This window comes from Hevea brasiliensis, chromosome 2, assembly GCF_030052815.1.
Source record: "Hevea brasiliensis isolate MT/VB/25A 57/8 chromosome 2, ASM3005281v1, whole genome shotgun sequence".
Classification (NCBI taxonomy): Eukaryota; Viridiplantae; Streptophyta; class Magnoliopsida; order Malpighiales; family Euphorbiaceae; genus Hevea; species Hevea brasiliensis.
Window position 1 is genome coordinate 2,484,009 of NC_079494.1, and position 72,089 is coordinate 2,556,097.

The 72,089-nt window shown below is 34.0% G+C and overlaps 3 protein-coding genes and 2 non-coding genes across 5 annotated transcripts; 4 read left to right on the plus strand and 1 right to left on the minus strand.

Moving 5' to 3' along the window:
* Positions 1–13,468: 13,468 nt before the first annotated feature.
* LOC110654436 (6,7,8-trihydroxycoumarin synthase-like) lies at positions 13,469–15,336 on the plus strand. The gene is made up of 2 exons (XM_021810424.2): positions 13,469–14,365; positions 14,506–15,336. The coding sequence occupies exons 1-2, from the start codon at positions 13,484–13,486 to the stop codon at positions 15,112–15,114; spliced, it is 1,491 nt and encodes a 496-aa protein (XP_021666116.1). The 5' UTR covers positions 13,469–13,483; the 3' UTR covers positions 15,115–15,336.
* Positions 15,337–32,089: 16,753 nt separating this feature from the next.
* LOC110654437 (cytochrome P450 83B1-like) lies at positions 32,090–33,737 on the plus strand. Its single transcript, XM_021810425.2, has 2 exons — positions 32,090–32,968; positions 33,063–33,737. The coding sequence occupies exons 1-2, from the start codon at positions 32,090–32,092 to the stop codon at positions 33,672–33,674; spliced, it is 1,491 nt and encodes a 496-aa protein (XP_021666117.2). The 3' UTR covers positions 33,675–33,737.
* A 21,399-nt stretch (positions 33,738–55,136) lies between these two features.
* Positions 55,137–55,243, plus strand: LOC131178177 (small nucleolar RNA R71). Its single transcript, XR_009147309.1, has one exon. It is a non-coding gene; the product is annotated as a small nucleolar RNA R71 (small nucleolar RNA).
* Positions 55,244–60,042: 4,799 nt separating this feature from the next.
* LOC110654467 (proline-rich receptor-like protein kinase PERK2) lies at positions 60,043–61,500 on the minus strand. The gene is made up of 2 exons (XM_058130559.1): positions 61,006–61,500; positions 60,043–60,186 (listed from the first exon to the last, which is right to left on the minus strand). Exons 1-2 carry the CDS (start codon positions 61,498–61,500, stop codon positions 60,043–60,045), a joined length of 639 nt encoding a protein of 212 aa, XP_057986542.1.
* Positions 61,501–67,591: 6,091 nt separating this feature from the next.
* LOC131178221 (small nucleolar RNA R71) lies at positions 67,592–67,698 on the plus strand. The gene has a single exon (XR_009147354.1). It is a non-coding gene; the product is annotated as a small nucleolar RNA R71 (small nucleolar RNA).
* Positions 67,699–72,089: the final 4,391 nt, after the last annotated feature.

Here is a 72,089-nt window from a genome sequence, read left to right on the forward strand (position 1 = left end):
ATTAATTTTAGTCATCTGGTAAATATCATTCAAATTATTAGCAACCCCATAGATAGGAATTACTTGCGCATGAAAATTGTGTGTAAACAACAATCTTTTTGTGAATTACTTGCGTGTGTAAGATTATAATTGTATTTTTTAGGATGAAGTTTAATAAAAGAATAATAAATAAGACTTCTAGAAACACTAGTAGAGGACTGGCACTCGAATTAACGAGGTTAGACCAGGCGTAAAGGGTGTCTAATACCTTGCCCTTACATACCCACTATCCCGAACCTAGACATTGGGCTATGGTAATGACGGTTGTGAAAACTTTGCAAGGAGTAAGTTGCCAATCATGACCCTCGGAAGACACACTGAATATGTCCCGGTTACTACCCGAGTGGCGACTTGTGTCTATTTATGCCTTCGTGGCATAAATTCTTAGTACCGTGGTAGTGTTATGGGAAGACGGTACTTACCAGTGGTTTGATTCTATTAGGATTGTATGAAGTGCATGTCTAAGAAATGTTTTCTAAGGAGGTAGTACTTAAGTGAGACCATTGTGAGTCCACAATCTTTCTTGGGCATTACCTGGTACATTTTATATAATTCTAAAGAATGATATTTTGCCTCACGCCCCCCCTCCTATAGTTTGGCGACTACACTGGGGACTAAATAGATAGTTACTCCAACATGTTTCCATTAGTCTAATATTATTCCTTTGTTAAACTTTTTGCATTGCACTACACTATCACAAGGATCACTCTTACCATTTTTAGCCCCTGCTAGTACTTGCTAAGGAGACCATAGTTTCACTTGAGCTATGATGAATTGGTGAATGCTAGCACCCCATGCCCGTACCTTCGTGTATATAAAAGAGCCACAGCTCCAGCCGTTGTACTTAATGGACAAGCTCTCGCATGGGTGACCCTTTTCCTACCCAATGAAGCCCATGAGCCATAGACTTCAATCCTAGGTACCCCATAGATTTTTGTTGTGCTAGATTTATAACCTTACTGTTTAAACCATAAGTTCTAGTGGTAGTTGAGATGAACCTAGGCCTATGCATAGGCCCAATGTGTGTATAGGCCCAAGTCCATTTCAAAACCCATGTTAAGCAAGAGGATGCTTACTTATGGTTAAACTTTAAGGATATAAATCATTTGTTTGTGAGGGGAAAATCATCCTAGACCACCCCCTGTTAGTGTGTCCAGTGTACCATAGCCTAGGATAGAATTTTTTCTTACCCTGCACGTGAGAGTTAAAGGTATAAGGAGGCGAAGATTTAGTTCTGAAGAATTTATTTTTTCAATTTTGATTCAGTTTTTGGTCCGATTTTAGTTCAGTTTATATGGTCTGGTTTTGGTTCAGTTTTGGTTCTATTGGTATGGTTCGGTTTTGGTTTTGTAAAAAAAAAAGAAAAAAAAAAGAAAAAAAAGAAAAAAAAAAGAAAAAAATGGTCCATTCATGCATTGCATTCATGTACATAGCATACTTAGGTTAACCTTTAAATCCTTTTTTTTTTTTTTAGCAAACATAGCCTCAAAACACACCAAAGAGACTTCCAATAAGGTTACTTGGGTTAGGGAAGGGAAGAGACTAGTAAGGATTTCACCTGTACTACTTAAGATGGAATAAACTATGGCCATGCTTGATGAAATATTGAACGCCAATATGTTTGAGCTAGAAGAGAAAATTGTGGTCAACTTTAGAAAGAGGCCCCAAGGTAGGCCAATTAAGTGGCATTAAAGTTATTGAGGTTCAAATTATGTCTCACACCCCAAGGAGATTTTTCCAATTCAGCTAACCCTTATCCAAAGTTTTGGAGCGTCTCAAAGCTCAAGACCTCCTACAGCTCTTAGCACTCAGGCCACTACCAAATCCACTCCCACCTAGCTATGATATCAACCAATATTGCCAGTTCTATCAAGCCTACAGTCATGACAGCGACTGATGCTTTCAACTTAAGCATGATATCTAAGACGTAATTGATGCTAAAAGGATAATTGACCCTGAAAATCAACCAAAAAAACCCACACTAGCCCCATGCCTAATCAAAATTTCCACATACACCAGGCCTCTACATGATCTCCATCACCCCAAATAACCCTAACAGAATTATTGACTTTATCCAACCCATCCAAAAGCCAATGAACCTATCCAACCCATCCAAAAGCCCAATGAACCTCAGTTTATAATGGTTGTTGACATTTGTGATAATTCTAGCTATGATGAGGGTCCTTTGGATGTCTGGACTGATTCTGATGAGGAGATAGTTGCATTATAATTAGATGGTTCAGTTCCACTAGTTTATAATTTTCAAGTTGTTGGGATCTATGAAAACTAGATGGATCTAAAAGTGGCTACTATGAAGAAAGGGATGAAGTTTTTTCTTAGCATAGGCCTAGGAGAAAGTATAGATGGTCTGGTGACTTTTCTTGAGATGAAGGGGCAGATCACGAGTCATGGTTTGGGCTATGAGCCAACAGAAGAGGAAGAAGAGCCAAAACCTCCTAAGTTCTTGGAAGAGGGGGCAATTACCTTGATATATGATTAGGGGTTACCATATGTGAAAGAATTAGAGCAGAAAATTAGCACCATTGATCTAAAGATTGAATGGAAGCCAAGAACCTAAAGTTACACTCTTAAGTTTGAGTTTGTCTTTTGTAATACTCACAGTAGTGATACTGATGTTTTCATTTCTGATATACTTGATGCTGATTTTAAGGCAAAGATTAATAACATGACCAGTCCTTCTGCTTACTTGTTTGATATTTATTCTAATGGGCATATGCATGGCATTCATAATCATTTAGAATCAATTTCTATTAATGCATCAAAATCGATCTCTATTAATTTTGATATACCAAATAATCCTAAAGACATTAAGTTAGCTGAAGATTTAACCTAAGAAGAAAGAGATAAATTTATAGCCTTGTTAACAAAGTACCAAGAAGCACATGCCTCCAACTTAAAATCAGATGGCCGATTCTTAAGCCACGCTGGTGTCCCCATAGGAAAAGAGTGATCAAAAGTTGACTGGGCTAGTTATCCTAATGAAGAGTAAAATTTCATGCTATGAAGGATTAGTAGTAGCACATGTGGACCTAGAGGGAGAAGGAAAATGATATGAGACATAAGGAGGTCTCTGGAAGTGAGAGAATACTCGCAATAAGCCTACAAAAGAGATAGAGCAATAATTCATAGATTAGCCACTCAATTTACTTTAGCTGGGCAGCAATTCTACAAACTCTTATGTGTGATAGAAAAATAAGCTGAGCAAATAATGAAAGAAGTACATGCAGGAATGTGTGGTCCCCATATGAATGGAAAGGTTCTAGTTGGGGAAAAAAAAATGTTCGAAACACATAAGGATTGGCCTGAAAAACTCTTTTATGTTCTTTAAGGTTATCGTAGTACTACAAGGACATCCACGAGGGCAACCCCATTCTTTTTAGTGTATGGGACTAAAGTAGTGCTATCCATTAAGCAAGAGGTCAAATCCTTAAGAGTAATGTTAGAAGCTAAGATCCTAGAAAATGAGTAGGCCTAGAAGAGATATGAGGAACTAGCTTTGATTGATGAAAAGAGGGTGTGAGTCTTGTATCGTATGCAGGCTTATCAGAGGAAGATAGTTAGAGCCTTTAATAAGAAGGTAAAGCCAAAAAAGATCAAAGAGGGAGACATGGTTTTGAAATAAGCACGGCCCATCCTTTTTTATTTAAGAGGAAAGTTTACCCAAGCTAGGATGGTCCATACATAGTCAACAAGATCTTACCATAGTAAGAATATCAGACCTGGATGGGAATGAATTTCAAGAACCAGTCAATTTAGACAGGCTCAAATTGTACTTTGTGTGAGATAGACCCGCTAGGCTAAAAACCTATAAAAGGCGGTCTAAGCAAAAGTAAGGGTCAAAGAAAAAAAAAGAAAAGAAAAAATGCTAGATTGAAAACCTACAAAAGGTGGTCTACGCAAAAGGAGAGATGAGAAAAGATCTGGATGGAAAACCTGAAAAGGCCATTCAGCAGGTTATAAAGCTTATTTCTAACTTTGAAAGGTTAGAAATTTGGTAAAACTAAATGTAAGAGGGAGTAACGGTGTACCTGAATAAATAAAGAAGTTTTTATTACATTAACTAAGAATAGATTTTATTTAATTATGATCGCGAATATTTGTGTCTTGAGAGATACATCAAATGATAAAGTAATTGAACTGCATTGTTTTGATTTAATCTATGTCTTTTGAGTATGACAAGATAGGTGCTTGATATGAATGCCCTGACAATTTTTTAATTGCAAAAAAAAAAAAAAAAAAGAAGAGCTCGCTAAGTGGAAAACCCGTAAGGGCCCCTTAGGCAAAAGTTAGAGCAAGTCCGCTGAGATGAAAACCCAAGAAGATATTTCAGGCAAAAGTTAAGGCACAAAGAATAGAGTTCATGGAAGAGAAACAAATCGAGGCAGAATAAGATTTTGAAGTAGCTTTAAAATAATGAAGCATGGGGGAAGAGAGGAAAAAGAAAAATTAGAGAGAAATTGTACTGTGACCTTAAGGAAGTCTTTTTTTGTGAACAATTCTTCTAAAAAATTTTGAAGTTATAATAAAGTTTTTGCAAAAAGAGGTCCCTCAGAGGACTAAGTTTTTTTAGAATCTCTAGCAAAATCAACATGCCCATAATAGGAAGCAGCATACAAGAAGCACAAAAATCACAAAAAGAGTTTTGAGACCCAGTCATCTCAATTTTTTCAAATCATAAAATATATATTTTTTGATAAGTCCTTAGACATTGTTTAGGGCTCACAACATAGTTGTATAAGGCATAGAAGAACATGCATCAACATGTCACCTGTAGGTGTGTAAGGTGTAGAATAACATGCATCACCACAGTTTCAAATGTCGAACTACGAGGGGGTTTGATTCTTCCTCAGGATAGCGAAGGGGATACGTAGGTAGTTTAGGACTGCAGTCCTAAATACAAACCCACAACATTTCATGACAGATATTTTTTTGTAAGTCCTTAAACATTGTTTAGAGCATATGACATAGTTGTGTAAGGCGTAGAAGAACATGCATCAACATGTCACTTGTAGGTGTGTAAGGTGTAGAAGAACATGCATTACCACAGTTTCAAGTGTCGAACTACGAGTGGGTCTGATTCTTCCTTAGGATAGCGAGGGGGATACGCAGGTAGTTTAAGACTGTGGTCCTAAATACGAATCCACAATATTTCAAATCACACAGTTGCCATTATTATGAGACCGTAGCTAGTCTCATGATGCGGAGTGTATCAACCGAGCAAGATGCATTCGATTTTCACATGACAAAGTTATTACTGTAATGAGACCGTAGCTAGTCTCATAATGCAGAGTGTATCGACAGAGCAAAATGCACTCAATTTTCACATGACACAACTATCACGGTTATGAGACCGTAGCTAGTCTCATAACATAGAGTATAGCCAATGTTTCATAGTTATTAGAAGATTGAGTTTCACTTTGATGAAACTTGAGTAATGCTTTCGCATTGATTTCAACTTTGCTAAAATGGGGCAAATTGTAGACCCTTATTTTGTTGCATTGGGGCCGTGGGAAACCCAATGATAAAAAATTATATGACTGTAAGATATGATTGAATGCATGGAACTGAATTATTAATTTCGTAGCATGATCTTCAAAAAAAAAAATAATATGCTTTTTGGGAAATTAATTTAATTTAAATAAAATTTTATTTTATTTAAATTTAATATGGGTAGTTCTTAAATGGACCTAATTGAGTTTAATTGGGCGCCATGGGCCTAAAAAAGCATAGTTAGAGATTTTAAATAGGACCCATTTAATTTATTTTTTGAAAATTAAAATAAAAAAATATCTTTTTCTCTATCCATCTCCTATACAAACTCTCTCTCCCCCGTTGGCCCCACTCTCTTCCTCACTCCCTATTGGTGCCACCCCATTTCCCTTTCTTCCTATTGGTTGGAACACCTACCCATATCCCAGTCTCATCCAAATTTCTCAATCCCAGTTGTTTAAGTTGTCTGAACCTTATCACACTAGGACTTCAAACCCTGCCACATCTCTTCCTCACTTTCTATTGGTGCCTTCCCCTTTCCCTCTCTTTCTATTGGTTGAAACACCTTATCCATATCTCAGTCTCACCCAAATTCTGCAATCCTAGTTGTTTAAGTTATCTGAACTTTATCACCCTAGGACTCCAAACCCTATCACACCTCTCTCCCAAAACCTTATAAATACCCTACTGATAAAAAATAACAAAGAGGAGGAAGAAGAGAGAAAAAAAAAAGGAGGTGGAGGAGAAGACAAAAAAATAAAAAAAATAAAAAAAGGAAAAAAATTAAATAGAGAAATAGCCAAAATTCTTTTAGTTCTTCTTTCTTTCTAGCGATATTTCTTAAAGTTTAGTTCTTTTATTTTTTTTTCAAGATCTAAGCCATGTAATATTTAATTCTATATTCCTTGTTTTTAATTTATTTTATATGTTAATATAGATCATGTAATCATGTTTAATTTGAGAGGATAAACAATTCTGCACATATTCAGTTTTCAGTCTTTCATGTTTTTATTATTTTTTGTTATTTTTTGAATCTGTAAAAATTTTAGGAAAATTATATTCCTATTCTTCACGAAATTCTATTAATTTTAGGCTCAAGAACCACTAAAAAAGCTTTTGTATTTTGTAAGTTATGGCTGTTTGAAGTTAGGGTTTCTGTAAAATCCGATTTGTAGGATACTTGACTTGTGGAGCTCATATCTCCCTTGTTTCTTAAAATTTTTGTGTAAATCTAGTGTTTAAAATTAATTTCAGAATCTTATGAATCTTTTCCAGTTGGTTTTGCATTAATATCTGTTGTGGTTAATGAGTTATGAATTTTATAAAAAAGTAGTACGATTCTGTCACTTAGAAAAGTTACGATTTATGTAGACCATTCAGCTAGGGTTTTGTTTGATTTATAAATTTTATCATTTATGATATGTAGGCTGTCTTCTGTAATTTTTTTTATGATTTTTAGGCATGTCTAACTATTAAAAAATCGGATTTCTTACTACCATCAATATGCCAAAATCTGAAAATTGTATATTTATGCATATTCTTGTATTTTCTTGGGTTTTAATTGATATTTGATCTATTTTTCTGTGTTCTTTTAATTCAATAAAGTATTATGAAGTATTTGGATCATGTTAGAAGACTTATACCATAAGGTAGTTGTAACTAATTAGGAATCTTAACCCTTTAGGAGACTAGAGTTAGAATCCAATGTAAATTGTTATTAATATTTTCTTTATTTCTTTTATTTTCTTTAGTTTTTTTATTTTTTATTACAAACAAAATTGGTAAGTAGCCCTAAGATAAGTACCAAAGAGGGCATTTGCGTGGAGTTTATGTGGAACTAAACGGGAGTAAATCAGGGATATCATTGCCATACTAGAAGAGAAGACCATTTTTTAAGGGTAGCTTGCCCCAATGGCAACTGCATTTATCAACAGGTAAGTAGCTCTAAACTCCTCGAATAACCATTGACAAGAAATTATAGTAATAATAGAATTTTTATTTGGTAAATTAAAATTAACTTTGTTTTTAATTTAACTGACTTTTGCATGTAATTAATTTAAATAAATACTTTGTAAATTAAAATTAATCTTGTTTGTAAATTAAACTAACATTGGTATGTAAAATAAATTTAATTTAATACTTGGTAGTTGTAAAATAAATTTGCATGATAGAAATCTTTATTAGGTTGTGATTGTTCGGGCCTTATGTGATATTAGAATAAATTAAACATGTACATAATTAACTTAGTTCAATTATCCTTAGGGTAACTCGGTGAAAATTAATTAATTAGGTTAAATAGAAATGTAGGGTTATTTGAAATTGAATTTTTTTATAAATTAAATTCTCAATAATAAATAAATTTTAGTCATCTGGTAAATATCATTCAAATAATTAATAACCCCATAGATAGGAATTACTTGTGCATGAAAATTGTGTATAAACAACAACCCTTTTGTGAATTACTTGCGTGTGTAGGATTAGAATTGCATTTTTTAGGATGAAGTTTAATAAAGAAATAATAAACAAGACTTCTAGAAACACTAGTAGAGGACTGACACTCGAATTAATGAGGTTAGACCAGGCGTAAGGGGTGCCTAACACCTTCCCCTTACGTACCCACTATCTCAAACCTAGACATTGGGTTGTGGTAATGACAGTTGTGGAAACGCTACAAGGAGTAAGTTGCCATCCATGACCCTCAGAAGAAACACTGAATATGTCCCGATTATTACCCGGGTGGCGACTCCTGTCCATCTTTGCCTTCGTAGCATAAATCCTTAGTACCGTGGTAGTGTTATGGAAAGACGGTACTTACCAATGGTTTGATTCTATTAGGATTGTATGAAGTGCATGTCTAGGAAATGCTGTCTAAGGAGGTGGTACTTAAGTGAGACCATTGTGACTCCACCATCTTTCCTGGGCATTATCTGGTGCATTTTATATAATTCTAATGAATGATATTTCGCCTCTCGCCCCCCGCTCCCACAACAATGAATTCTTGGAAAGCAGTTGAAAATGTTGGAATAGATGCAAACGTGACCCATCTTTTGTTACTCTCTTTCTCTCTCTATTGTAACTCTCCGGCTCTATCTACTGTGGTTCTTCTTCTTCTCTAAACTTCTTCTTTGCAATTCTTGTTCATATACAATGGATTTGTGTCTATGTGTTGTTTTTCCTTCTCTTTTGTTCGGTGGATCTCTGAAAGTTGAAACTTGTTTGTATGGGTTTTGGTGTTTATTTTGTTTTTTTGATGTGGGTTTTGGGATTAGACCAAGAATTTTTCAGTTTTTGGTTAGATCTAATCTATTTAATTTCTTCTCATTATTTTCTCAACAATTTTTTCCACTCAACATTGAAATTTTTTCAATAAAGTCTTTCCGCACCTGTAATCAACAGTGAGATCTAGGCAGTTCACTTGATGATTCTATTAGATGATAAGATTCGATTTGATTTTCAGTCTCCTTGTTTTCTTTAGTATCAAATTTTGCTTACTCTAATATGCTTCTAGTAGAACTGTGTATCAATTTCAATTGAAAATCATTCAAGGTTAAGTTGAAATTATTTAGATTTTTACGAAGTTATGTCTGTAATGAAGATTTTTAATTGAATTATTGTGTCCAGTAAAATTGATGAAAGTTATCGGATTATGAAATTTTGTGTTCATAAATATATTCTGTAGTAAATGAAAAGCTGATAGTTAAATTTTGTTGAATAATCATGTAGGCCTTCGCTGGTTCTTCCTTTATGCTGTATTTTTAATACTTCTAAGTTTGCTAATGTTCACAAGTTTGAAAATATGGAGGATGCAATGAAACTGATTGAGGAGTTGAAGTTTGAGGGTTCAAGGCCATTTGAGATCCCTACAGGTTAAAGATGATGATATTTGATGAGATGGGATTTTGTAGTGACCTGAATTTCTTCTCTGCTCCTTTTAGGGAAGATGTGGCTAGTCCACAAATTGAGCCAGAGCTTATTATGGAGGATGATTATAGCGATGAGGAGACTGTTTCTTTTGAGAGATGGATAAAACAACAATTTTATTTTTTTAACTAGTAAACCTAATATTGCATGTAAGAGTGACTTTTCTTGAAATAAGTTAGTGATTTTATTTTAAGAAATTGAAGTTTAGAGATAAAAATGAAAAGATCTCCTAAGTTCAGGGATGGTTGGTGCAATTAACCCCACTTCCTTTGTATTTGTTTAACAAGGATCCATTTCTTTTTAGATTAATTATAAATAAATTAAGATTGACATTTCCTATTATATTGAACTATGATTCATCACCTGGCTTCTCATGTCAAGCTAGCCAGACACGAACTAGCATGGAATTTCATTCTTATTATTTATTTATTTATTCGTTTCCATGATGGTAATTGAATTGAATTGAATTGGATTGGAAATTACACAAAGATGCCACGGAGAGGAATCTGGGGAGGACACCCATGAAATAGCCACAAGAGAATCAAATTCCAAAATAATAATCGAGGCCAAGGACTAAAAGTCAGGTTTAGAAATCAACAAACCCATTGTCTTCTCAATAGCCACAAACTCAGCAGCATTAGAATCATCGTAACCTGTAGAGGAAAAAACAAACCCAAAGGAAATTTTCAAGAGAGTTACTATTTCTTATTATCAACTAACAGCTAATAATTTGACCGTTTTAATAACAATCAGTCATTTATTAATTATTAATTGTTAATAATTACTTATTTATATAATAATTTAAAATAAAAGTATTCGATAAAAATAATTTATAAATTAATTATTAAATATAAAATAATAAATATAAATATCATTTTTGATGTAATTAAAATACTAAATATTATCTTAAAAATTGAAAGAAGTAATATTTTATTATTTATTTTTTAATATCTAAATATTATCATAAACATCTATATCTCTAGACAGCATAATTAAAAAGATAATATTTTGATTACTTATTAATTAATTGAGACGATCCCACCTGAATTTTTCTCAAAGCAAGTCGAAGAAAATGAGGAAGTCTTTGGCAGAAACTAGCCGTCGCCCATATGATATAATAAAGTGCAGGAAATCAATCAGAATGTGCATCCAATAGCAATGGACATCAAAGATCAGACAAAATCTGTTAGCAGAAATGCAGACCCAAATGAACAAAAGACAATTCGTCCGATTAAAGGACCTACAAAAAGCCATATAAATAAGAAATCATGGATTTTATTAAATATTATTATACAAATTTTTTAAAAGTTAATTATAATTATTCATATATTGCCTAACAGGTGGAACTGAGAATGCATAAGTGGCAGATTATCAGAATGCATGAAGTGGATTAAGTAGAAAGAGTGTGAATTGGGACAAATCACTAAGCAATAATTTCACTTGACTTTTCAGTAAGCAAATCAGTTTGTTATTTAATTATTTGTCTTATTTATCTTTAGGAATTTTAATGGTATAATGATAATTCTTAAAAAATTAATAATAATTATTATTATTTATTAAATTTTGATGCAACGTTTTAATATTTTAAAAGCTTTAGAAATTCATAAATAATTTTATAAAAAAAATTCAAATTCTTTACTAAAACATTCTTTTCAAAAGAACTCTCAAACCGTCATTACATCTTATAATTTACTATTTTTCCTTTTCAATATTTCTCTCGTCATTGTATTAGTCAAGTTGACAATCTCCTCCTCCTCATCGTCATCATTATCTATCCATACTCATATTAGAAAAATATTTTTCTTTCATGATATTATATTAAATGTTAGAATTATGTAATTTATTTCATTTAATCTATAATTTTAATTAAGTTTATTTTTTACAATGATTTTAAATAATTATATTTGGGATAAATTGAATAAGCTTTTTAATTTTAAGCCATCAATATATTTTTAATTCAATATTTTTTTAATTAAATATTTATTATATTTTTAAATTAATATCAATTCTATTTAATTTTAGCGAGCTAATTTTATTTTTGTCACTATATTCACTGAATGTTTTTATTTTAATAGTTATGCAACGATGTAAAAGCATACTAACTATTTCATAATTATTATTAGACAATCAATCTGTTCAATCAGTACCTAAAAAAATAATTGTTGAGTAATTTGGAGTTGACACGGAAAACCTTTCTTTTGATTCTGCACCTGTCACTGCTTGCAAAGGCTTTGGAGTTGAGTTTTCTGATACCTGGTGGCGTTGATAATGCTTCTGTGATTCAAGTTGAATATGACCTTAAAAATGCCCTCTCGTGAGTCTCACAATCAAATATCCCAATTCATGGAGTTTCTTTTCGTTAATCAACTCAGTTATTGATCCCTTGAGACTTCTTCATGTGGGTTTTGTTGTCTAGTATTAATTTGAAATGAGATATTTAAACTATATATAAGACTTGAGTAAATTTTCTCCCTTTGAATTAATTTTTAGAATATAATTGGACCTGATTTATTTTTTTAAAATAATATTAGAGTTTTCCTTGCTTCAAAATTAGACCACCGATATATTTTTCTATAAATTTTATGCTTCTGATTTTCTTTTGGATATGAAGAAATATGTTATTCTACATTAATTTGAGATAAAATGTTTAAATTATATATAAAATTTAGGCAAATCTCTTCGTCTAAATCATGCATCAAATTTTATTCCTTTTCTGTGAATTGTTTCTGTCATGGCTTTGTCGTGGATGTGGTTTAGTTCCTTATTGAACTTCTCCACCCCATCGTTCTTTTGATTTAATCTTAATAAAATTGCTTTGCTTCCATATACTTTAAAAAAAAGTACGTCACTCATTTGTAAGCAAAAGCCTTTTATAAATATAAGTTCAAAATCATGAATAAGACATATATATATATAATGTCAATTCAATTATTCCACAACCTAATAATTTTCTTTGCCAATTTTAAATTTGTTTAATTGCTAATCAATCTTCATCTACTGTTTCACTTCCAACTTTTCTTTAGTTCATAATTTACTGTTAAAATAATTTAAAAAATTATGAACTAAAAATAAAAATTTTAAAAATTTTATAGGTAATTATCATATGCAATTACTCAATTTTACAAATAATTTTATAAAAATTATTTAATTTTATTTTTTTTTATAAATTTAATTTTATAAAAATTACTGCAAAAAAAAAATTAAAAGTTTTCATATTAATATGTTAACTTATCAACTATTTTACATATAAAATCTATCTAGTCATTGCTAGTGGAGAAGAAACAGAAAAAGTGGAGTAATGATATAATTAGATGCATATTATGTATTTTATTTTTTTTTAAAAAAAATTAATAAAATATGACAATTTTTTTTGTCTAATAATTAATAGATTAATAAATTAATCTGAAAAATTTTTAATTTCCAATCACAACAATTTTTATAAAATTAAATTAAAATTTAATAAATTTTATAAAAAAACTTAAAATTAAGTTACCAAATTAACCATGTCAATGTTACATAATATTCGAATCTTTTAAAGATTAAAGAAAAAAAAGATATTAAAACGTGAAGTCACTTATTAATTAAAGGTTTATTTTAATAAATTAAATTTTATTTTTAATGCACTAAAAAATTAGTTTAAGGCTTAGTTTTCATCACTCGCTAATATTTCGGAGCACCCATATCTATAATATAAATTAATTTATAGCTAGCACATGCTGCTTGAGCAAATCCAAGATTCTACAGAGATTATTATGATTATATAACTATGTAATATATAGTAATTTGATACTTTAATTATTTTTGTACGAACTTAATTAATACATAAGATTTTTTATTCAAAATTGATTCACCGTAAATTTAAATATAAAATATATTATAAGATATATTTATTTAAATATACATATCTCATATATTTATATCTGGACAAAAATTTTTCAACGTGTATATATATATATATAACTAATGGTCTCTTTCTATTTTGTTAGCTCAAGTAGCAATTGAAACATACATAATGGTTTTGTTTATCTTTTTCCTATTAGCTCTTCCGCTACTTCTTTCATTTCTTCTCCGAAAACAAAAATCTAAAAATCGTCATTTGCCACCAGGTCCCAAGGGTCTTCCATTCATAGGCAACTTACATCAATTTGATAGCTTAAACCCTCATTCCTACTTATGGCAGCTTTCGCAAAAATATGGACCTTTAATGTCCTTGCGTCTAGGTTTTGTACCAATCTTGGTAGTTTCCTCTGCCAAAATGGCTAAGGAAATCTTGAAAACCCATGATCTTATTTTTTGTAGCAGGCCTTCCTTAGTTGGCCAGCAAAAGTTGTCCTATAATGGTTTAGACTTGGCCTTTTCACCTTATAATGCTTATTGGAGAGAGATAAGGAAAATTTGTATGGTTTATCTCTTCAATTCTAATAGGGTGCAAAGTTTCCGTCCCATCAGAGAATTCGAGGTTTCCCATATGCTTGAAAAGATCTCCAAATCAGCCGCAGCCTTGAAACCTGTAAACTTGTCTGAGGTCATGATGTCGCTTACAAGTACTATAATTTGCCGGGTTGCTTTTGGGAAGAGGTATGAGGAAGATGGGGTTGAAAGGAGTAGATTTCATGAGTTGCTGAAGGAAACTCAGGCTATGTTTACAAGTTTCTTTGTTTCAGATTACTATCCTTTCTCGGGTTTTATTGATAAGTTCACTGGATTAGCCCATCGCCTAGAGAAAAACTTCAAGGAATTTGACATTTTTTATGAACAGATAATCCAAGAACACCTTGATCCTAGTAGATCAAAGCCTGGGGAAGAGGATATTCTTGATATCTTACTTCAATTATATAAGAATCGTTCTTTTAAAGTTGATCTCACTTTCGATCACATCAAAGCTGTGCTTATGGTAATTACCGTATTTATGCAAAATTTAGTTTCTATTTGTTTACCAACGCTGCATTATCAAGGAGAAATTCTTTCTTTAGTTTCTTTATATGATGCATGCACTAACAATGTATATTTTTTTTCCATGCTCTTTATATATAGAACGTATTTGTGGGTGGAACAGACACCGGCGCAGCAACTGTGGTTTGGGCCATGACTTTCCTGATGAAGAATTCCACAGCAATGATGAAAGCTCAAGAAGAAGTTAGAAAACTTGTTGGGAAGAAAGGCTTTGTAGAAGAAGATGATACTCAACAACTACCTTATCTCAAAGCTGTAATCAAGGAAACAATGAGATTGCAACCCACAGTTCCCTTATTAGTCCCAAGGGAATCATCCGAAAATTGTACTTTAGATGGATATGATATACCAGCTAAAACAGTAGTTTATGTGAATGCATGGGCAATTGGAAGGGACCCTGAAATCTGGGAAAATCCAGAAAAGTTTGATCCTGAGAGATTCATCAATAGCTCTATTGACTTGAAAGGGCAAGATTTTGAGCTGATACCATTTGGAGCTGGTAGAAGAATTTGCCCCGGGATCTTCATGGGCCTCGCAACTGTGGAGGTGTCTCTAGCTAATCTACTTTGCAAATTTGATTGGGAAATTCCCGTTGGAATGAAGAAAGAAGAATTGGACATGGATGCGCAACCAGGCATTACCATGCACAAGAAAAATGCTCTTTGCCTTATGGCCCGGAAGTACGCCTGATAAAAGGGTAGAATATATTCATATGTAACAAGATAAATTATTAGATAGAACCTAGCATATATGGTACCATATATATACATGAATGTATACAAGAAGAGCTTGTAGTTCTCTTCGATTACAAATAATATTTAGTATCCTTGTGCTTGGTTTTAATTCTTGCTCTTAAGTATGACCTTTGAATTTAGTACTTATGGTATCTTGATCTGTGAGTTTTTTAGGGTACCTTCCACTCTCTCTTTTTTTTTTTTTTTTTTTTTTTTTTAATACATGTCCATCTAATTAATAACTGACATATCATTAAAATAATGATAAAGCATACTACAAAACATGGTTGGTCCACTAATAAACATGATTTCTTAATTTCTGATTGGTTAGGTATATAAAATAGTTTATAGACTTTGGTGCAACTAAGAATTTTTATTTTTTTATTTTTTTATTTTTTTTATCTCTTCTTGCCAGATTTTAGTGTGTTTGTTTTATGAAAAATATTTTTTATAGTTTCTAATATTTGAAGCACTAATGGATCAAAGAAAATTATTTTTCTGATCAAAATAAAAATTAGGTTATTTTTCATTTTCTAAACTTTAATAATCTTATTACATTGTGACAACATACATACATAATTATGCTATTAATTTAACATTGCAATCAAAAAATAAAAAATATTTTCATAAAAAATATTTTCTATACAAAAGTTATTTTGTGAGAAATAAATTGAGTTCAGTAATTTAGGTTAAATTTTATTTTTAATTCATTAAAATTTTTTTGAGGTTCAGTTTTCATCATTTGCTAATATTCCGGAGCGCCCAGATCTTTAATTTACAGCACATGCCTATAAATTTTTCTATGCAGCAATATCAAGATCTAATCTCATGCATTCATACTTCATCTGTAGAATTTTATCACTATCAAGCATGCCTTTCACTGTAATATTTTATATTTTAAGTTATTGAAAGGAAATTAAGAGAAAGAAAAAGGTAAAAAAAAAAAAAAGAATGAATGAAACTTAAGTTGAGTGAAGCAACATTACCTAATCTCTGAGACCACAATAATGATGATAGCCCATTGGCAGATTCATAATGTAAGTATGGGCCTCTCCACATAATATAACTTTAGTTGGGTTGCTGGCTATATATATATATATATATATATATATATATATATATATATATATATATATATTCAACACTACTTTATTTTTTCAACAACGCTATTATTCTTTTATTTCTCTCATTTTGTAAAATCCTTTTGTGTGAGTTTATTTTCTCATATAATTATTTTTTTTCCTTTGTAAATTTTATTTCTCTGTTTAAAAAGATAGTGAGACATCCAAATAATTCAGGAACTATACAAAATGAATCATGTATAGTATTTTTAAAATTTTACTTTATCTTTTTAAATCATAATTTTTTGAATTTAATTGTGACGACCCGACCCAGGAAAGTGGTCCGATGAGGGCGGTGAGTGGCATAAGATAGTAAACTCCTGACAAGCTTCTAGGATGGTGAGGCTACCTAGGGTAGTGGAATGCGGGGCACAGGAATGAATCGAATCATATATTGAAATGGGGGAAACTAATCACTAGAGACGCTTTTTGGTGGAATGACCTGGAGAGTTGGAAGAACTTCGGAGTTAAGTGTGCTCACTTGAGAGAAATACTAGGATGGATAACCTCCTGGGAAGCTCTCCATTTCATCTATGGGACAAAACCGTAAGGCTCAGGATATGGTAGGTCAAAGCGAACAATTCCTCTAGTGGTTGGAGTGGGACATTACATTAATATTCTTGATTCTAGACGTAGGATGGTTATTTTATTAATTAAATGATATTTTTATATAAAAATGAACAATTTTTTTAGATTAATTAAAAAAATTGAGCTTTGTTTTAAAATATATTTTAACATTTTCTATTTCTTACAACTAATTAAACCATGCTAACTATGTTTAAAGCTAGGCATAAATTATAATATATCCCTCTATTATGTTGATTTTCTATCATATTGAACCATGACTCATCACTTGGTTTTTCATGTCAAGCTAACTAGACACGAACTAGTATAAAATTTCATTCTTATTTATTTATTCATTCGTTTGGTGTGTACATATATATTATTATTCAATTTACGGTGTGATTTGAATGAAATATTTTATGAGATTTATAATAATAATGAAAAAAAGTTAATAAAAAAAGTACCAAGAAAGGAAGTGATAAAGAATCAGAATATTTCAAGGAAGAAGTCACGACCGATCCCAATGAGCAGGGACGGAATTAGAAAGTTTAGTCAGTGGATAAAAAAAATTATTTTATTTAATTTAAATTTAAAAATATTATATAAAATAATAAATTATTTAATGAGATAAAAAATAATAATGCATGTATATTTTTTATATATAAAAATTCAAATAAAAAGCTTCATAAAATACTAAATTCTTGCAATAATCTTAAATTTAAAATTGTTCTCAATGAATTTTTATTTTTTGAAAGTGTTGTATGATTATTTCATTATCAATACTATCAAAAATGTTTTTCTCAATATATGTAATTAAAGAATCATTAAATAAAAAAAAAAAGCCAATTGATAAAAAAATGAAACAGAAAGAACTTAAAAAAAAAAAAAAGGAGAAATGTGGAAGAAAAGATATGAATTTTGTAAATATGAGAATAAGAAAGACAAAAAGTAGCATTAGAGTGAACAATTAGGTCTTTCTTGAAATATTATATTAAGAATTTTTTTTATTTTGATTAATATAAAATTTCATACAATTATATAAAATTTTTAAAGTATTTTTTCATTTTATGATACTTCACCTTTTATATTAATAAAAATAAAAATTTACATAAATTATTATTTTTTATTATTAATTTATGAATGGAGTCATTAATATATATATACACACACACACACACACACAAGTCAGTGGGGTCAATTGACCCCACCTATGTAACACCCTCACATTGGACAGTTCCATACATTCTACTGTTCTGGTGACTAGTGTCTGTTCGGAAAGTCAGAATGTTTAGAACCATACCTAAGCCACCCAGAAAAGCCATAAATAAAAATTAATAGAAGTCACATGAAGGTGAAATAGAAATAAGAAAAACAAAGCATAAATGGTTAAATGAGCCGAAGGTCTCGGCTATGGGTGACCGTACTGGGAAGTAACTGCGAGCTCAATTGCTACCCTAATTTCGTGTGGGACACTATAATACCCCAGGCTTAGGGATAATTGCGAAGCTAATGATATTGTGAAAATCATAGAAAATAATAGAGAACCAGCTCAATTAATTAAATCAGAGTTTAGGAAGTAACCTAGTGCTATTGGAAAATTTGTTCAAACCGATAAGGGGCAATATGGTCAATTCACCTTTAGAGGTGACTCTTGGCTTAAATATCCACTAAAATGTAGAAAATTAAAATTATGAAAAATTGATTAAAAGTGAAGAGGTGTGTGAAAGAAAAGGAAAAAGGAAAAGGAGAAATTCAAATTAAAGTGAATTATGACATCATGCATAAGTAAGTATGACATAATAAAAAAGCTTATTATTTAATTAATTATTTTGGATAAGTTAAGAAGGGTATAAATACAAATTAAAAGAAAAAAAAATTCATTTCATCTTCTTCTTCCAGTTGTGCCACCCCACTTCCCTCTCTCATTCTCTCCCATTTCTTCCATTTTCACCCAAAATTTAAGCTTGAAACCTTACTTTCTCTCCATAAAACTTCCACCAAATTAGTAGAAAACTCCAAGTTAAGTCTTGAATTGAAGGTTTGAAGAAAGAAAGATAAGAAAGAAAGGAGAAAATTCAATATTTAAAAGCTTCACTTAAGGTAAGTTCTCTCTCTAGCTAAATTGATGATGTGTGCTTAGGATTGAATTTGAATATGAGATGATTGACCTAAGAAAGATGAAATCATGTATGATTTGGGGAAGGGTAGAATTCGGTCAACATGAAGATTTGAAGAATTGATGTGTTTTGATGAAATTAAATATGAAATTGAGCTTAGATGATGATGTGTATATGATATGTATATTGTAATTTGTATGGGTGGCATGAATTAGGAAGATGGAAATTAGGGTTTTGGTGAATAGATTAGAGTTTTGAGGACTTTTGACCAATTGATGTTTTAATGCTCAATTTTGGTCAATTGGTGTGCATATGATTGTGAATTGATAATTGGAATTGAGATAGGTTATGAATGTGGAATTGTTAGATTCTGGACAGCCTGACCTCTGTCCATTTAAAAAGCTATAAGTTGAATTCTGTTGCTCCAATTGGTGTAAAACAAATTAGAGATGAAAATAGAGTTATAATGCTATAATTTTAATGAAGAAACCTTGCCCAAAAACTAAACCCAAGTAGACCTAAAATCTATTTGAATTCGGATTTGGTACCTTGTTACTGGACAGAATTGACCAAATAAATAGTTTATCTTCAAATGGTCATAACTTTGCGTAGAAAGGTCCAAATGGCCTAATTTTTGAACCATTGGAAAGCTTAGACATAGTAGAACAACTTCCATGAAGTACTTAAATTCAAATTCTGACCATAACCTATTCAAATTGTCAACCAAAATTAGCTCACTCAATCTGCTAGAATCACAATTTGCCTAGAAAATCTAGAAATGACTAATCCGGCTAGTTATGGTAAAAATGCCATAACTTGAGCTACAAAACTTTAAATAGAGTGATTCGAAAAGAGAATTAAACTAGACACATTAAGAAATAACTTTGATGAAGAAAGTTTAGTCAAATTTCTTCTGTAGATTAGTCCAATGAAATAGTAAACATTAGAGATAAAAACTGAAATTTTAGAATTAATACTAATAAGCCTTGAATTGCAATTGGCAATCAATGCCAAAAAAATTGTGACAAAAAATGTGGTAGGATCATGTGTTTAGAAATTTTATACCTACTAATTATGAAAAAGTCAATATTTTAAATGAATAGTAATGTGAATAGTAATCATAAACATACATAATACAATGAACTTTTCTCTTAGGAGAATTTATAAGTAAAATTAAGTATCCAAAAATTTAATTGTTGGATTTATTATTAGAAATGGTTTGAAAGGCTATTGAAACACTTTAATTATGTATTTCAGTTGGAAAAGAGCCTCCCAAGAAAGGGAAGGATTAAGTCAAGAATAGGGAAGTCAAATAAGATTTATGCACAACTATTCTCTTTTCTACGTTTTAAAAATTGGATTTGATTTGAATGAACTTTAGATGAATGTGTTTTGTTTTTCTTTGCAATTATGGACTTTAAAAATGTGGAATTGACTTTGTATGATTTAAATACAAATACCTTTGTGTACTTAAGAATTTATTATATTGTTTGAAAATTGTGAATTGTACACTTGATGTGTTGCCAATCTTGTGCATGAATTTACTATAATTGAAAGTGTTTATTTATGTTATAAATGTATTTTGCGAATGAAATTTTTTAAATATGTTTTGAAACCACAGTTAATATGGTAATATGCTTTTTATTCTCATTAGCTTATCTAGTGAGATATCTCCTCTACTTGTTGGGGTTGAGTTCCTTCCTCTTTGGCTTGCCAGTTGAGGAAGAGTTTGGATGAGTACTCATATATACTAGCTAGTCTTTGTTCCTCCCTTCAGCCTCAGTTATTGGGAGAGTTTGCTTTGTCGTGGTGTACAATGTGGCATTGATCGTGAAATTTTGTGTCATGGGTTCAACTGTGAGAATTGTTAGCAATACCCTTAAACTATGATTATATAATAAATGTTTTATCAATGATTGTAATTTATTATGATGATTTCCTGAAAATAGAAGGATTTAAATAACACGTAATTAAAAATAAAGGATTTATTTTGACTGATAAATATTGGATTATTTTTATGGACAAATAAAATGTGATTTGATATGTTTTGATAAATTATGCTTTATATTGAGTTTTAATTTATTTGTTTTGCACCACTGAGTTCACCGCTCAGCAATAGCTTTAAATGTTGTCGCAGGTGAAACAGAAGATATAGTAGCTGAGTGAGGACACTTGAAACTGTGAATTGAAGTTGTCTACGGGTATAGCATAGGCATACCCTTGTATATTAAGTTTTGATGTACTCGTGTAGTTATATGTATGAAACTTTATTTGAGCAGTTGTACAAAATCACTTGTAATATTATTTTGGGATTTTTATCGAATGTAAATTTTTATAATATTAATTTTGTTATCTCAATGAATACAAACATTTAACTTTCTTCCCGAGTATTGTAAATAATGAATTATTTTCTGTATGATGAGATTTATTGAGAATGAGTTGATTGAGTTTCAATTGGACATGATTTATTTTTGTAAATTGTTTTTTTTTACCAGGCTATGAAGAACTGATTTCATATAATTTTAGCAGTAACCGCACGGATTTTTTGCAAAATTTTGAAAATATTTAATTATTCCTAAATAAGATTTATGACATATAATTGATTTGAAAACACTTATTTTAAGTTTTTATCACCACGCCAGATTGTTAAATGAAATTGTTCTGTTAAAATCCCTTGTAGTATATTTAATATATTATTGGTGGATGAAGTACTGTAATTTATTAGGTATATTAAAGGATCATGCCACATCTTACGGAGGGGTAGAGTGTGACAACCCACCTCAATGCAGATCTGCCCTTGCCAATGAAACATAATTGACATTAGAATTTAAATCGATATGAAGCTCTTAAAATTCATAATAAGTCTAAGTCAAGTATAAATTCAAACTATATATATAGCATTATATATCATATAAATATTTAAAATTTAAAATAATATTTATGATGTCAATTGAAGTTTAAAATATACCAATTCAATTTAAAATAATTAATAAAATAAATTTTGAAATTAAACCTAAAAAAATTAAGTAAAATACCAAATAACAAATATCTATTAAAAAATAAATATATTTTTGCGTTTCATAGTTTAATTTAGTTAAATGTTAATTTTTTCTGCTTAAATTGAAGTTCATTCTTTTTAGGCAAAAATTGATAAAAAATGGTGAAAGAATGGAGAAGGTATAATCATAGAAGCAAGATATCTCACAAACTGTCTGTGATATTCACACAATTGCATGTGAGGTTGTTAAAAACCCACATAGCCAATTGTGGGATTCACTACAGGAGCACCACCAGTTGTGAGATAATTTCTGAACTCTTTTCTCATCCATTTATTAACCTGACCTAAGTTAGATAGTGCATTAGATGCTTTAGGACTCCAGTTAGATAGTGAAAACTATATTATTTAATGCAATAAACTAAATTGAAATAGTTTTGTTAGAGATTTGGAGAGCCTAAAGTGTCTGAGGAGAATCATTCTTGATCGATCTTATGAAAGAATACACTCATGAGTTTGACACCACATCCAATCCAAAATCTTAAGGTAGTAGGTCTATGAGTCATTCTCATTTATATATCTCTCACTCATCCCATTTTTTCTCGATATGGAAATTCTAAACTTACATATTCGCAACATAGTTGAATTTCCTGAAAATAAAATTCAATTGATCTGAATTTAAAAAAAAAAAATAATAAATCAAGAAATCTCATTAAATATACATGTGGTGTGTACATTGTAGCAGATAAAGGATGAGGGTTACAGTAGGTGACAATCAGAGTAAAAATTTCATCACACCACATGATATAGATTCTCATGATATAAACGTTGGGGCATCCTCTACTTACAGTGCGTTACATCGGAGCCTGGGCGTAGTGAGAAATATGCAAGGGTGTAGGGCATTCACCGAAAGCGATGCGCCATGTTGGCGCCCTAGTGTGGTGTTAAATGAGTAAGGGTTCCTACATCATTGACAGGTGTGGGTAAAGAAGTTAGTCCATAGGATAGATAGTAGAACAGATAGTGGAACAGAACACAAGATAAGCATAGAGAATAATAGAAGATATCATAGAAGGAGATCAATTGGGAAGGAACAGGATAGGAGAAGAATCAGGGTTAGTACTTGGAATGTTAGATCACTTACAGGAAAATTAATGGAGCTTGTGGATACCTTGGAAAGGAGAAGGGTAAATATTGCTTGCATTCGGGAGACTAAATGGGTAGGAGAGAAAAGCAAGAAAGTAGGTAATTCAGGTTACAAATTGTGATTTACCAAAAAGGAGAGGAATAAGAACGGAGTGGGCATAATCATAGACAGGACATTGAAAGATGTCGTAATAGCTATGAAAAGAGTAAGAGATAGAATTATACTAGTAAAGCTAGTACTAGAAGGAGAAACAACGAATGTAATTAGTGCTTATGCTCCACAAATCAGATTAGATAGTGAGAGTAAACAAAGGTTTTGCGAAGATATGGATGATCTAATGCCAAATATACCGAATGAAGAGAATGTTTTCATCAGTGGAGATTTGAATGGACATGTAGGAAGTGATAGGCAAGGTTATGAGAATGTTCATAGAGGTTTTGGTTTCAGTAGCCCAAATAAGGATGGAAAAAGCAACTTGGATTTTGTTATGGTGTACGATCTAATACTAACAAATACCTACCTTATAAAAAGGGTGTCACATTTAGTGACTTTCAAAAGTGGGCAATATAGAAGTCAAATTAACTTCCTCTTAAGCAGGAAGACCAATAAAGCTCTATGTAAGGATTGCAAGGTCATTCCGGGAGAGGCTTTAACAAATCAATATCGGTTAGTAGTCTTGGATGTCAAGTTTAGAAATAATTCAAGTAAGGCTAGAAGAAATAATATAGCTCAAACAAAGTGATGAGAGTTCAAAGGAGTAAAGCAAGTGAAGTTCAAAAATGAGCTTTTCGAGTCTGAAGCATGGAAGCTGAATGTTGAGGCCAATGGTATGTGGATACAAATGACATCAAAGATTAGAGAAGTAGCTAGAAAAGTACTTGGAGAGTCTAAAGGACATGGACCACCCTCAAAAGAGAGATGGTGGTGGAATAAGGAAGTACAAAAGGCAGTGAAGAGAAAAAGGGAATGGTATAAGAAATTACCTAAGTATGATAATAATGAGGTGTATGAACAGTACAAGATAGCAAAAAAAGAGACAAAAAAGACAATTAGTTAAGCAAGAGCACAGGCCTTAAAAAAGTAATATGAGAAACTTAGAACTAAAGAAGGGGAGAATGATATTTATAGATTAGCGAGGAAGAGAAAAAAAATGTCAAGATTTCAATCAAATTAGGTGCATTAAGGATAAAGAAGGAAAAGTGTTGGTGAAAGATGAAAACATTAAAGAAAGATGGAAAAATCATTTTGATGATCTCTTTAATAATAGTCAAAGTGGTAATAGCGTGAATATAGACTATAGAACAATAGAAAAGAATGTAAATTATACTAGAAGGATTAGATCTTCAGAAGTAAAGGAAGCACTTAAGAGAATAAAAGTGAATAAAGCCAGTGGACCCGATGGAATACCAATTGAAGTGTGAAAGTATTTGGGAGATATGAGAGTGGCATGGTTAACTAAATTATTTAATAAGATTCTAAACTCAAAGAAAATGCCTAATGAATAGAGGAGGAGTATTTTAGTACCTATTTTTAAAAATAAGAGAGACATACAGAGTTACTCAAACTATAGGGAAATTAAACTCATGAGCCATACTATGAAGTTGTGGGAGAGAGTTATGGAACATCGATACGTCATGACACTTCTATCTCTTTCAATCAATTTGGCTTCGTGTCCGGTCATTCAACTATGGAAGCGATCTTTTTCATTAAAAGCTTGATGGAGAAATTTAGAAATGTGAAGAAAGATCTACACATGGTTTTTATAGATTTGGAGAAGGCTTATGATAGTGTTCCAAGAGATGTCTTATGGAGAGTGTTAGAACAAAAGAAGGTATCTATTAGGTGCATACAAGTATTGAAAGATATGTATGAAGGAGCAACTCCTATTGTGTACACAGTGGGAGGGGACATAAGAGATTTTCCTATCTCAGTTGAATTATGCCAAGGTTTAGTTATAAGCTCTTACCTTTTTACATTAGTTCTAGATGAATTGACAAAATATATACAAGAGAGTATCATTTGGTGCATAATATTTGCGGCTGATATAGTTCTGATAGATGAGACGCGAGAAGGAGTCAATAGAAAGCTAGAGCTTTGGAGAAGTACTCTGGAGTCAAAGTGCTTTAAGTTAACTAAATTATTTAATAAGATTCTAAACTCAAAGAAAATGCCTAATGAATAGATGAGGAGTATTTTAGTACCTATTTTTAAAAATAAAAGAGACGTACAGAGTTGCTCAAACTATAGGAGAATTAAACTCATGAGCCATACTATGAAGTTGTGGGAGAGAGTTGTGGAACATTGACTACGTCATGACACTTCTATCTCTCTCAATCAATTTGGCTTCGTGTCTGGTCATTTAACTATGGAAGTGATCTTTCTCATTAGAAGCTTGATGGAGAAATATAGAGATGTGAAGAAAGATCTACACATGATTTTTATCGATTTGGAGAAGGCTTATGATAGTGTTCTAAGAGATGTTTTATGGAGAGTGTTAGAACAAAAAAGGGTATCTATTAGGTGCATACAAGTGTTGAAAGATATGTATGAAGGAGTAACTACTATTGTATATGTAACACCCTCACTGTAGCAATTCCGCACATTCTACTGTTCCGGTGACCGGTGTTGGTCCGGACAGCTAGAACGTTCGGAAAAATATTTAAACTTAAGTGAGGAACCATAATTAACTCAAATATTAACAAGAAAAATTTAGTAAAAATTTTAGAAATAAAATACAACTGAGTTAAACGAGCCGGTGCCCAAGCGATGGGTAACCAGAGGGAAGTTGCGGTTCTCGCAACGAGGAGCCCTAGACCCGGGGAAAAATTCATAAAATAATTTTTGGGACTCCAGAGAAGGGTCATTGAGGTTCCTATGGCATTATAATGCCAAGAAAATATTTAGAAAAATTTTTCAATCGGTATAGACAATTTTGACCCGTTAAGCCAAACGGAGGGCATTTTGGTCATTTCGCCTTCAGAGACGATTTTTGGCCGACTTGTCCAGTTGAGTAAATAATTATTATGATCTAAAATATGAATAAATATTACTAAAAATTAAAGTGAAAATGAGTAGAGAAAAGAAGAAAAGAAAATGAAAGAAAAACCTAAATATGACATCACATGATGTCATTTTAAAAGCTTCCACCAATCCCATTTAAACAACTATTTAATTAACTAATAAAAAGAGATAAACAAGGCCAAAGGAATTAAAATACAGCTGCCTTCTTCTTCAGCCAAAACTTGAGTTTTCTCCTCCATAACCCTCCATGAGAGTTTCCTTTAATTACTTCCATTTCCCATGAAATTTCACTACTAAACCCTAACCCCTTTCATTAAACCTTGACCATATCACTTGGGGAAGCTTTTGGCAGCCAAGAAGAAGAAGGAAAGTGAAGTTTTAGCTTGAAGAAATCTGCCCTACAAGAGGTTAAAGTGAGGTTAGTGCTATCCTTTCACTCTCACTCCTTTAATCCTTGTTAGAGCATCATTTTATGTTAAGAAATTGTAAGAATTTGAAGTAAATTATATGTGTTAGGGCATCTTCAATTTTTGGCAGCCCTAAGGAAGGATGTGGTTGATTGTTTTAATGAATTTAGAATGGATAGAAATGATGTTTAAGGTATGAATATGCATGGATGTTGAATTAGTGTGCTAATTGAGGTTTATGGGTAATTTAAATTGGACATTAGGGTTTTGAGAAGTGAAACTTGGATTTAGCTTATGAAATTGTGAAAGAACATTATAAGGGTCAATTAGTGACCATTTTAGGTAAGTTGATCATAAAATGGACTGAAAAATAGGGTTGCAAAGTGAAGTTGCAGGCTGCCCTAGGACAGCAGCAGAGGGACTGAAAATTCAGTCCACTTGCACTGCCATAACTTGGGCTGTGTTGATCCAATTGGTGTTTGGCCAATTGGACATGAAACTAGGCTTATAATGGCACATTTTTTCTGAAGAAACCATGTCCAAAAGACCAAATCAAGAGGACCAAAACTTGGCCCCAATCCGGATACCCTGCAAACAGCCCCTGCAGAATGACCAAATGAACAGTTACTGTTCATTTAGCCATAACTCACTGTAGATTTGGTCAATTGACCTGAAATTTTTACAGCAACAATTTAAGACATAGAAAAACAACTTTCATGAAGAAACCTACCCCAAATTATGACCAGAACATAACCCAAATGGCAGTCACAGTCACTGTTCAAACCTGCAACTCTGCAAATTTTGATTTGAGCAGTAATGTTTGGATGGCTATAACTCTCTATAGAAAACTCGGATTTAGGCGATTCTTGAACCGATGGAAACCTAAGGCATAGTAGAACATTTCATATGAAGAAAGTTAGACCAAATTATGAACTTAACTTGGTCAAATTACTGACCAAAGTTGGACCAAAATCTGCCGAAACCCAAAAGTGCAGCATGAACAGTGCACGTGAACAGTAAACTTATTTTGACCATAACTTGAGCTACAAAACTCCAAATGGAGTGATTCAAAAAAAGAAATTCAACTAGACAAAATAAGGAACATTTTCTATGAAGGAAGTTTTGTCAAATTCCAACAGTAAATCGACCAATGAAACAGTGCAACTTCGGAGCACCAAAACCGAAAATTGGCAATTTTGCCAAAATGACCTAAGCTTTGAGAAAGTGACCAAAACCAACAAGTTTTAAATGAAAAATGTAGTATGTTTGAAGACCCAAAGTCAATGTACATATTTTCTATGCAAAAGTCAACATTTTAGTTGACTAATGAAGTGAATAGTGACATGAAAACTTGAAATAAGCTTGGAAATGGATTTGGTAATCGATTCCAACAAGTTTTAAATGCAAAATGTGGTACATCGGGAGTGTTAAAACCAATGTACCTATTGTCTATGCAAAAGTCAACATTTTTGTTGACCAATGAGGTGAATAGTGACACCAAAACTTGAAATTCAAAATTTGAAATTAGAAATGCATCTAGGGGACTTTAAATTGCAATTGGCAATTAATACTAGTAAATGTAAAGCTCAAAATGTGGGATCTTGGTGTAATTAGAATTAATATATCCATTAAGTATAAAAAGGTCAACATTTTGGTTGACTAGTATGGTGAATAGTAATCAAAATGATTAGTGAATTAAGATGAAGACCTAGAACCAATTCTAAGCTTAAATGCTTAGAATTGTATGACAAATATGGACTATGCATCCTAGTCAAAATTGTTAAAAAGAAATTTAGGCCATAAATTTGAAATCCATGAAATATTCATGGATTACTTGAAACATGAAAAATAAGTCACCTAATTGATGTGAATAGATAGTTAGGGCATATATGCCCATCACAAATGGAATTCATAAAATATTAGTAACTCAACTTGAAATATAAAATTTGTAATTACATAAGTAGACTCTTGAATGTATAAATGAGAAAGGAAAAATGTTTTGAATACAATGGTACATGTGAACCATTGTTTAGAATTGGGATCAATATGAATAACATAATGAATGGATAAATAAACCATATTAATGTATGAATGAGACATTAGTTCTCATTATTGTAAAGAGAAGAAGTATTTTGAGTACAATGGTATAAAAGAATAATTGATGTGAATTGTGATCATATAAATGATCAAATGAATGTATGAATTATGATTGAAATTTATCATGAAAAAATGAAGTCATAAAGCACAATATATTAACATTTTAAAATATCAAATGCCCTAGTATACCTAACAAGATTGGTTTGGATAGTTTGGCATGCCAATAGGGTATTGTGTTAGCAGTACTGCGAAAGGCTTTATGCCTGTATTCATGGCTTTATGCCCGTATTCATGGCTTTTATGCCCGTATTCATGGCTTTTATGCCGATTATGTGATATCATGGCTTTTTAGCCATACTGACTGTATACATGGTTGACGTTCTGCGTCCCATGGTATGACGGCCCGAGTCACGCGGTGTCGGTGCCAACGACCCGTTATCGATCCGATCGTCTAGTATAGGTTACTTGGGCGATCAATTAAAGTATTATTCAATTCGAGCTAAGTTAAGTTAAGTATAATGAAAATCCAGTACAATTAAATTAAGTATTGAATGAATAAGCAAAAGAGATTAGCAAAAGAAACATAACAAAAATATAAATTGCAGAACTGTACAGACTTGAAATACAATACAGATAGAATAAATTATATACCTGCTAGTATTATTGAAAAGTTATAAACTAAGCACTTCCAAAGAGGAACAAACTAGTATATAAGATCGTTGATACTAGAAATACCATACCAAATTAAATTGATTCTTGAGTATCTGAATTATCATTTATTTCTTTCTTTACTTGTATATATTATTTCTGGTTATATTATTGAACCACTAAGCAGAAATGCTTAGCGCGATGGAATTGCTTCCTCGCACAGGTACTGAAGGTAAAACCAGTAGACTGTCGACTTAGATTTTTGGAGTCCAGATCTGCGGAAGTGTCAGAAGAGTTCAAGATTGTCACCTCCTCAGCAATGCATGTAGATAGGGCTCATTTTATACATGTTATGTATATTGTTCATTCCTAGCACATTGTAAATTATTTGTATATCTTGTACAAAATAAACTCATGTAATTAACCTATGAATTATGGAAGCTATTCAAAGTAAGTATTTTAGTATGTGAATTGAATTTGAGTTATAATGAGATTATACTTGTGAATATTGAGATATTGAAAATCTAATGAGATTTCTGAGAAATCTGAATACTGTATTGAGATACATTATGTTTGAAAATTTTTGAGACTTTTAAGTTTGAGAAATTGAGTATATATTGAAATTGTCTTTGGCAGGTTCAGAAGAACTGTTAGTCCAAATTACAGCCGACACTTTGTCGGATTATCGTTAAAATTTTTGAAATTTCCAATTTAGTTAGATTTTGATAAAAGTAAAAATAGCCTAAATCTTCAATAAAGTTTTTGAATAAATAAATCAAGGACTGTAATGAAATCAGATAAAATAGAGTGCTCCGACACACTGAGTGGCATAACTTGCTCGGCTACACTGTAGTCGGGTAAAGAGTGTCACAGTATATACAGTGGGAGGAGACACAAGTGATTTTCCTATCTCAGTTGAATTATGCCAAGGTTCAGCTATAAGCTCTTACCTTTTTATATTAGTTCTAGATGAATTGACAAAACATATACAAGTGTAACACCCTAGGCAAATCCCACATCGGCAAAATATGGGAGAGATACTGAGTTTATAAGTTGGTGGTTAATAACCCCTAGTGACTCGTTTTAAAACTGTGAAGGCTTTGGCCCAGAGCGGACAATATCACTAGTGGGCTGGGCCGTTACATTTGTGGTATCAGAGTCGCTCTGCGTGCAACCTTGGGCGATGGTGGGGCAAAACTCAGCGAGGACCCTAAGTTCCATAAGGGGGGTGGATTGTAACATCCTAGGCAAATCCCACATCGGCAAAATACGGGAGAGATGCTGGGTTTATAAGTTGGTGGTTCATAACCCCTAGTGACGCGTTTTCAAACTATGAAGGCTTCGGCCCAGAGCAGACAATATCACTAGTGGGCCGGGCTATTACAACAAGAAAGTATCCTTTGGTGCATGATGTTTGTGGCTAATATAGTTCTGATAGATGAGACGCGAGAAGGAGTCAATAGAAAGCTAGAGCTTTGGAGAAGTACTCTGGAGTCAAAGTGTTTTAAATTAAGTAGAACGAAGATAGAATACATGCATTGCAAGTTCAGTGAAGGCCGAAATGGTTATAGAGAAGGAGTTAGTTTAGATGGAGTGGTATTATCCCAAAGTAATCACTTTAAATATCTCGGCTTAATCCTTCAAGTAGATGGGGATGTAAGGAGGATGTTAGTCATAGGATTAAAGCCGGATGGTTGAAGTGGAGACGTGCCACAGAAGTTTTATGTAATCGCAAGATTCCCAATAAGTTAAAAGGAAAATTTTACTGTGCAGCCATACGACCGGCCATGTTATATGGTAGTGAGTGTTGGGCAATGAAGAAGTCGTATGTGTCTAAGATAACAGTTGTGGAGATGAGAATGTTAAGGTGGATAAGTAACCATACTAGACTAGATAAAGTATGTAATGAGAGTATTAGAGAAAAAGTAAGAGTGGTGTCAATTGAGGATAAGTTGAGAGAAGGAAGATTGAGGTGGTTTGATCATGTGAAGCGTAGACATACGGAAACTCTAGTTAGACAAGTAGAGCACCTTGGGTTAGAGGATAGAAAGAAAAGAATGGTTAGACCTAAACTGACTTGGAGGAGAGTAGTACAATATGACCTAGAAACATTATACATTTCCGAGAATTTAATCCAAAATCGTTTAGAGTGGAGAAAGAGAATCCATGTAGCCGACCTTAATAAATTTTTGGGACAAAGGTTTAGTTTAGTTGAGTTGAGTTTGAATATTAGGGTGAACCAACTTCTACATCAATTTTTTTTTTCTATATAAATAAGTTTATAATTATAGGCTTTGTGCCTCAAGACAAGAATAATAATTTTTTTCGATATATAGATGAGAAATATATATATATTTTTTTAGTTAGGTACAAAGAATATTGGAGATAATCAAAGCTATTCTTGATTTCTTGGTCTCTGGTCTTTCACAAGAACTCTACCTTTCTTTATTCTGAAATATTCGAACGAGTTGGGTTTTGTTTTTGTTCTGAAATATTCAAAATTGTACATCTTTTAGCCTGCACCACCCACTTTGCGAGAAGAACAGCCAAACTAATGTTGGGAGTATCGGCAATTTCACGGAGACCTATTAGACTTTGCGAGGCATGTGATGATGTCACTCTTATTGATATCCGAATATAATTTTGTGATCCGAATTATTATTTAATTAAAAAATTTATTATATAATTAAATATTTTATAAAATTTATAATGATATATTTCACATATAATTGAGTCTTTGCCCTAATACTTCCAAATGTAATTTTCCAATTTATAGAGACCATTTTCTTTGTCATTATACCTCCATATATCACAATGGGGTTGCTCATCTTCCTTCTTCTTCTCCCTATCTTCCTCTTTTTTCTTCTCAAAATACACAGAAGAAACCTTCGTCTCCCTCCTGGTCCCAAGGGTCTTCCCTTAGTAGGAAACCTATTCCAGCTTGACAACTCCAACGTTCAGAAGTATTTATGGCAACTATCCAATCAATATGGCCCCCTCACGTCCTTAAGGCTAGGTTTGAAGCAAACTCTAATAGTCTCTTCTGCCAAAATGGCAAAAGAGGTATTGAAAACCCAAGATCTTGAATTTTGTAGTAGGCCTCCCTTGCTTGGTTTACAAAGATTATCCTACAATGGTCTAGATTTGGCTTTTGCACCCTATGATGCTTATTGGAGGGAGATGAGAAAAATTTGTGTCGTCTATCTCTTCAACTCAAACCGAGTCCAAGACTTTCGTCCCATCAGAGAAGATGAAGTTTCCCGTATGCTTGAAAATATATCGAAATTAGCTGATGATTCCAAACCTGTCAACTTGACTGAAGCCATGATGGCTCTTACAAGTGCTGCAATATGCAGAGTTGCCTTTGGGAAGAGGTTCGTGGAAGGAGGAAATGAAGCTAAGAGGTTTCATGAGTTGCTTAATGAAACTCAGGCCATGTTTGTGGGCTTCTTCTTTTCAGACTATTTTCCTTACATCGGCTGGATTGTTGATAAACTCTCTGGGTTGCTCTCCCGACTCGAAAAGAATTTCCATGAATTTGATGTTTTCTACCAAGAGCTCATCGATGAACACCTCGATCCAAAGAGGGAAAAGGCCCAGTATGAGAACATTCTTGATGTTTTACTTCAACTTTGGAAGGATCGTTCTTTTAAAGTTCAACTAACCTTTGAACACATCAAAGCAATTCTCATGGTAATGCAAGCTAATCTCAATATTTTAATTATTATTATTATTATTATTATTATTATTATTAGATCATTTATATTTTATTTTTATTTCCATGTAGAACGTATTTGTTGCTGGAACAGACACAAGTGCTGCTGCAGTGATTTGGGCCATGAGTTTTCTAATGAAAAATCCTAAAACCATGAAAAAAGTTCAAGAAGAAATTAGAAGCTTAATTGGAAAAAAGGGTTTTGTTGATGAAGACGATATTCACCAATTGCCTTACCTTAAGGCTGTGGTGAAAGAGATGATGAGACTGCAACCAACAGTTCCATTACTAGTCCCAAGAGAAACAGTTCACAAGTGCACTTTAGGTGGGTATGATATTCCTGAAAAAACCCTAGTTTATGTGAATGCATGGGCAGTTGGGAGGGATCCTGAAGCTTGGGAAAACCCATTGGAGTTCTATCCAGAGAGATTTTTGGATAATCCTATTGACATGAAGGGACAGGATTACGAGTTAATACCATTTGGCGCTGGTAGAAGAATTTGTCCTGGAATATTTATGGGAATTGCTAATGTGGAGCTTTCACTTGCTAATCTTCTCTACAAATTTGATTGGGAAATGCCTGCTGGGATGAAAAGGGAAGACATAGACACTGATAATGTGCTGCCAGGCATCGCCGTTCACAAGAGGGAGCATCTCTGGCTAATGGCGAAGAAATATATCTAATGATATGCATAGATTAGCTGATGCTAGTTCATGATTTTCAGTAAAATTGCAAGTTCAGCCTCCAGACAAAATCCAAAAAAAAAAAAAAAAGAATGTCACCATATGATCAATGAAACATACCTCAAGTCTGGTGGTATATTTGGATTTTTCGTATTTACACTTGGTTTATTATGAGTTAAAATATAAGATATATGGTGGGATCTATTTATTAAATATATGGATATCATATGTATATCTTGAGTCTATAATAAATAAGGTTTAAACAAGAATTTTCATTGTATTTGTAATAACCGGAAGGTCTTAAGGCACAATGAAAATAAAGGCTGCATTTTACTAGATCGCATATTTCTGCTTCACAGAAGTATTTTTAACTGAATATATAAATTAATCTTTAAATTATTTGAAAAAAAAATTATTGCATCTATGACCTACTATTTTGATTTATTACACACCTAACATTTTTTTTTTATCTATTACATTTTCAGTTTTATTTTTACAACAAAAATACATAATTTTAAATTTATTTTAAAAAATAATTAAATATATCGCTCTCTTTATAATGAATTAAATTTGATAATTTATATATTATTTTTTAAATAAGTAAATTTACTTATTGATTAAAAAATAAAAATTAAGGGTGTAAAATGTTTTAATTTTAGGGTTAATTTATGTATTAGGTAAAATGTTTTTATTTAGAAGTGGCATTTGTTGAGGAGTTCTAAAAATATATAATTATTTGGTGTTGGTTTGCATAGTTTCTGTCAGAGAACAAAAATTTAAAATTTTGCACAATGGTTCTTTGATTAAAAAAATTAAATTAAGAAGTAATATTAATTAAATTAAAATTAAAACTAAATCAAATCAAATTAAAATATTTTAGTTATAATGATTTGATTTGCTTTGAATTATCAATTATAATTAAAAATTAATTTTCATCAATTTGATTTTTTTTATTGATTCAATTAATTTGGTTCATAATTTTAAAAATTTTGATTTTTAATTTGGTTATTTTCATTACGATTTATTCGATTTATGATCAATTTTTATTGATTTTATGGATTTTTATGAAATATAATACATAATTTATGAAATTTATAATAGGCTTAAAAAATAAAAAGATTCGATAAATAAATTTAAACTAATAAATCAAATTAAATTGAACATAAATTTTTAATTTGGTTCAATTCTTACTTCAGTTTAATTTGATTAACATTTTTGTAATTTAAAATTTTAATTATTTTTAATTCTATTCAGTTGAATTAAAAATTGAATGGATTAAGATTAATTGCACAATCCTACCTACAGACGATGTGGCGACGCCCTGAATTTCTTCTCAAATTTGGGACCAGTGTCGTCTTACTGGGTTTTTGTCGGTCACTAAGGTAGTCCCTCGGTCGAAATCTGTGTGCTTCTGCTTCATCTCTTTTTAAGCCAATCCGGCAAAAAGTTCCTTTTTTCTTAATATAAATTTATTAATACTTCAAACATTATAAATAATTATAAAAGACACATAACCTTAATCCTATAGAATGAATGTAAAACTTATGATATTGAATCTTTCTGCTTAAAGATGATTTTGATAATAGATATAAATACTCTAAGTAGCCACTGATATTTTATTTGATTTGAACATTAAAATAGCAACTCTCGATCGTCCATATTTAAATTAATTTTTCATAAACTTATGCATGTAGTTCAAGTCATTATACTTAACGGAGGATCAGGCCACACCATCATGCTTTAAAAGATTTAAATTTGTAAATCAAGATCTAAAATCTCCAGCCAGATGAAATCAGTTATTATATTTCTATTTAGAAAAATTAATACAAAATCCTCGTAAAAAGAAGGAACCACCATAAAAACACAGAAAAAAAAAATAGGACAAGAGGAGAGAGGGATTGATCATAAATTGAGAGAATTCTTGTAGAGAGATTTTTTTTTTTTTTTTTTTTTGGGGGGGGGGGGGAGGAGAAAAAGCTTCCTGTTTCCTCCAAAAATGATCGAATCATGAGCAATTGCTTTTCAAAACCCTTTTGCTCGAATGAGACTACATGCAAGGAATACAGTGCGAGTGATAAGCTCAACGTAATTGTCTTTGTCTGTTCCCTTCATCCCAACACCATTGTAAGTAAGCAATCCAAAACCCCCCAAACTCAAATTTCCTTCACTAATTAAGTTAACTCGGATCCCTAATTTTTCCCCCTTTTATGAGCGTGAATTTCAAAAAGATAAAAGGGAAATTTATAATTTATTCTTGAGATTTTACCATATATTGCATTTTAATATCTGAATTTTAAGAAATTAATTATTTGATCCCTAAATTTTGTACTATATTATATTTTAGTTCCTAAATTTTAAGAAATAAATTATTTTATCCCTTTAATTTATATTCAAACAAATTAAGTAAAAAGCAAAAATCATTTATATTCAAATAAATGAAGTAAAAAGCAAAAAATTTTACCTAAATTTAGTCTATCATACATTTAAGATATGATGTGTATAATAAGACTCACATATAAAATAAGTGAGACTCACATATTTATATTTTGAATTTACAATAAGTTAAATTTTTGTACATTTTTTTTCCTTTCTAAACTATATATTCTAGCAACAAATGGTCAAAGGGTAACTCTATTTCTTTCATCATCTAAGATACAACTAATGTAAAATTTAGCTATAACTTTATGTAAAATAGGTAAATCTTGGGCTCTGTTTATTGTAAAATATTTTTCACATTTTATAGCATTTGAGACACTTAAAAATAGATAAATAAAAAAAATTCTAGTTAAAGTGAAAATTAAATTATTTTTAAGGAAAAAAAAAACTTCTTATTGATGCTACTCGCCCAAAAGACGCTCGCTCGAGGGGCGTTCATCTGAACCATGCTCATCCAAGAGGGCGATCCACCCATCGCCCAATAGGTATAAGGGTCATTCAGACACTTAGCCCATAAACGAGAGATCTCCCTCCTTGACATGATTTCAAAATACTCGCTTGACAAGTTAAAATCCTACTACAAAGATAACTCCTAAACTAACAAGGTCTCTCAAACTCTACTCTCATTCTCTAAATTCCGAACACTGATTAACTGACCACGGTGCTCTCTTATCTTGTAGATCCATACCCATAAATATTCTTGTGACAGCATCACTCATTTTAAAAATATATAGTCATTTTCTGAATTTTAACAATTTTATTACAATGTGAAAATATATTTACGTACATAACATTAATATATATCATTAATTTAACATTATTTTTTCATAAAAAACTTCATTTTAGAAAATAATTTTTAAAGAAGATAATTTTCATATGCAAATTATTTTCCAAGTTAGTTTTCTACATTTTCCATGGAAGGCCAAGGGAATAGACACACACTTATCTATTGCTCAGTGTAGACACCACATTTTGGGTCGATCTTTAATCACAATTCGCATTTCAGTCGATCTCCCTTGTAGGCATTTTACCCAATCTCTACCACTTACTTAACATCAAGTCATTTTCTCCGAACCCACAATAACTTGTTCCTAGATGAATAATAAATCTAGAGTCTATCCAATCTCATGAATAAATTGAGCATTTTTCGATCTCTATGTTTATTCGAACTGTTTTGATTAATTGTCAAACCATCAGTCTGCATTTAGTTTTTCAATCCCCTAACCCCAAATTTCAGGTTCCAGGCAGTTTCAGGATCAGATCTCGTTAAATATCTAACAAAGTTAATATCTTATCCGATCTCTGAGTGATCCTGAACCTAGCAAAATTAGACAGAGACCTGGTCTCAAATCATGTATTTTTGAAGGTTTCCTAATCTCATCTTTGCGTTTAATGTTTACCAAGCTCTTTAAGCAGTCATGTTCGATAACCCATCTTAAGATTTGTGATTGGACTTATCCAATTAATTGGGAATTGAATTAACGCCCATTCATTCTTAGTTTGATATTTTTTCGATCTCATTAAGAACCGATCAATAAAGAAATCGAAATTCATTCCAGAGGAAAATTATACAAGTTATTCGGCAGGAGGGTCTTCCCTAACCTGCTCTTCAGCTACATTTTCAACATCCTCTCCCTCCCTTCTCTCAAGCTCTCCCTCACTCCCATCTTCAACTTCTAGGGCGAGTTTCTCCATCCAGGAGAAGTCTTCTTTAGGATAGCGATTCACAAGTTCGACCAAAAGATTGCTATGGGTATTCACATAGGCACCGGCCTCTTTTGCCAGGGCCTCTTTCTCATTCGCTTTGATTTCTTCAGCAAATTGAGCGAGATCAGCAGATCGGCAGGCCCGAGCATCTTTAAGTTCTCGCTCCAGTTCAGCTATCCTTTCTTCGCAAGACTTTGCCCGATCTTCTAACTTAACAATATGATCATTGACAGCTGAGAGTTGGGCTTTGGCAGCTGCTACGTCCTGAACCATTTTCATGATCTTCTATTTTAAGAGATGAGCCTTCCCTCTGATCACATGCTGGTTCACAATAGCCTCCAAACCCAAGCTCATTGTCTGAGTCAGGAGATCGTCAATGCTATCCTGGGCCATCTTATTTCGATTTTCTTGAAAACAGATGGTAGCGCCCAGGACCTTAGCCAAATCAGAATTGCCCTGAACTGAGTGATTCCTTTCTAGTGATTAAAGGAGGACCTGAGCACCTCGAGAGAGCGTCCTAATGGCTGGTCTGGAAGACCCCCCTTCTGCACTTGAAGAGACCAGAGGAGGTAGAGGTTTAGCCTATCGAGGTGGAGAAGTGATGACCTCTACCTTCGAGGTTAGCTTCTCTGGAGGTCAGAATGGAGAGCTCGGTAATTCTACTAAGTCCCATCTCGATGTCTGGGCAGCAGCTTCTTTCATCTCTCATACTTTTAGAGCGAGCTCCCTTTTTCGCTTACGGCTTTCCTTTGTTGTTTCGCCTCCCACCATACCTGCATAAAGAATAAGTTAGTGAGTTCGCTAAGATTAAGAGACTAAGGATATAGATTATACCAATCCCGGGGCTGAGGTCAAAGAGTTATAACTCATAGTCCTCATGGGTGATCACTCGCATCATCCACCCTTTTAGTTCGGCCATAACTGCATCCAAACATGAATATTTGTGAACGATCACCTGATTCTTTAATTCCTTTACCATGGCATTCTCGTCTTTATTCAGGGTGATCTTCTTTAGTGCTTTAGGAAGTAAATACTGCTAGCTACATGGAATGCCTTTAAAGCCATTGGGATCCTTGCTCCTCAGTATGAGAAATCGATCTTTCTAGTTCTTCAGCGAGGAAATGAGATCAGTGAAGAGCCCGCAGTTTGGCTCGGCTTAGAAAAACTAATATTCATCATCTTTTCGCCGAGCGAGCCTATGTAATTTAGTAAAAACCTTCACTGTGGGCTTAAGCTTTTTAACCCGGCAAAGACCTCTGAAGGCCACCAGGGTCCGCTAAGAGTTCGGATGCACCTAAGCTACACAGATATGGTGGAACTTTAGAATGACTTCATAAAATCCATCTAGGGGAAACGGAAGCCCAACGTTTAATTACTCTTCATACACCATGATCAGGTCGATTTCGTTAAAGAAATGATCAGCCCAAAGATCACCATGGCATCTAATAAGTTCAAAAGAGTCGATCGAAAGATTGTACTCTTGGCTAATAGACTGGAGATCAGCCTCCCCGAGGAATGATGGTAGTTCGTCCATAGGTAGGTTCTCTTTTCTTGAAGTCGACACTTGTTTCGATCTACTCGCTTGACCGAAGACCGGAATAATGGCTGTGACAGGTTCAGGTCACCCACTGGGTCCGACGTATTGCTTTCTTTCGAGGTCCATGAAAAGAGAATGGAAGAGGGGCTCGCAACTCCCTGACCTTCAGCCCCTCTCATTTTCGAAAAATAAAAATGAAACTGATCGAAAAAAGATTAAAGCTCTTACCCGAGTATAAATCGGTGCCAAAAAACTTTAGAAAAAGAGAGAGAGCGTCGAAGTCATTGAGGAAATGTGAAAATGGAATAAGTGGACAAATGGCTAACCTCTTCCTATTTATATCCGCCCGAGCATTAAATGCTCACAAAGCCCTAAATGACGCATCGATTAGTGGGATCTAACCATTTCAATGGCTCATCAAAAGAAAATTCCTGAAGCATGGTAAAGAGATCGGACAAGTGAGATCGACTAACGGGGAATCAACCATTGATCTTATAGCAAAAGGTTTGGAACCAAAGAGATCGGTCGACGGGTATGGTTTGTGAGATCAGATCGGACACAGTTATAAGAGATCGAGAAAATAATGCAATAATAAAACAAAATAAACAATCAATTTTGAATAAATAAAATTTCATTTCATTTCCAAAAGATCAGGTATTTAGGCGATCTCTTAAGATCAGCAATTACAAATATCCCTACATTACATTCTACCTTACTCTCATAGATCGGACCGCTCCCGATTCCAAGATGTCGTTCAAGAGATACATGGAGATCGGGAGAGTAGCTCTCGTCAGCTATGGCAAAGACTACAAGAAGCTTGGTGTCATTGCCGATGTCATCGACTAGAACTGAGCAGCAATCGGGACCCCCAACATGATTAGGAGCCAAATGAACTTCAAGAGCCGGTCACCGTTATTAAGATTGAAATTAGCAGTCTCCTTGTTAGATATTGGTCTATAGATCATATTGTTCGAAGATCGGTACGGTAGTCAGTTTCTACCCTGATCTATCAATTAGTCTAGTTCCCTCACCATCATCAGACAAAGCCCTCATAAGTCTCTGATCACGGGAATCATCCATCTTCAGGCGATGGGCAAGAAAAACATTCGAAAAAAGATCAAGGTGGTTGTCATGAGGAGAATTCTCATCTGAAAAAGATCAAAAAAGTAAAACATTAGAAATTCACCAAAGAAAGAAGAGCGAGTATGAGAATGATGAAATTCTACCTCATATATATAGTGCCTTGCCATTTATTGCGTGCATAACTCAAAGCGATTCATCGATAATCGGAAGATTTATTGCTTTGATTGATACAAGTCGGATACGGAGAAGAGATGAGAAAGAAATCAGAAAATAGAAGGAGGGATCAGAAAGCAGGAAAAGATCGAACGCGGGAAGAGTGGATGAAAATCGAAAAAAGAAGTCTCAGATCAGTCAACCATAATGAGAGATCGGGTAGACCGAGGAATGACCGATAGAGATCAGAGGTGCTTGAGGAGTCAAATCATTTCCAATCATGACCTTTACTTTATAAGTTTAACTCCTTGCCATTGGATTGCAAGCGGTTAAAGTGGCTCAGTACATCCCAATTTACACCGTTGATCATAATTGTAAGGACGAGTTTAAAACCCTTAGATCAAAAAGTGAATAACTAATTCAGCGCCTTTTGTTCCCAGCCCTTGGATCCATTTTGTAAGGTGGGATTCCTAATTGTTCGATGAAAGGACAGAGATCTTGAATGAAATCTTAACCTTCAATTTTAATTCTCTTTAATTTTAAGACGTAGGATCGTGTCCTTTTAGATCCAAACACTTCATCTCCTCCTGTTGAAATCTTGACCCTCTATTTTTGAACACCCATCTCCTATAAATACCTGCATGCAATACTATGGAGGTGGTGGGTGATTATTAAGGAAAAACCCTGAATTTTTGTTGTAGCTTTATTGTTTTTCAATTAGAAACTCTCAAGGTTTCTAGAGATTTTAGAAACGAGTTTTCTAAAGGATCTCGTCACTAAAGCTACAGGTCTTGCAATCCATATCCTTAACAACTGTGCACCATCTTAAAAACCCAGGCACAATCCGTCAATAAGATCTCACTTTCATCACCTTCGGTCCCTCAGAGTCACCTTACCGTCGCAGCTTTAGTAGCTCTGAATTCGCCAGGACATCGATACCGGCTCAGCCGTTATTTCAGCTCTCTACAGATAAGCGTTTAACTTATCATTCTCAAAGTATCACTAGCCTATGTTCATGACATGAGTATTTTTAAGGTTCTTCGTCACATCGAATCTTCAGAATAAGTTTACATCAAATTTGACTTATCTCACAAATATAACCTTTGTTTTTTATTGTGACATTCACGAGTTTTACTTATATCATTACTTTATTCTTAATTTTCTTTATTTTATTTCGTATGAGAAATGACAGTTCGAGTCACTGATATTCCATAAGTACTGTAAGGAGTACGAATGGAAGTAACGATATGGAGATTCTCGATCTGAACAAAAGAAAATGATTAGGAAAAGTTCAGACAAATTGAGAGGTTGGATACTTAGACTAGCTCGAAAAAGTAAAGAATGAGATCGGGAACCGAGATTAGCTCAGTCAGGCAAACTAAGAAATCGAAAAGATTTCAGACAATGAGCTGAGATGAGTTTGGACAATAAATCATGAGATCGAAAAATAAGTAAGTTCGAATAACAGGAAGAGCGAGAAGTGACGCACACTATGCCTTCATTCTAGTTTTGAAGTAGGGTTGAAAAGAGTTCGGTTCCATATCCGAGACCTTTAGAATTCACCTTTAACAAATCAGGGGGACCGAGAGAGAGTCCTTTCCTAGAACTCCTGTAATTTAACCTTTTATAAAGTGTCCGATACTATATCAAAGAGACTGGAAGAGAGTCTTTTCCTGAATTCGCATAGCCAAAGTTCTAATAAAAATGTTTTAAGAGATCAAAAGAGAGTCATTTCTCAAATTCTCTTGGCCAAAGTTCTATAAAAATGTTTTAAGAGATCGGGAGAGAGTCCTTTCCTGAATTCTCTTAGCTAAAGTTCTAATAAAAATGTTTTAAGAGATCGGGAGAGAGTCCTTTCCCAAATTATCTTGGCCAAAGTTCTAATAAAATGTTTTGTATAAATTAGGGGAGATCGGGAGAGAGTCCTTTCCTTTCTAGCCCAGATACTTTTATTATAAAATTCATCACATATTCTAAACAATGGGTATGCGGGAGAGTCCTTCCAAAGAATCCCGAATCTTATATTGAGGCCTGATGGAGAGTCCTCCTCAAGGTCTTCATATTTATATTATTAGGGTAGAGTTCTTACTTCAGTTCGGCTTAATAAAAAAATATCGTAATTCCAAAAACATTAAATTACTTTAAGATGAAACGATATGGGCAAAGGTTTCACTGGTAATTATGCCGATGATGGGACCTTCCTCTATTAACTGAGAGTCCTCATTAATAAAGGGAATTCTCTAGGTTTTAATTAACACATCCATTTTGAATTAGAGTCCTAATTAAAAGGAATGAAAATCTATACCCATATCGGTTCTCAAAGTATCCATTACACACACTACACTCTCAGTCATTTGAATGCCAATGATGAGGTGCATAATGTGTGAGCCGACAGTCATTTAAAAGGAAGTGTGACCAAATAGACATCCTAACCTAGTCAAATTCCCAGATAAAGATAACACATTAAAATGAACCTGAAGAAAGGTTCATGGGAAAAATGCTATATATGATAATTAAAAAACTCATAAGGATAATTAAATATTAAAAATGATATGAATATATAAATTGGGACTAATGTCCTATTAATATGAAATTAATAGTACCACTGAACAGTACTAGAAAATAGTAACAGTGAATAGTGCTAAAATAATTAAAAAAATATTTAATTGCCCATAGTATACCTAGACTTATTTATTTAGTTTGGATCGATTGGTATACCAATTAGAGACCACAGATAGCAGTACTGCTTACAGAGCAAATCATGAACTAACAATATATGTCTAGTATGATTGTTCTACAGGTATATGCCTACTTACTGGCCATTGTGCCTACTTTATTTACAAGCTTTGGCCATGGTCTCGTGCACGGCCGGTGGCCTCGTGCACAGCAGACATATATTGAATAAACATATGGCTGTCTAACTATTATACACCCGTGCATCCAGCTTTTATAATTTGTTATAGGTTTCTTGGGCATTGAAAATAATTAATTAAGATTGAATATTCAATAAGTAAACAAAAAAGATCCTGATAAATTAAATTGTTCCCAAAGTGGAGTAAAAATGTAAAAGACACAGAAATTATGAATTACCATTATTATTTAAATTGTTAAATTATTGTTATTATAAATTATGCACCACTAAGTGTTATGCTTAGCGTGTTGGTTTTCCATCACGTAGGTACTGGAGATCAGTCCCAGCAGCCGCAGCAGCAACAGTAGTAGTGCTCACACAGAGACCGATCAGATCTGCCAGTGTTTACTAGTCACCTCTACAGTTGTATTTTGGTAGGGCCCATGTATAGACTAGTATTTTGCTTCATTATATTTAGTCATGATGTAATTACTAGTTTATGATGTATTTCATTTTGGACTTGAAATTAAACTTGAGATTGAAATGAAAACTTGTAATTTATTATCTATGAATTTTCATATGAATGCAATACATGATACTTCATTTTGAGATCTCATAAATAGTTGTGAATGATATGATAAAAGAGAATATGATATGAAAATATATAAGATGACTATGAATATGTTAATAGGTGATAGTGGAACCCGTCAGATGCTAATAAAACAGGGGAGGCTCTGTCTGGGTCTCCATAGAAATAAGTCATAAAAAAAAAATTTCTACACATAAAATACATGTTTTAAATGACATCAAAAATTTACAATAGATATAATAAAACAAGATAGGGTGCTCTGACACCGAATGTGGCACTTCTTGCTTGGCTATACAAAAGACAGGTAAGGGGCGTCACATTTATCAGCTTCCTCGCTAAGGTTTGCCCCACCATCGCTCAAGGTTGCACGCGGAGCGGCTCTGATACCACAAATGTAATGGCCCGACCCACTAGTGATATTGTCCGCTCTGGGCCAAAGCCCTCACAGTTTTAAAACGCGTCACTAGTGGTTACGAACCGCCAACTTATAAACTTAGCATCTCTCCCGTGTTTTGCCAATGTGGGATTTGCCTAGGGTGTTACACATAATCTTAAAGCAGAATAGCTAAATGGTTTAAAATGACAATAAGATGTGTAATTTCATAATTCTAAGTCAATGGCATATTTTATAACACTTTGGAATCAATATATTTATCAGGATTTTATCTATGCATATATTTCATTTTCAGTCTCCTTAAACTCATATCAGTAAATTTGTCATCAATTCTAAGTCATTTATAAATTTCTTGCACTTTGAGAATAAATTAATTATCAGTATCTTTTTTATTTATTTCTTATACAGTCTAAGTCATTTATGACTTTTCTATACTTTGGTAATAAATTAATTATCAGTATCTTTTCTGGGTATTAATTTCATTCTCTGGCATTTTTAAACTCATATTAGAGTCTTTGGAATCATATCAATGTATTTTATATCATATCGGTGTATTTTATGTCATATATGTATTTTTGTGCCCAAGTAACCTATAACAAACTATAATGCTGGATACACGAGAGTATACGGGTTAGACAGCCATATGTCTATCCTGTATACATCATCGTGCACGAGGCCAATCAAGCCACGAGGCTGCTTTGTCGAACACGAACTCTTTGTCGGGCTTGTAAAGCTAGAAATAAGGTTAGGCACAATGGCCAATGGGTAGGCATATAGCCTATAGAACAATCATATCAGACATATATTATCAGTTCATGATTTGCTCTGCAAGCAGTACTGCGATCTGTGGTCTCTAATTGGTATACCAATCGATCCAACGATATACATATAAGCCTAGGCATACTTTGGGCAAATTAGTACTATTAGGCACTTATAGTTTTATTATTTCATGCTATGTACTATTAAGGATTCATAATATATTTTTATTTCACTTTATGTACTACCTATGCTTTATACCATTTCCATATTATTATAATGGGAACATAGGTCCCAAGCACTTATTCGTATAACTTACGTATTTATCACTCTCATTATTTTATGTCATGTACTATACATATTTATAGTATTGTTATTTCATATATGATGGAAACATAGGTTCCAAGTGTATTTTCCTATGACTTATGTATTTAGCAAACCATTTAGGTAAATTTACATTTTATTTATCAACTAATTTTATGTCACCTTGTAGTAGAAAAGTAGGTCCCGCATACCTATTTCATGTAATTTAGCATGTAGTGACTTATTAGGAATAAGTCCTTACTAAAAATAATTTAATTCAAGGACCTTTCTTTAGGTTCAGTTTCACTGTTTTGACTTTATATATCAAATTGAGCAATTACACATTATTACTTATTTCTTTGAAATGTACATATCACTTTATAGTGGGAAAATAGGTCTTACATACCCTTTCATGTGGTTTAGTGTTTAATGGCTTGTTAGGGTTAAATTCCTACCATAAGTAATTTATCTCATGGACCTTTCTTTGGTTTCAGTTTTTGTGTCTTACTTTTACCTATCCATATGATCAGTTTGTAGCCGCTGTTTGGCCACACTTCCTTCATGGAAGTTGTTCCTCTATGTCTTATCTTTATTTTCTCTTTTGAATCATGTCAATTTGATTTTGAGAACTCAAGTTATGGTCAGATAACCATAACTGACTCATTTTCAGATTCTGGTTCAATAACTGGGCAGCTTTTGGACTTAGAGTTTACCTAATTAATGGAACATGTTGCAGTCACTTTTAGGCATGGTGATCTTCATAAAAATTATTGTCCTATGTCTTATGATCACTCAAATTTTCAATCACAATTTTTCAAGTTTTGTGGAGTTATTTATGGCCAAATAACTGACCTTGGCTCATATACCCTGTGCCAATAGGGGCTCAGTTTAGGACAGTGATTGCAGGTCAGTTTTTGAGGCTCTTACAAGTATAATTTAAGGAAGCTCTCTAAAATAAAGTTGTAGCCCTATCTCTCAGGTTTCTGGAAAAGTATGGCTCATCTCAATTGGATTTTTCTAGTGGGATTTATGACTAAAAGACTATTCTGGGGTCAAGTGAAGATTGGTCAGATTGCAGGTTTTGATGTAGTGAATTGTTCTAACTATTTGACCTAGTTCTCTTGATTTCTGGGTTTTGATCAAAATACCAATTTTGAGGTCTACGTCTTGTGAACATTTTGTCACTGGTTTCACTACATTTAAGTTCTTGTAGACCAAGTTATAGCCATTTTGCCAAAACTGGTCAGGTAAGTTTGTGTCCAGTAGTTTCTGGGCAACACAGGTCTGGACAGTTTTGTGACCTAACTTGGGCCAGCAATTTAGTTTTGGTTTTTGGCATTTCTAGGTTCAATGGTCCTCATAACAACTGTAGACCTATATCTAAGCTTTCCAATGGTATTAAATTCAGGTCATTTGGACCAGTATAGTGTGAGTTATGGCCAAAAGACTGATTATTGTTCACATGGTCAAATTCTGGGTTCACATTGTAGGCAATCCGAATTTGGTCACTTTTTAGGTCACTTTCTACGAAAAATTTTGGCATGACCTCTACATAAAAATTGGTCTATTATAGGTCATATTTCACCTCCAATTGGCCTCATACCAATTAGGGTCACACAATTTCATTTATAGCCTAAAATGTATACTGCCCTCAACAAACACAACCTGTAGCAAATAACACTCCCAATAATTCATTTCTCCTCCAACTTCCTTACTTCAATTTGAAATTCAAGGGACTTATAAATATCATCAACACTTCTCAACAATCCCAATTGCAAGGTATAATACAAAAATACCAAAGTTAGGTCAAATCCTAACTCACAATTTCAACCTCATAAAATCTCAATATAAATCAATTTTTAATACTTATAAATGCATCAACCAACATCATTAAATCACTTTATATACATCAAAGTCATCAAAGACCCTCACTTACCATGGGTACCGAAATTTACTCCCTTCATAACTCACCAACTTCTTTTAATTTCTTACAATTTTCACTTCATTTTAACCTTAACTCAAGGATTAATAAAGGGAGAAAAGAAGATTAGGCACTAACCTCTTATGACCCACTTCAAACTTCAACCTTTCTTCTTCTTATGGGTATCTAAAGCTTCCCTATGGAGTGGGCTAAATTTTTAAAGAAGAGAGGTTAAGGTTTTGGTGAGGAAAAAGCTTGGAAAATCAAGCTTTAAGGAAAACAAAAATGTGGAAGAGAGCATCCATGGCAGCCGGCTCCAAGGAGAGAGAGAAGAGGGAGGATGTGACGCCCCTCACCCGTCTATAGTGTAGCCGAGCGAGGAGTGCCACATTCGGTGCCAGAGCACCCTATCTTGTTTTATCATATCTATTGTAAACTTTTAATGTTATTTAAAACATGTATTTTATGTGTAAAAAAATGTTTTTTTTTAATATCTTATTTTTGTGGAGACCCGGACAGAGCCTCCCCTGTTTTATTAGCATCTGGCGGGTTTTCACTAATCACCTGTTAACATGTCCATATTCATTTCACACATTTCCATATCATATTCTCTTTTATCATATCATTCACAACTATTTATAAGATCTCAAAATGAAGTATCATCTATTGCATTCATATGGAAATTCATAGATAATAAATTACAAGTTTTCATTTCAATCTCAAGTTTAATTACAAGTCCAAAATCAAATACATCATGACTAGACATAATGAACCAAAATACTAGTCTATACATGGGCCCTACCAAAATATAAAAGACTGGTGAGGTGACTCTGGTAGGTGGCAGATCTGGTCGGAACTCTGTCCGAACACTACTATGGCGGTTGCTGATCTTCAACACCTACGCAATGAAAAACCAACACGCTAAGCATAACGCTTAGTGGTGCATAATTTATAATAACAATAATTAAACAATTGAATTAATATTTGTAAATCATGATTTCTGAGTCTTTTACATTTTATTGTTCTTTGGAAACAATTAACATTATCAGGATCTTTTATGATTACTTATTATATTTTAAGTCTTAATTAATTTTTATCAGTGCCCAAGAAACCTATAACAAATTATAAAAGCTAGATGCACGGGTGTATAATGGTTAGACAGCCATATGTCTATCCAGTATATGTCTGTCAGGCACGAGGCCAGCTGTCGGGCATGAGACCTTCTGTCAAGCTTATAAAGCCAGAAATAAAGTTAGGCACAATGGCCAATGGGTAGGCATATAGCCTGTAGAACAATCATATCAGACATATGTTGTCAGTTCATGATTTGCCCTGTAAGCAGTACTGCTATCTGTAGTCCCTAATTGGTATACCAATTTATCCAAACTAAATAAATTAGCCTAGATATACTATGGGCAATTAAACATTTTTAATTATTTTAGCACTATTCACTGTTACTATTTTCTGATACTGTTCAGTGGTACCATTAATTTCATATTAATAGGACATTAGTCCCAATTTACATATTCATATCATTTTTAATATTTAATTAGCCTTATGAGTATTTTAATTACCATGTATAACATTTTTCCCATGAACCTTTCTTTAGGTTTATTTTGATGTATCATCTTTATCTAGGAATTTGGCTAGGTTAGGATATCTATTTGGTCACATTTCCTTCATAACAATTTCTCCTCTATGTTTAAACTTCAATTTCAGTTCTTGAATCACTCAATTTGGGGTTATAGAATGCAAGTTATGGTCAAAATACCATAACTAGTCCCTTTTCCTCTAAGCTGTCTAGAATTGACAATTCCTAGTCAATAAACTTTGACCAGTCATTTGATCATTTTATGGTCATTTTTAGACTTAGGTTCCTTCACAAGATATGTTCCTCTATGTCTTAGGGACTCCCAGGTACAATTTCATAATTTTTCAAGCTTAGTATAGTGAGTTATGGTCAATGTATTGACCTAGACTCTTAATCCTATAAAGGCAATAGTCAAACTTCAGGGCAGTATATTTGACCCTCTTTTTAGGGTTTTTACACTTAGAATTTAGCAAAGGTGTCTGAATCAATGTTGTAGCCCTAAGTATCATGTTTCTAGATCATATTGGCACATCTCAAATGGAATTTCCTAGTGGAAGTTATGGCTAAATGAACACAGGTATCAAATGGCATTCTGAGTTCAACTTAACATTTTCCAGATTTGAATTCCTAAATTTGGCTAATATATTCCCTAGGATGAAATGGTTTCTAGAGCTTGTTGAAAACATAAAAATTGTTGTGCTATATTTTATAAAACATTTGGCACTAGTTTCACTCAATTTGCAGCTTTAGAGACCAAGTTATGGCATTTTTGCCAAAACTGGTCAAACATACAAAGGAACAGTATTTTGGACAATTTCTGGGTTGGCAGTTTTAGTGACCCAACTTGTGCTAATAATTTAACTTGGTTAAAGGCAAAACTGGGTCAAGTGGTCTTCATGAAAAATGTAGCCCTATGTCTAAGCTTTCCATTGATGTAAATTTTAGGTCATTTGGACCAGTATAGAGAGAGTTATGACCATTTGGTTATTTTCTACGTTTCATTGTTTGGTCATCCAGGTTTGGGTAGAGAATTGGTCATGATTTTGACAAAATTTGGGCATGGTATCAACATGAAAAATGGGCTATTTTGAGTCTAATTTCACCTCCAATTGGCCTCATACCAATTGGAGTCACACATTTTCAGTTATGGTTCAATAAATGGATTGGATTCCTCAAGTCCCAACCTGCAGAAAATCAAACACTCCCAATATCTCAATTCCTCCAACTTCCTTACTTCAATTTGCATGAAATACACTTCTATAAGCACAATCTCAACTCAGTAGGTCAATTTCAAGCATTTTACACAAACTCTAGTGTTCAAAGTTTCAAATTTACAGAAACACTACACAATCAAACTCCCAAACATTTCAACTCATTACACATTCTCATGGAATAATTTTTCATCACTTAAAAGCAATAAACTTCAAGTTCCATGGCTGCCAAAAATTCAAGGGTTCTTTCCTCAAGATTTTCTTTTTGTTTTCATGATATTTATGCTTGGTTAGACATGCTTTTCATGTTTAATAAAGAGAAGAAGAGGGATTAGTGCACTAACCTTACTTAAGCTTCTCTAACTTCAATTTTCTTGCTTCCAATGGGTGTCTATAGCTTCCTTAGGGTGTGGGGAGTATTTTTTGCAAAGCGTTTTATGGGTTTTGGTTTGTGAAAGCTTGGGAAATCAAGCTTAGAAGCTTGACAACAATGGAGGAATTGTGGGGGGGCTCCAAGGGGAAAGAGAGAGAAGAGGGAGTGGAGGAAGAAAGGGGTTGGTGGGAGTTTGTCATTTTGTGGTATTTATATATTCTATTTTTGTGTACTCTATTTTTTTTTTAAATTTCCCTAAGCCATTTTCTTTTCTTTTCTTTTCTTTTCCTTTCTCTTCTTTTCTTTTCTTTTCTTTTCTCTTCTCATTTTCCTAATTTATTTCATAAATTTTAATTTATGTTAATTATTTTATCTCTAAATTTTAATTTGACATTTAGGTCAAAATTCACCTCTAGGGGTGAAATGACCAAAATGCCCTTCATGGTGCTCATCGGGTTATTTTTATTATTTTATACCAATTAATAAATTCTCTAAATATTTTTTTATTTCTCAAAATTTTTCCTATATATATATTTTAATATTTATTTCATTAATTTATGCCTCCTCACTATAGTTTAAGTGTAGTTCCAGACATCCTGACTGTCTGAACAGACATTAGTCGTCGGAACAGTAAAATGTACAGACTACCTACGGTGAGGGCGTTACAATTCTTCCCCTCTAAATAGAAATTTTCTCCTCGAAATTTACCTGATGTGATGAGCTGAGGGAACTGCTGCTTCATTGTCTCCTCGCTCTCCCATGTCGCTTCTTCTGTGTTGTGGTGTCTCCATAAGACTTTCACTAATGGGATCCTCTTGTTTCTAAGTTCTTTCACTTTCTGTGCTAAGATTCTGACTGGTTCTTGTTCATATCTCAAATCAGGTTGCACAATTATCTCCTCTGTTGAAATGACATGTGAAGGATCTGATCTGTATCTCCTGAGCATCGACACATGGAACACATTGTGAATCTTGTCCAGCTCAGGTGGTAAGGCTAGCCTGTAAGCTATTGGACCCACACGTTCAATGACATCATATGAACCAATAAATCTAGGGCTTAACTTACCCTTTTTACTGAATTTTAACACTTTCTTCCAAGGTGATACCTTAAGAAACACCTTATCTCTGACCTTGTACTCTATGTCCTTTCTTTTTAGGTCAGCATAGGACTTCTGTCTGTCTGAAGCGACTTCCAAGTTATCTCTGATAAGTTTCACTTTTTCCCTCAATCTGTCTCACTAAATCTAGGCCCACTACTTTCTCCTCACCCATTTCTGTCCAACATATGGGAGTCCTACATCTCCTCCCATACAATGCTTCATATGGAGCCATTTTTATGCTAGCTTGGTAGCTGTTGTTGTAAGCAAACTCTACCAAAGAAAGATACTTCTCCCAACTTCCTTCATAATCGATGACACAACTTCTTAACATATTTTCCAATACCTATCATATAATTTATGTCATATCATTACTATCATGTCTTTAACATCTATAACAAAATTTAATAAGTTCTAAGGGTTACCTATATCACCCTTTCGGACTGTCCATCTGTCTAGGGATGAAAAGCCATATTGAAGTGCAGTTGAATGCCCAATGATCCCTATAACTTTTGTTGAAGTAAATCTCAGGTTTCAATCAGATATGAGCGATATCGACACTCCATGTAACCGTACTATCTCAGCTATGTAGATCTCTGCTAATCCTTAGTCTTTGTTATTAGATCTAGCTCTATAATCTTATCCCTATATCGATTTACTATCGAAAATACGTAGCTCCACACAATTGTTCCAAGTTGGTACTGTAATCTGTAGCTTACAGCACAAACATCGAGAACATTGCATAGTTACCACAGTATATCTCAATAGATCAGGTTTTTCCTATACTTATCCGCAATAAGTTCTACACTCATCCTCTTTCATCTCATATACAGTCTCTTTCTTATTTCCTTCCATTATCTTTAACACGATCCTTTTCGGTTTATAATCTACAATCACCTGATGACCTAAAAGGGTTGGTGACAAGTACGCCATCTTCTAACCCATCTATCAGTATCCTCTTCCAACAGGAGGTACAATGCATATATAGGGGTGAACATAATTAGGGTCTATCAATACTTATTCAAAGGTGTTATAATTAGAAAATGTACCTCTGACAACGTTTACCAGGTTTGGCTCCTCTCGAGCCATAGCATACATGCGGGGTGCTACTTCAGCCTTGGGCTATTCTATAGTCTCAGAAGCTCTCTATGATGTACCAATTATCTCTGGTCTCATTGGTCTTCTACCCCTCTGTACTATTGGGGCAGACCTCTGAGTCTGTGGTGGAGCTATGGGAGCACTCCTCCGTGAGCAATCTCTCAAAAAATACTCTGTGAACCCACATCTGAAACATCCACCCATTAGCAATCTACACTTTCCTCTGTGGTTGTTCCCACAACGTGTACAAACTGGCATCGGGGTTGATCTCCATGCTATAGGACTCACAGAACTGCCAACTAATACAACCGTCTGACCTCTTCTCCTTGGGGCAAATCAGAACCTCTGCCTCTGTTCTCTGCTCTGAATCTGATCCTGAGACCCCCTGGGTCTCTTGCTCTCTGTAGCAGCTGCGCTGGAATAGCCAGGTCCAGACCCTCTCTTGTGCTGCCTGTCCCTCCTGAACTGTTCATCATTTCTAACTCTCTCTACTGGGGCCCTATTTATTGGCTGAGGAGTTGGTGGAATAGCTCCGATGACCTGACGGAGCAATTGAGTCATCTGCTCTAGGAAAGCCTGTTGTGTCCTTACTAAAGTACCCAACGATGGTTCTACTCTACTGCTACTGCGCCCCTGACTAGACACAGGTGCAGGTGCGTGACTCTCTACCTTTTCCTCTATCGATTTTGGAGACCCGTGCTCTGACGGATCGGACGCCATCGATCCTATAAAACAGAAAAAAAAAACAGATCTGCATTAGTATCACCTCGACTCTATCTAAAGGCCCATGCATGTGATGCAACTATTTCTTTCTATCTATCTAGGAATAGGACTGCCTAAACCTCTGCTCTGATACCACTAAAATGTGACACCCCTCACCCGTCTACAGTGTAGCCGAGCGAGGAGTGCCACATTCGGTGAAGGAGCACCCTTGATGTGACTAATCCGCAAGTATACGGGTCGTCTCAAGTAATAAAGTGATGAATCAAGTATCGTTCCCACGAGGATTTGCTGTTTAAGTACCAAACTATGAATGAAGCGATTATTTGGGCTAATGATTAATGAATAAATGGTAAATGTAAATGAGTAAGGTAAATTGATTAATCTAATTGGAATGGGTAAAAAGGCAACAAATAAATTCTATATCTAGTTTGCAATTAAACTAAATTAACAATGGGTAATTCAAATCAAAGTCTAATTATGCTAAAAGTGATAGGAATAGTCACATGCAAAGACTTCAATACCTCCAAGAACTTCCCAAATTGTTTATCCGATTTCGCTTTCTGAAACCTTTGTGGGAATGGTAAAGGTGGCATGTAGGCTTTAGGTGTAACATATTTAGGTTCTTCCTCTTTGCTTTCCCTCTCCTTACTTCCTTTTTCTTCCACTGAATTTTCTTTCTCAGCTCCAATTCTAACTCCAGCTTTAGTTTGTTTATCTCCTTCTTTGTTTTTCTCTTCTTTAATTTTCTCTTCAACCTTTTTATCTCCATTCTCCAATATTTTTCCACTCCTCAATGTAATAGCCTTGCAACGCTCCCTTGAATTTTCTGGCTAGCTAGGGAGCTTCCCAAATGCTTTGTTACTTGAAGAGCTAGCTTGTTGGGCTATTTGATTCTCTAACATCTTGTTGTGTGTTGCCATTTGATCCACTTTAGATGCTAATTGAGAAATCATTTCTTGTTGACTTTGATGGCTCACAAGTAGAGTTTCAATCACGGCTTCTAATCTAGTTGTCTTGTTTGGTTGTGCTTGTTGTGGTAGAGGTGGAGCAGGTGCATTTTGAGGTTTAGAAATTCCAGGAGGAGGACCTCTATTCTGCTGAAATTCTGATTTTGCCGATATCCAGAAGGTTGCTGAAAATTCTGATTTTGCCCTTGTCTACCTCCCCAAGAGAAATTGGGCTGGTTTCTCCATGCTGGATCATAAGTTGCAGAAAATGGATTACCACCTGGTCTTTGATTGTAGTTCCCCACATAATCCACTTGCTCACTTGAAAAATCTTGATTAAGTATAGAAAAATCTGCTGCACAATTGACATTTGCAGCTCCAACTTCTACTGAATTACTAGAAACTCCAGCTGAAGAATCTACTTTCATGCTTAGCTTGTCCATTTTCCTTGTCAAAGCATCAAACTTAGCATTAATCATATTCATGGCATCAAGCTCGAACATACCAGCTAGTTTCTTGATCTCATTCCTCTCACAACTCCATTGGTAGTTGTTATAAGCAATTTTATCAAGAGCAGAAAAAGCTTCATCTTCAGATTTCTCCATAAGATCACCTCCAGAAGATGCATCAATTGTACTTCTAATAGCTGGTGAAACTCCATTGTAAAAGTGTTGAACAAGCATCCACTTAGGAATCCCATGATGTGGACATCTCCTTTACAAATCCTTGTACCTCTCCCATGCTTCATACAAGCTCTCATCATCTCTAGGTTTGAAAGAAGTCAACTCATTTCTTAGCTTAGCTGTCTTGCTTAGTGGAAAATATTGAGCTAAAAATGCTTGAGAAAGTTCATCCCATGTTGTGATAGAACCCGGTGGCAAAGAATGTAACCACTCTCTAGCTCGGTCCTTCAGAGAAAAAGGAAATAATCTGAGTCGAATTGCATCATCAGAAACTCCATTTATCTTCAACATATCACTGATCTCAAGAAAGTGTGCTAGATGCACATGTGGACTTTCACTTGGATTTCCTCCAAATTGTGATTGTTGTACCATCTGACAAAGTGCAGGCTTCAGTTCAAAATTATTAGCTTCTACTCTTGGTCTTGTGATACTTGGCATGAAATCTCCAATGTTAGGATAGGCATGATCCTTCACAGAGCGATTGTTATTGTTGTTTGCCATTTCTTCTTGTAATTGCTCTTGCTCTTGTGCTCTTTCTTATTGTTGTTGAGCTTTAATTTCACCTTTTCTCCTCTTAGATTCTGCTCTTAAAGCTTTTGCTGTCTTTTCTATTTCTGGGTCAAAGAATAAATCGATTTCTTCACTTTTTGTCCTTCTCATAAAATAAAGCACCTGAAAAATAAAATAAACAAATTCTCAAAGTAAAATGGTAAAAAGAAAATAAAATAAAATGCCCAAATTAACCAAACAAACAATTGTTCAATATCAAATAAAAATCAAATCCCCGGCAACGGCGCCAAAAACTTGATGTGACTAATCCACAAGTATACGGGTCGTCTCAAATAATAAAGTGATGAATCAAGTATCGTTCCCACGAGGATTTGCTGTTTAAGTACCAAACAATGAATGAAGCGATTATTTGGGCTAATGATTAATGAATAAACGGTAAATGTAAATGAGCAAGGTAAATTGATTAATCTAATTGGAATAGGTAAAAGGGCAACAAATAAATTCTAGATCTAGTTTGCAATTAAACTAAATTAACAATGGGTAATTCAAATCAAAGTCTAATTATGCTAAAAGTGATTCCAGAGTTGGGGGTTTATGCATAAATTAATTGGGATTTGTCTTGGGCATTCCAATTTTTAGGGAAAAATAGAGTTTGAAGGAAATTGATTCTAAATTCCTTTGATATCTTTTTCAAGCAAACCAAAGTGTGTTCTAAAATAACCAAACCTACTTTCGTATGTTATTTGATTACTTTAAAACCCATTAAGTTTTGTAACCAATAATTAATTCCTCTTAAAATCATAGTTTATTTCTAAATCTAGGTGATTTTAAGTTCCAATCCTTGATTATCTATCAATGACTTTCACCTTTCGGTCCTTCAATCATAGATTAACACAATATCCAATGGGTACCAACATTAGGCAAGTAAATCAAGCACACAAGGAAGGAATCAAAACTCAAATTTATGTAAAATAAGGAAATACCCTGTCCAAATCCACAAATTAATCTAAAACATATTTCCCAACTCTGAAATCTAAAGAGATTACTCACTCATGATGGTATTTACAAGAAAGGTTGATGGAAAAGTAAAGAAAAACATGATAAAAGGATTAAAATAGAAAAACCCAGGTAGAAGAACCAAAATCTCTGGTTTCTGGAGCTCCAGAACTGGTGCAGCAGCTCCTCCCCAAAAAGAAAATGGCGTCTCCTCCTCTTCCTCTATTAAATTTTCTTTCCTTTTTTTTTTTTTCTTCCTTTCCTCTTGTGGCAAAAATAAGGAAATGATGACTTTATATGGTCCCAAAAAATTGCCCTAAAAGTAAATAAGAGCCAAGGAGTGGGTAGGAAATAAGGTGTAAATTTATCCAAGTCAGCAGCATCTTTCACGTTCTAGGCAGTCTGTTTAGTGTTCGGCTTAACCCTAAGCAGCTTTTTAGCATATTTCAGCTTTTGGTTGCAATGTCTGCTTAAGGTTAAGCAGACCTTCAGCAAATCTCGGCAGACTTAGAGTAAATTGGACTTTTCTGCTCATGCTTGACTTGTGCTGCACCTTAAGCACTACCGCTTTACCCTAAGCATGATCTTAAGCAAAGTTTCAAGCAAATTTCGGCTGGTTTGCTTTTTCAAGGCTTGATTTCTTTAACTTTCCTCCATGCTTAAAGTACTCCAAATCTCTTCAAATCACTTCCTATTGCACTTATTGATCTTCGATTTGCCACAAAATCCTATCAAAAACAATAAAATTACAAAAATCAAATATAAAGTATCTAAAATTAACAAATAAGATAAACTAAAGCTAAAAACATAAAATACACTAAAATATAAGGGCAAAATGTATGCAAAACTACCCTAAAGTGCCTATATGAAATGAGTGTAACAAATTCCCCCAAACTCAAACTTTTGCTTGTCTTCAAGCAAATTAAAAAAAAAATTAATGCAATTTGGGGTACCTTGCCTTAAATTTATGAAAATTACTTATCCAAACTCTCAAGCTTACCTTTAGCCACCAACAAACCATATACCCATTTTCAAGATGCAAAGAATTTAATCCTTACTAAAGTTATCACCGCTTAGCCTTGGGTCAATTATCCATATCATCAAGCCTAAACCAATCAATCACAAAGAATAATCATGCCTAAATAGACTATAGGGTAATCCATAAACTAAAGTGTCTCAAATAATGATAGAAGTAAATAAATGGATTAATGATATCCCAATCCTATAGGCAATTCTCCTATTCCAATCTCCACTAATGTAGCAAAACACCATCAAAAGATCAAAAGGAAATTCAAAGGTTGTAATGGGGCTAAGGGGGTGATAATATGGCTAACAAGAAAGGGATAAGGGTAACAAAATATGAGAATAATCAAATTATTAAAAGATCAAGACACAAAAAAAAAAAATATATATATATATATATATATTTTTTATTGAAGAAGGATTTGGGAGAAGGAACTTTACAACTCCAATGCTAGCATATAATTTTGAAGCTTTTGGAGGGACTATATAAATAATATTGACTTTGAATTACAATTGTCCCTTTCAATTCACCCCCAAACTCATTTCTTTGTGTACTTGGGTGGTGAATTACTTTACATACCATAATTGAATTTGCTAGCCTTTTTTTTTTTTTTTTAAATCATTTTGAAAGTGTATCTATCATTCAAAGAACTATTCTCATGGAGGGTAGGTAAGTGTTTGGGTTTATGGCTAGGTAGTAATGTGGGTTCCAAAGGAATAAGAGGGATAAATGTAGGCTCAAATTGGTTCCAAAGGAAAATTTTTAAGTGAGGTTGGCTAAGGCTAAAATAATGGTTTAAAATTTAAAGAATGCCTAGATCATTTCTTTCTCAAGTGTATGCTATGATTTCGCCTTGAAAGGTTTAGAAAGATTGTTCTAGGATTGGTGAGACATCAATTAGCTACTTCTCACCCTAGAGTTTTCTCTAGGCACTCAAAGTCAATGCAATTGATTGGGTGGCCCTTGGCTAAGAAGATATAAACTAAAGCAAGAATCCAATAACTTTGCACCTATCTAGAACTTTCAATCCATCAAACCCTTCTAAAAGTAAGCTTAATTGCTCTTCAAAGCAACTCTCAATCCTTTAAGGATAAGGTAAAATTTTATTTTTATGATATGCATGATCCTAAAATGAATGCATAAATCGAATTAAAACTAAGTGTAATCTACATGAAAACTATATGCAAATGTATGTATGTATGTATATAAGTATAGACATATGTGTGGTATATGTATAAGTGTATGGATTATCTATATATGGATGAATGAAATGCAATAAATGAATAAATGAAAATTTTAAAAATTTTGCAAAAATTTTGCCCTCACCCCCAAACTCAAATGAAACATTGTCCTCAATGTTTAAAATGAATGCAAAGATGGGCAAAATTGTGTGAAGTACTCAATTAATGAAAATTTATACAATTAGGGATTAAATCAATATAAGGTCAAAAATTCCAAAATTAGCTCAAAGTGATATTAACAATGAAGCTTTAGAGAGAAAAATGTGGAAAAGTATTCCAAATGTATGAATTTACACTGCTTAAGATGTTGCTTAACCTGCTGCGTAGGGTAAAGCGAAAGCATAAGCATTGGCAACATACCATAAGCATAAATAGTAAAAGGGTAAGCTGTTACCTCCAAATGATGTGAAACAGATGTGGCTCAAAGAAAATTGTGCAACTCATCAATGTCAACAAAATTAGGATTGAAGAAAAAGATAAAGTGCAAAAATAATGTGCAAGAAGATGAAAAAGTGTAAAGAAATAAGATGTAACAGTTAAATCAAGAATTAAACCAAAAAGCATTCACGGAATAACTATGTCCGTAGCAGAAGATAAAATAAAATAAAATAAAATAAAGGAAAGAAGTGCAAGTATAATCATAAAAACTAATTACCAAAGTATTACAACTATTACTAAAGTTTGAAAATTAAAATAAACAGATTACAAAATAAACCTAACACAGAAACTGAATTGAAAAACTAGTACTGTTATTGCTACTGCACTAAAACTAATACTAAATTGCTGCTACTGTTCAAGCTCTGCTGTCAAGGCTTTGCTGCTACATCAGGGTCTGCAGTAGGTTCATTGTGATCCAAAGCTTCAGAAGCAGTTTCCAAATTTTCTGTGAGGTCTTTCATTTCTTGAAACATGTCTTGGGCCCAATGATATAAGTTGTTATAAGATTGGGCCAATTTGTTGTAGAGCTCTAGCATTTGAAGTTGTTGCTGCTTCTGTTTCTTTTTAAGAGATGAAAATCTCTTTTTAAGTTTCTTTTCTAGCTTCTTCTTTTGGTTGACCTGCTGCTGACCCATGGTATCAATTTTGACTTCTAAGCTCTTCAAGGTAGCAAGGATTTCTGTGGTGTCAGGTGAGGGAACAGATGGTTAGACAGTGAAACTTGCTATTTTGGATTCCAAGGATCTTAATAGGGACAAAATGTCTACTAAAAACTGCGGGGCAGTGGTTGGTTGGGGTTCTGCTGGTGCAAAGGTAGTGGGGTCTGCAGTACCACTAGCTTCAGGGTGCTGCTGTAACAAAGCATAGGTATAGCCTACTTTCTCACAAACATCCATGTGCAGCAACATTGTGCTGTCTATATATGATGCACCAGAAACTGGCAGCAACTTATATAGACTAGCATCAAAGCTAAATGAGTTTGCTATAGCAGTTATATATCCTCCAAAAACTATACTACCTTTGGTATGCTTTGTGACAATTTGGTGCCAATGAGTAGCTATGAAATGGGTTGTGCTTACTTGCTTTCTCTCCTTCATGCACCACAAGAAAAATAAGTCTCCAGCACCCACAATACTATTACTGTGTCCCCTTCCTAAAATAGTGTAAGAAATGAACCTATGGAGGTATTTCAACACATGATCAACTATCCTAGAGGCTTTTGCAGTCCTCTGTCTATAATAACCCCCAAAAGGTGCAATATCTTTCCAGAATTGAACAGGGTCATAAACAGTTTGCTACCACTCAATATTTTTATACCCCGAATCCTGAAAACCAAAAATTGCATTCATAGCATCCATGTCTAACTCCCTATCAATGCCAGCACATCGAAAATATATCACACCCTTATGCTCAGGTACTGTTGGTTTGAAATTCAGCCTTAAGGAACTAAAAAATTCCAGGGTCAAATCCTTGTACACTGGTTCCCTAATTCTAGCAAATTTAGTCCAGCTGATAGCATCTAAATAGGCAAATACAGAGTCATAAATGCCTAATTCTTTTAAAATCTGCTCATCCATATATTTGTTTGCCAAAATAGGTTTAGAAGCTAATATCTCATAAGCATTTTTCATATCCATATCCTTAAAAGCCCAAGGTAATGGAGAGAGTACCTCCTCTATATTATCGGCAGATGACGCAGGTGCTGCTGGAGAGTTTAAGGGTGACTGAGATACAGGTGTTTGGATCGCTGGTGCTGGAATTTGCGAGGAGGACCTAGTCCTTTTGCTGACTGGTTTAGAGGAAGGTTGAGGTAGAGAGTTTAGGTCGAAAGGAATAGAGGGTACTCTTTTTCGTTTTCCGACAGGGGTTTTCTTGGGTCTACCTGCAGCCTTTTTAATTTTACCTTTAGACTTCGTTTGAGTAGGCTCAGGTTCAGGCATTGGTTCTGGGGAATGAGTGTCGAAAATGGGTGTCTCATTTTGCGGCTCAATTTGTGGCGAAAGGGGGGTCGGCGGAATGAGAGGTGGTGTTTGGCCTGGGGGTAGTGGTGGTGATTGAGGTGGTGGCGATTGAGGTAACGGCGGCATTTGCGGTGGTGGTGACTGAGGGAGCGACGGACTAGGACTGGGGTTAGGGTTTGTGGGTAGAGATGATGGAATGCCCATTTTTGATTTGACAGAGTGCCGAAATCTTCTGGGTTTGGGTTTGTGGGTGGACCACATTTTAGTTCTCACCATTTAATGAAAAGAAAGAAACTTTTCAACTTCCCGTAAAAATTACCGAAAAAAATGGTGCGGGAAGGGAGTCGGCAGAATGAAAGTCGTGGCTAATAAGGAGTGTGGGCGAGGGTTTTATAAAAATGGCGGAAGTTTTGGGCTTTTTAAAATGTGGGGCAGACATCTGGTAATTTGGGCCATGCTTGGGGTTAAGCATAAGGTTCAGCAGAATTTGCTTAGGATTCTGCTTGACAAGCAACATCATCAGCAAGTTTCGGCAGGTTTTGGGAAAAATTGTGATTTTACTTACCAAAAACAGTCCAAAAGCTATGGAATGCTATCATGACCCTCAGAAATTACCAAATACACACAAACACCATAAAATTAAAGAATTTTAGCTCATCATCTCTCATAAACTTAGTAAGCATAGCACATGTTCATTGAGCTTTTTGCAATCATTGTTCATCTTAAGCACCCATTGTGATTACCTTTTTGCACACTTAATGAAATGGTCTCCTTTCTAAACTTATACCAAAAGCACATTTTCAGCAGCATTTGAGACAAGTTCCAAACATTCAAAAATTGCAGAAAACACATAAGAATTGACTTCTTAAGCAGCATGAACAGTAACAAAAATCTGCAGACTGTAAAAACTAGCAGCAATTCAAACAAAAACATGTAAATTCCTAACAGATTACAGAACTATATATACACTAAAAGGTAAAACTTAACAAACACTATTTTTGCACCTCAATAAAGTTCACATCAGTCCTAAATATCAAAATTGATCCTCATTCAAGTTGCATTTCACAAAATTTACACAAGACACAAAATCAAACATGTGCTATCAAGTAGATTGCAATATCAGCAATTTAGCACAAGTTTAAAGGTGTTACTGTTCACAGGTACTGGATAAAATTCAGAATTTTGCTTATACTTGCTCCCTTTTAATTCTTTATTTTTGCTACAAGTGTCAATTTGCCCAATCTTCATGAATGACCTACAAAAGATAAACAAATGTCACTTTTGAGTTTAATGAGGGTAAAACAAAAAATGAAATGAAATGGAAAATTAATAATCTATAAAAGGATACGCTTGGGTTGCCTCCCAAGAAGCGCTTGTTTAAGGTCTTAAGCTTGACCTTCCACTCCAAATCACCTAAATATCCCTGATTGGAAAACCAAGCCATGAAACCTCTACAACCTTTTGTGTGGGTTCTCCAACAATATAGTGCTTTAATCTCTGCCCATTAACTTTGAAAGTCCTTGAGGTTTCATTTCCTATCTCAACAGCTCCATAGGGGTATACTTTTATAACAGTGTAGGGCCCTGACCATCTTGACTTTAATTTTCCGAGAAATAACCTTAACCTAGAGTTATATAGGAGAACAACATCCCCTTCCTGAAATTCATTCCTCCTAATATGCTTATCATGCCATCTCTTAGTTCTTTCCTTGTAAAGCTTGGCATTTTCATAAGTATCCAATCTAAGTTCCTCAAGTTCATTTAGTTGCAGCATTCTTTTTTCTCCTGTAGTTTTTAAGTCAAAATTCAGTGTCCTTATGGCCCAATATGCTCTATGCTCCAACTCCAAAGGTAGATGACAAGCTTTCCCATAAACCAATCTAAATGGGGTGGTGCCAATAGGAGTTTTAAAAGCTGTTCTATAGGCCCAAAGAGCATCATCTAACTTTAGTGACCAATCTTTCCTTGAACTATTCACTGTTTTCTCAAGAATTCTTTTCAACTCTCTATTTGAGATCTCCACTTGACCACTAGTTTGTGGATGGTAGGGTGTTGCAACCTTATGCTTTACTCCATATTTTTATAATAATCTTTCAAATTGATGGTTGCAAAAATGAGAACCTCCATCACTTATAATGGCACATGGAGTTCCAAATCTTGTGAAAATGAACTTTTTAAGGAATTTAATCACAACTCTAACATCATTAGTTGGAGATGGTATGGCTTCAACCCATATGCTCACATAATCTACTCCAACTAAAATGTATTTGTGTCCCAAGGACGATGGAAAAGGTCCCATGAAATCAATGCCCCACACATCAAATAGTTCCACTTCCAATATATTTTGGAGGGGCATTTCATCTCTCTTTGAGATATTACCCATTCTTTGACACCTATCACATGCATTTACAAACTTCCTCACATCCTTAAACATGTGTGGCCAAAAGAACCCTGCTTGAAGAATTTTTTCTGCAGTCTTTGTCACACTCATATGACCCCCATAAAGTGAAGAATGGCAATCTTTAATAACATTCCCTATCTCCTTATCAGCTAAACATCTTCTAATCACCCCATCTCCACATCTCTTGAACAAAAATGGCTCTTCCCAATCATAATCCTTTACATCAAAAAGAAATTTCTTCTTTTGCTGCCATGTTAGGTCAGGTGAAAGGATTCCACACACTAGATAGTTCACGAAATCTGCATACCAAGGGGTTTTTGCATTCATGATTACTAACAGTTGTTCATCAGGAAAATAATCATCTATTGGGGGTTCTTTTCCCAAATTATCTCCTTGTTCTTGCCTCAATCTAGATAGATGATCTGCTATCACATTTTCTACTCCTTTCTTGTCTTTAATTTCCAAGTCAAACTCTTGAAGGAGTAGCATCCACCTTATCAATCTAGGTTTAGCCTCTTTTTTCCGAAGGAGATACTTGATAGCTGCATGATCCGTGTACACTATTACCTTTGACCCCACAAGATAGGACCTGAATTTGTCTACTGCAAATACCACTACCAAAAACTCTTTCTCTGTAGTAGAGTAATTTATTTGAGCATCATCTAAGGTTCTACTTGCATAGTATATTGCATACACCTTCTTATCTCTCCTTTGTCCCAAAATAACCCCAATGGCATAATCACTAGCATCGCACATTAACTCAAAAGGTAATGACCAATCGGGTGGCTGCATAATAGGAGCAGATATCAAAGCTTCCTTTATCCTGCAAAAAGCGTTCATACAATTAGTATCAAAATAAAATTCCACATCTTTACTCAATAAATTGGTAAGAGGCTTAGAAATCTTAGAGAAATCCTTGATGAATCTCCTGTAAAATCCAGCATGCCCCAAGAAACTCCTCACTCCCTTCACGGATGTTGGGGGTGGCATTTTCTCAATAATTTCTACCTTTGCTTTATCCACCTCAATACCCCTATTTGACACAAGATGTCCCAAAACAATTCCTTCTTGTACCATAAAATGGCACTTTTCCCAATTCAAAACTAAATTGAACTCTTCACATCTCTGCAAAACCTTAGACAAGTTAGATAAGCATTCATCAAAAGATTTACCATACACAGAAAAATCATCCATGAACACTTCCATAATACCCTCAATCATGTCAGAAAATATGGACATCATACATCTTTGAAATGTAGCAGGGGCATTACATAGTCCAAATGGCATCCTTCGATATGCAAAGGTACCATAAGGGCATGTGAAAGTAGTTTTATCCTAATCATCTGGGTGAATAGGGATCTGAAAGAACCCTGAATAGCCATCCAAATAGCAAAAATAAGAATGATGAGCTAGTCTCTCAAGCATCTGATCTATAAATGGTAATGGAAAATGGTCCTTTCTAGTTGCATTATTCAATTTCCTATAGTCTATACACATTCTCCATCCAATTACAGTCCTTGTAGGTATTAGTTCATCATTTTCATTTTTCACTACTGTGATGCCCCCTTTCTTGGGTACAACATGAACTAGACTTACCCAATTGCTGTCAGAAACAGGGTAAATGATACCTGCATCAAGCAATTTTAAGATCTCCTTTTTCACAACCTCTTTCATATTTGGGTTCAATCTCCTCTGTGACTCTCGAGAGGCTTTATGATTATTTTCCAACAAAATTCTATGCATGCACACAGAAGGATGTATTCCTTTAATATCATCAATGGTATAACCAATTATCCTTCTATGCTTTCTAAGAACTCTTAATAATTTTTCAACCTCACCATCAGTCAATTTAGCACTAACAATTACAGGATATGTAGAATTTTGACCTAGAAAAGCATACCTGAGATTCGTTGGAAGAGGTTTCAACTCTACCTTAGGTGTTTCACCTTTTTCAAGCTTTGATGATGAAGTTGTATCTTGCTTCAAGTCCCCAATCTTTTCAATATCAGCCATAGGCAAAGGTGGATTTCCTTCCAAAATTGTAGCATATTCTGCAACTTCTTCAATCTCGTCCCCTTTTTTGATGTTATGAACCAAACAAGCTTCTAAGGGATCTTTAGGATGTTGCTTTTTAAGCACTTCTCTGACCTCTTCATCTATCACATCAATTCTCAAGCATAAATTTGGATCATCTTTCTTTTTCATTGCTTGAAACAAATTAAATTCAACTTTCTCTTCCCCAACTTCTAATGTAAGCCTCCCATTTTTTACATCAATCACAGCTCCAGCAGTAGCAAGGAAAGGTCTACCAAGAATAATAGGAATGTGTACATCCTCCTCCATCTCCAATACCACAAAATCCACTGGTATGAAAAATTTTCCAACTTTCAGAGGAACATTCTCAATTACCCCAATTGGAAGTTTAATAGACCTATCTGCTAGCTGTAGTGAGATGGTAGTAGGCTTCATTTCTCCAATCTTCACTTTCTCATAGATAGACAGTGGCATCAGACTAATACTGGCTCCAAGATCACATAAAGCCTTATCTATACTGATATCCCCAATGTGACATGGTATGGAGAAACTTCTAGGATCTTTTAGTTTGGGTGGAAGCTTATTTTGCAAAATAGCACTGCTTTCTTCCGTGAGAGCTACAGTCTCAAATTCCTCCAATTTTTTCTTATTAGATAAAATCTCCTTCAAAAATTTAGCATATGAAGGCATTTGTGCTAAGGCATCAGTGATAGGAATAGTCACATGCAAAGACTTCAATACCTCCAAGAACTTCCCAAATTGTTTATCCGATTTCGCTTTCTGAAACCTTTGTGGGAATGGTAAAGGTGGCATGTAGGCTTTAGGTGTAACATATTTAGGTTCTTCCTCTTTGCTCTCCCTCTCCTTACTTCCTTTTTCTTCCACTGAATTTTCTTTCTCAGCTCCAATTCTAACTCCAGCTTCAGTTTGTTCATCTCCTTCTTTGTTTTTCTCTTCTTTAATTTTCTCTTCAACCTTTTTATCTCCATTCTCCAATATTTTTCCACTCCTCAATGTAATAGCCTTGCAACGCTCCCTTGAATTTTCTGGCTGGCTAGGGAGCTTCCCAAATGCTTTGTTACTTGAAGAGCTAGCTTGTTGGGCTATTTGATTCTCTAACATCTTGTTGTGTGTTGCCATTTAATCCACTTTAGATGCTAATTGAGAAATCATTTCTTGTTGACTTTGATGGCTCACAAGTAGAGTTTCAATCACGGCTTCTAATCTAGTTGTCTTGTTTGGTTGTGCTTGTTGTGGTAGAGGTGGAGCAGGTGCATTTTGAGGTTTAGAAATTCCAGGAGGAGGACCTCTATTCTGCTGAAAATTCTGATTTTGCCGATATCCAGAAGGTTGCTGAAAATTCTGATTTTGCCCTTGTCTACCTCCCCAAGAGAAATTGGGGTGGTTTCTCCATGCTGGATCATAAGTTGCAGAAAATGGATTACCACCTGGTCTTTGATTGTAGTTCCCCACATAATCCACTTGCTCACTTGAAAAATCTTGATTAAGTGCAGAAAAATCTACTGCACAATTGACATTTGCAGCTCCAACTTCTACTGAATTACTAGAAACTCCAGCTGAAGAATCTACTTTCATGCTTAGCTTGTCCATTTTCCTTGTCAAAGCATCAAACTTAGCATTAATCATATTCATGGCATCAAGCTCGAACATACCAGCTGGTTTCTTGATCTCATTCCTCTCACAACTCCATTGGTAGTTGTTATAAGCAATTTTATCAAGAGCAGAAAAAGCTTCTTCTTCAGATTTCTCCATAAGATCACCTCCAGAAGATGCATCAATTGTACTTCTAATAGCTGGTGAAACTCCATTGTAAAAGTGTTGAACAAGCATCCACTTAGGAATCCCATGATGTGGACATCTCCTTTACAAATCCTTGTACCTCTCCCATGCTTCATACAAGCTCTCATCATCTCTAGGTTTGAAAGAAGTCAGCTCATTTCTTAGCTTAGCTGTCTTGCTTAGTGGAAAATATTGAGCTAAAAATGCTTGAGAAAGTTCATCCCATGTTGTGATAGAACCCGGTGGCAAAGAATGTAACCACTCTCTAGCTCGGTCCTTCAGAGAAAAAGGAAATAATCTGAGTCGAATTGCATCATCAGAAACTCCATTTATCTTCAACATATCACTGATCTCAAGAAAGTGTGCTAGATGCACATGTGGACTTTCACTTGGATTTCCTCCAAATTGTGATTGTTGTACCATCTGACAAAGTGCAGGCTTCAGTTCAAAATTATTAGCTTCTACTCTTGGTCTTGTGATACTTGGCATGAAATCTCCAATGTTAGGATAGGCATGATCCTTCACAGAGCGGTTGTTATTGTTGTTTGCCATTTCTTCTTGTAATTGCTCTTGCTCTTGTGCTCTTTCTTGCTGTTGTTGAGCTTTAATTTCACCTTTTCTCCTCTTAGATTCTGCTCTTAAAGCTTTTGCTGTCTTTTCTATTTCTGGGTCAAAGAATAAATCGATTTCTTCACTTTTTGTCCTTCTCATAAAATAAAGCACCTGAAAAATAAAATAAACAAATTCTCAAAGTAAAATGGTAAAAAGAAAATAAAATAAAATGCCCAAATTAACCAAACAAACAATTGTTCAATATCAAATAAAAATCAAATCCCCGGCAACAGCACCAAAAACTTGATGTGACTAATCCACAAGTATACGGGTCGTCTCAAGTAATAAAGTGATGAATCAAGTATCGTTCCCACGAGGATTTGCTGTTTAAGTACCAAACTATGAATGAAGCGATTATTTGGGCTAATGATTAATGAATAAATGGTAAATGTAAATGAGCAAGGTAAATTGATTAATCTAATTGGAATAGGTAAAAGGGCAACAAATAAATTCTAGATCTAGTTTGCAATTAAACTAAATTAACAATGGGTAATTCAAATCAAAGTTTAATTATGCTAAAAGTGATTCCAGAGTTGGGGGTTTATGCATAAATTAATTGGGATTTGTCTTGGGCATTCCAATTTTTAGGGAAAAATAGAGTTTGAAGGAAATTGATTCTAAATTCCTTTGATATCTTTTTCAAGCAAACCAAAGTGTGTTCTAAAATAACCAAACCTACTTTCGTATGTTATTTGATTACTTTAAAACCTATTAAGTTTTGTAACCAATAATTAATTCCTCTTAAAATCATAGTTTATTTCTAAATCTAGGTGATTTTAAGTTCCAATCCTTGATTATCTATCAATGACTTTCACCTTTCGGTCCTTCAATCATAGATTAACACAATATCCAATGGGTACCAACATTAGGCAAGTAAATCAAGCACACAAGGAAGGAATCAAAACTCATATTTATGTAAAATAAGGAAATACCCTGTCCAAATCCACAAATTAATCTAAAACATATTTCCCAACTCTGAAATCTAAAGAGATTACTCACTCATGATGGTATTTACAAGAAAGGTTGATGGAAAAGTAAAGAAAAACATGATAAAAGGATTAAAATAGAAAAACCCAAGTAGAAAAACCAAAATCTCTGGTTTCTGGAGCTCCAGAACTAGTGCAGCAGCTCTTCCCCAAAAAGAAAATCGCGTCTCCTCCTCTTCCTCTATTAAATTTTCTTTCCTTTTTTTTTTTTCTTCCTTTCCTCTTGTGGCAAAAATAAGGAAATGATGAATTTATATGGTCCCAAAAAGTTGCCCTAAAAGTAAATAAGAGCCAAGGAGTGGGTAGGAAATGAGGTGTAAAATTATCCAAGTCAGCAGCATCTTTCACGTTAGGCGATGCAGCTTAGGGTTGGCTTAACCCTAAGCGACTTTTAGCGATTTCACTGGTCGCAATTTCTGCTTAAGGTTAAGCAGACCTTCAGCAAATCTCGACAGACTTAGAGTAAAATGGACTTTTCTGCTCATGCTTGACTTGTGCTGCACCTTAAGCACTACCGCTTTACCCTAAGCATGATCTTAAGCAAAGTCTCAAGCAAATTTCGGTTGGTTTGCTCTTTCAAGGCTTGATTTCTTTAACTTTCCTCCATGCTTAAAAAACTCCAAATCTCTTCAAATCACTTCCTATTGCACTCATTGATCTTCAATTTGCCACAAAATCCTATAAAAAAATAACAAAAATTACAAAAATCAAATATAAAGTATCTAAAATTAACAAATAAGATACAATAAAGCTAAAAACATAAAATACACTAAAATATAAGGGCAAAATGGATGCAAAACTACCCTAAAGTGCCTATATGAAATGAGTGTAACAACCCTATCTTTTTTTATCATATCTATTTTAAACTTTTGATGTCATTTAAAACATGTATTCTGCGTAGAAATTTTTGTTTTTTTTTTAATATCTTATTTCTATGAAGACCTGGACAGAGCCTCCCATGTTTTATTAGCATCTGGCAAGTTTCCACTAATAACCTGTTAACATGTCCATATTTATTTCACACATTTCCATATCATATTCTCTTTTATCATATCATTCACAACTATTTATGATATCTCAAAATGAAGTATCATCTATTGCATTCATATGAAAATTCATAGATAATAAATTACAAGTTTTCATTTCAATCTCAAGTTTAATTATAAGTCCAAAATGAAATACATCATGACTAGACATAATGAACCAAAATACTAGTCTATACATGGGCCCTACCAAAATACAAAAGACTAGTGAGGTGACTCTGGTCAATGGCAGATGTTGCAAGAGTTTTGCGGTCACCTGGACGAACACTCACCGAAGTGGGAAAGTGAGGAGTCGCCACTTTAATTTTGAGAGAAATTAAAGAAAATCATTTGTGAAAGTAAATTAAAATGAAACCACTTCAAAAACAGAGATTCTAGGTTCGGGGTCCGTAAACGGGTGGGGAAGGTGTTAGGCACCCCACCTCGTCCCTCAAAGAGGGTAAGCAGATTTAACTTTGCGTCCTTTATAAATTATAATTGATAGTTAGGAGGGTTTGAATGGAAATGTTAATCCTTTTGACGAAAGGAATATTTGATATTTCACTAATCCGGATTACTCAGATACATAAGTAAATGAGACAACCTTAGTGAGTGGCTGTTGCGTATTGGTTTTATTTTGGGGATTATTGTGCGTATAAATAATTCGGTTTGAGAATCGGATAAGAACTCTCCTCCGACCTATTTTACATATTCATTAAAGATCTTGATTGAGAATCGGATAAGAACTCTCCTCCGATCTCTTTTAGATTAAAAAAATTTTTGATTGGGGATCAGATAAGAACTCTCTTCCGATCTCCTTTTAAATATTTATTAAAATTTAGATTGAGAACTGGATAAGAACTCTCCTCCAATCTCCTTTTTAAATATTTATTAAAATTTAGATTGAGAACCGGATATAAGAACTCTCCTCCGATCTCCTTTTTAAATATTTATTAAAATTTTAGATTGAGAACCGGATAAGAACTCTCCTCCAATCTCCTTTTTAAATATTTATTAAAATTTTAGATTGAGAACCGAATAAGAACTCTCCTCCGATCTCCCTTTTAAATATTTATTAAAATTTTAGATTGAGAACCGGATAAGAACTCTCCTCCGATCTCCTTTTTAAATATTTATTAAAATTTTAGATTGAAAACCGGATAAGAACTCTCTTCCGATCTCTTTTATTTTAATAGGAGTCGGATAAGGACTTTTCCGATCTCTCGAAACTTGATTACAGCTACCCGTCACGAAATCCTAGAACTAAGGGTTCTGGTATTCAAAGATGCCGGGGCTCGGAATAAGGCTTCTTTTAACTCATTGGTACCTTGTAACTAGTCAGGGGATGCCAAACTGAATTTTCCGACCTTCCTATGTGGTCGCCTTACCAGTACCTTTTGATACCCGATCTATCCCATTTATCTATCTTAAGGTTCGGTTTTACTCTGCCTTGTGACGTCTTACTCAATTGTCTTTTGCATTATTCTAGTGATTCGGCCTTACTATTTTCCCGACTTATTGTTCAGACCTTTCATTATTTTAAAGAGACCCTTAAGATACAATTACCTACATTTTATCTAACCACTTATATGCTACTCGGGACTAAAAGACTTACGTTTAGGAATAACAAAGATTAACAAAAAGAATGGGCTGGTCAACACAGAAGTAAACTCGAGAATGACCTTCTTTGCGTTCTTTAGCGCAATATAAACTTGGAGAAAATTATATATATATATATATAAAGAACAAAGGAAATACGTAAAATAAGAACGAGCACTTAATAAATAAAAAAAAGCAATATGAGCACTCACCTGTAGGGAGTCGGATCTATTGAACTAACTACGGGATCACAGAACGTAATGAGGACGCGGGCTGGCAACCTGAAGGCTAAGGTTCGCCTTGAAATGAAGAATACCTTGTTAAAATGCAGTCCAATCAA

Bases quoted from the DNA above. Each gene is read 5' to 3' on its own strand.
- LOC110654436 (XM_021810424.2), top strand. From the start codon at position 13,484: ATGGTTTTGTTTATCTTTTTCCTATTAGCTCTTCCGCTACTTCTTTCA. The intron at 14,366-14,505 runs GTAATTACCGTA...CTTTATATATAG, and splicing joins ACATCAAAGCTGTGCTTATG to AACGTATTTGTGGGTGGAAC.
- LOC110654437 (XM_021810425.2), top strand. From the start codon at position 32,090: ATGGGGTTGCTCATCTTCCTTCTTCTTCTCCCTATCTTCCTCTTTTTT. The intron at 32,969-33,062 runs GTAATGCAAGCT...ATTTCCATGTAG, and splicing joins ACATCAAAGCAATTCTCATG to AACGTATTTGTTGCTGGAAC.
- LOC110654467 (XM_058130559.1), bottom strand. From the start codon at position 61,500: ATGGGCATTCCATCATCTCTACCCACAAACCCTAACCCCAGTCCTAGT. The intron at 60,187-61,005 runs GTACTCTCTCCA...GCTTTGTTACAG, and splicing joins CTGCCGATAATATAGAGGAG to CAGCACCCTGAAGCTAGTGG.